At 32.4% G+C, this 72089-nt stretch overlaps 2 protein-coding genes and 1 long non-coding RNA gene across 8 annotated transcripts; 2 read left to right on the top strand and 1 right to left on the bottom strand.

Annotated features, from left to right (window-relative positions):
• Positions 1-3056: 3056 nt before the first annotated feature.
• On the top strand, positions 3057-7440 carry LOC108461946 (DNA repair protein XRCC2 homolog). 4 transcript variants are annotated; one of them, XR_008277069.1, is made up of 9 exons: positions 3057-3582; positions 3665-3816; positions 4016-4086; positions 4666-4728; positions 5053-5190; positions 5875-5951; positions 6598-6634; positions 6731-6831; positions 6930-6967. XR_008277069.1 is itself a non-coding variant. In XM_017761943.2 (9 exons), exons 1-9 carry the CDS (start codon positions 3249-3251, stop codon positions 6951-6953), a joined length of 1023 nt encoding a protein of 340 aa, XP_017617432.1. In that variant the 5' UTR covers positions 3066-3248; the 3' UTR covers positions 6954-7440. The 4 variants fall into 4 exon arrangements, 3 of the variants coding, with proteins under 3 accessions (XP_052879777.1, XP_052879778.1, XP_017617432.1); XM_017761943.2 differs by having other exon boundaries at positions 3066-3582; positions 5875-5977; positions 6930-7440; XM_053023817.1 differs by lacking the exons at positions 5875-5951; positions 6930-6967 and having other exon boundaries at positions 6731-6832.
• Positions 7441-52213: 44773 nt separating this feature from the next.
• Positions 52214-53358, top strand: LOC128286957 (uncharacterized). Its single transcript, XR_008277648.1, has 2 exons — positions 52214-52334; positions 53030-53358. It is a non-coding gene; the product is annotated as an uncharacterized LOC128286957 (long non-coding RNA).
• A 4571-nt stretch (positions 53359-57929) lies between these two features.
• On the bottom strand, positions 57930-61648 carry LOC108461127 (WPP domain-interacting tail-anchored protein 2). 3 transcript variants are annotated; one of them, XM_017760840.2, is made up of 5 exons: positions 61292-61648; positions 60213-60776; positions 58994-60129; positions 58612-58807; positions 57930-58315 (listed from the first exon to the last, which is right to left on the bottom strand). In XM_017760840.2, the coding sequence occupies exons 2-5, from the start codon at positions 60751-60753 to the stop codon at positions 58308-58310; spliced, it is 1881 nt and encodes a 626-aa protein (XP_017616329.1). In that variant the 5' UTR covers positions 60754-60776; positions 61292-61648; the 3' UTR covers positions 57930-58307. The 3 variants fall into 3 exon arrangements, with proteins under 3 accessions (XP_017616329.1, XP_017616326.1, XP_017616328.1); XM_017760837.2 differs by having other exon boundaries at positions 58616-58807; positions 61292-61644; XM_017760839.2 differs by having other exon boundaries at positions 58616-58807; positions 61395-61644.
• Between the last annotated feature and the right edge of the window lie 10441 nt (positions 61649-72089).

Below are 72089 nucleotides of genomic sequence, written 5' to 3'. Positions count from 1 at the left end.
CACTAGAAGTTGATGCTATTCTCTAGTACGTATTTCTAGCATTGAACATCGATCCACCGAGGTGCATGTCTCATCCACTAACAGAGTGTCGTATAGAGGTCGCATTTTCCATATTGCCACAAAAAACGGACACTTTTGTGTTTTGCCTCCCACTAACGGGGTGTCAGGCAGGGGTCATGTATTCTTATCGAATAGCAGCAGATGTTGAAGTCGCAAGTGCTTTATTTGGCGATGAAAATTCCACATATAACTTAAGATAAGGTGATCCACTAGTGAGATGAGTCTGCATCATCACCTCCAAGCCACGAGTATCTTTGATATCAAATGAGTCATATGTCATGGGATTAACTGAAGCACAAAATCGACACTTAATAAACAAAACTCTCATCGGCATCGTTCCGAAGATTTTGCGCCTAGTTCTTTTACGAAGTTCTATCAAATCTATGTTCTGGTTAAAAACCAGTTGCGTTGTGTTATCAATAAAAAACAATGTTGTTCTCAGTGTCATAGACCTCACCGTCGTAGTAAATAACAGTATTAATACGTTCACTCATTTTCAACCAAATTATCTATCGAAAGAAATTCAAATAAAAAAGCATTATGCAAAAATATAATGATTTGTATAAATATTAATACGATAAATCAACTTATACCTTCTCAACTTCTTTAATTTCTATTCTTTTGAACTTCTTCAATTTCTCTTGCTGTAACTTATGCAACAAGAGAATGAAATTTGGCTCCTTTATAGCCTAAGGGATAGTGGGATGCATTATCACCAGCACTACTGAAAAAAGCTTCCAGCTGGGAGCTCTTTTCAGTACTTTTGCTGACAGTGCATCCTGATTGAAGCGTTTTTTAACCTATTTTTTTAAAACTATCTCAAAATTATTTTTTCAGAATCAATTGTACAAAAAAAAAGCGTCCAACTAGGAGCCTTTTTTAGTACTTTTGCTGACATTGTATCTTGCTTGAAGCGTTTTTTAACCTATTTTTTAGAACTATCTTCTCAAAATTATTTTTCAAAATTAAATTGTAATAAAAAAGCATCCAGTTGGAAGCTTTTTTTGTATATTTACTGATTGTACCAAAAAAAAAACAAAATTCATCTCGTCAAAATAATTTTTTCAGAACACATCACTTATCTATTAAAAAACCTTAAAACTCTAAACTCAAAAATATTTTTTAAAAACCCTAAACCTTAATTTATTTATTTTTAAAAAACTCTAAACCCTAAACCCGTATTTATTTATTCTTTTTAAACCTTAAACCCTATTTTTTTCTCAAAAACCCTAACCATAAACCCTCAAGCCCTACACATAAATCCTAAGCCCTAACATGCAAATAACCCCAAAACCCTAGAAAAACACAACTTAAAGCGCTCCCACGAGAAGGCGCTTTTATGAAATTTTCCCTTAAAACGCTTCCATGTAGGCGTGTTTTGAGTTTTTTGACCCATTCCAATAAATAATCTTTTAAGTGGCTCATTTCCATAAATAATGTTAGAAATGTGCCTTTTTTAATAAAATACCCGTGAATTTGAGGAGTCGAATTTTTTTTATTAAACTATAACTTCACTTTGAAATTTATTTAATTAAAATATATTAAATGTTTTTTATTTAAATTTTTCTCACGTTAATCTCTCTAATTCAATGCAACTATAAAATTAATTTTATTAATGACCAATAGAAATATCAAACGATAATTTTTAAGTGTAATTTTACTTAAAGGGTATTATTAAAATATTTGCTTTTGTTTATCTTAGGTTATATTTTAATCACTTATGTTTAAAATGTTACGTTTTAGTCACTTACATTATTGCGTTGTAACATTTTAGTTATTGAGCCGTTAATTTCCATTAACGTTGTAACTGTAAGATGACGTGGCACGTTAAATCATCATTTCAAACAAAAATTTTAGGTTAATTTATACAATCAGTCCCGATATTTTTTGTTTTGAGCAATTTTATTTTTTCTTTTATGTTCTTTTAATTTTTCTTTTGTTTACTCTTTATTTTTCATTCTCTCTTGCTTCCCCCTCTATTTCCCTTCATTCTCCATTTCTTTTAACGTAGTTTTTCTATGTTTTTCATTTGTTAAAACTAGTCCCTATACTTTTGTTTTTTTGAATAATTTAATTTTTTTAAGTGAGGCAAGCTTGTGGATTAGTTTTAACAAATGGACAACATAAAAAAAATTACGCTAAAAGAAATGAAAAACGGTGGAAAATAGAGGGAGAAGTAGAAGAAAATGGAAAATAAAGGAAAAAAAAAGAAAGTTAAAAGAACATTAAAGAAAAAACTAAATTTCTCAAAATGAAAAAAAAATATAGGGACCGATTGTAAAATTTAACCTAAAAATTTCTTTTGAAATAATGATTTAATGTGTCATGTCATCTTACTATTACATTATTAATTGTAATTAACGACTCAATGACTAAAATGTTACAACACGACAACGTAAATGACTAAAACATAACATTTCAAATATAAGTAACTAAAATGTAATATGAGGCAAACAAAAGTGACTAGTTTGGTAGTTTACCCTTTTACTTAACCATATTATTATTTATATATTTTACTTAGTGTTATTCATTAACATGTATTTAATTTAGTTATAAAATTATCAAAAATTATTATTTTATAAAGTAATAAATATTATTGTATGAATGTTTATATCAAATATATTTAAATATATATATTTGAATCTAAGACCACATAGTTTTCAATATATTAACATTACCATTTTAATTGAGGAAAATATTTGGCACATTATTAATAAAGTTTTAGACTCCACAAACTCTCGAGTCAAAAAGTTGACAAGTGTCTTATATAAGTATAGTAAAATAGTAAAAAATAAATTATTAATATATCAAATACTAATGTTTTAACTAAAACCTTTCTCTTTTTACATCAAATTTTTATAAATATATTTATTAAATAAAATTTTTTCAACCAGGCGGTGATGCCAAATTCTAAGATATTTTAAGTATTATAAAATAAAAATTTCATGGACCTTGAAAACGAATTTGGGCTTAGAAAGAGAGTAATAGAATTCCCAATGCATGTTTAGGCCTGAATCCAAATACTCACCCGTCCTACTACTTCCCATACGATGGGAAACTTTACGTTTTTCCCTTTTCTGCTTTGAAACTGTAAAAGGCTAGTGCCCAGTAGCTATATCGAGCATTATGCATGAACAACAGCTTTGATAATTCCAGAAGAAACTGGTAACTTTTAGCCCAGAAGCCTGATGGGTTCTCATGCCAAGGCATGGCTCGTTGAAGACGAGAGTGCAAGAGAAATGTTAGACAGGGTCCTAACGGAGCGCCCCTTCTTGCTTCTTCCCCCACTTCACAGGGTCCCTCTACGTGTCGGTAACGTTGTTGAGCTTGTAGGCCCTTCTTCTTCTTCGAAAACCCACATCTTAATCCAGGCTGCCATCACTTGTATACTTCCCAAGCTGTGGAAAGGGGTCAGTTATGGTGGATTGGGGCATTCCGCAATGTTCATTGACTTGGATTGTCGATTTGACGTTTTACGTTTCTCGGAATTGCTAAACCATAGAATCATGGAAGCAGCTAATGGTAAGTCCTTTTTCTTGATGAAAATTAGCAGTTTCAGGTCCCCAAGTTTTCTTTTACTTAAGTTCTGTTCTTATCTGTTTAGGATCAAGCAGTAAAGTAGGTTGTCACCAAAAGGATTCTGAAGCTCAGTTTGAAAGAATGAAACCTTATAATGAGGAATTGTTTGCTTTATGCATGAAACGGTTTTTGTACATCCGTTGTTATGACAGTTCTGAGTTTCTTGCGACTCTCAAGGTGAGGGCCAAATTCTTGCTGTAATATAAGCTAAGTAATTCCATGGCTTCTTTTCACGAGAACAGAAATAGGAGTACATTACGGGCAAGTCTGCTTTTAAGTCTGAAACCAACACTTGAAATTTTGAAAGAGACCAAATTGGTGCAAAGAAATGATTATAAGTTTGGTAGTTTCTGTGTGATGTTTTGCTGGATGACAGACATTACACTATCGGCTTCAAAAGGAAAGGGAAGTACATGGTGTTAATGTTCATTTGCTGTTGATTGACAGGTTTGGCATTGATCCCTATAATTCGATCCTTTGTGTTGGTTACCTTTTTTCTTCTTTCAGTTGTAGCTTTAGATTATTGATGTAACAGTTAGGAAGCATTATGGAATATCAAGTATTATAGCTGTTGAACTCAATCAGTCTCCTGAATAATTTGTGATGTTTTAAAGGAGAGCATTCAGTTGATTCAGTAATCACGATAATTGGATAAAAAGGGATCTCTCTGGAATAATCGGCAGAATTGACAAAATTACTTTGGCTAGTAGTTTCTGAAAATAAAAAGAACAGAAAAGACCCTTCTTATAAAAGCTCTAGCATATCTATATTTTGATGCTACCAACAGGTAGTTGAAGAATTATACCAAATTGTATCTCCTGAGACTGTCGAGGTTTCCTGAAACTCATTGAAATGGGATGTAAATACCAAAATTTCACAAAGCAAATATGCTGAGTTAATGAAAAGAAGTCTTGAGTTAGTTTTGAGAGGCAGAGAGAAAGAATCTAATTTGAAGTCCTTTGAAATTAGTAACAGACTGGATACTCTAAGCCCATAGCATCTGACATGTAATAAAATGTTCAACAGCATTGGAGCATTTCACTGGGTAGATCGTGGTTCATCATCTTTTCCACTGGAGTATGATAATAGGTACTTTTTGATATCTGTTGTGACAGTTTTCTAGCAATCTTTTGAAATGTTTCTTACTAAAATTATATAAGAAATGATTTAACTGTTTTTTATGTTTTCCTGTATTTATCTTTAGTTTTCCTATCATTTATACTGTTTTGGATTGCCTAGTGTTCTCTTTATGGTATATGTTTATAGTTTACCCTTTTTTTATTCTTCCCCTGGGATCAGATTTAGTTGTTTTTTCTCGCCTTTTTAGCTAATTGTTTTTTTCTAAATAGCTATATGTACACATGCACGCACAGGTGTAAGTATGCAATAAAGAAATTTCTGGTTGACGTGTAGGAAAAGCTGGCATCTCCAAAATGTGTCTGAAGCTGTAGTTCAAGAGATTAGAAGGCTCCTATTAGTGCATCCCATGCTTGTGATGGCTACCAAAGCAGTTGTCTTAGGCAACAAATATTCAACAAATGAATTAACGTGGTAGGTTCCATTATACTTGTGAAAGTGGTGTTTATGCAGTTTGCAGCTTCATGTTACTCTTTAGCTGGTGGCAGAATATCATGCATTAATCTTGTACTTTAGAAGCATATCTGTTACTGGAAATTATTTTCAAAAAATGCCTGATGTAGTGTTTTAGATGCCATATTTTTCATGACTGACTATGAATGCCAAAGTTTTAGTTTGATTTAATCTGTAGTTTATACGCTTCTCTAAACTAATGTGGATGTAACAAAGTTAGCACTCCCCTTAATGTTTAAACGTAATGGAAATATGGATAAGAATGGTTAATCATGCAGACAATGAAAATGAGGTGACAAATACCTTGTTTTCCTAGTAAAGCTATAGGTTTGAATTGCTCCAAAGGTTCAAGTTAAAAAGATGGGATGCTTGAAAATTCCCAGTATTCATGATGGCTATTAGATTTTGGTTTCTGTTTCAGTTTTATTTACCCTTTTTATGGTTCCCTATGCCCTTCTTTTCATATTTTGTTTCTTATCAAGAGCAAATATCTTTGTTTAAAATATATAATGTCATTGCACTGGCCACTTAGTAGAAAAGTGCTTTCCTGAGCTTTTAATATTATCACATATAATTAGTTGTTTTTCCTTGATGGAAGTCTTATTCCTATTAGAGTTCAACGTAAATGATTAATCTGTATGTCAGGAATTATAGAAAATGGTCTGCAGTGGATAACCCGTATTCAAGAAATATAACAAGTAGTGATCAGCAACTTCCATATCGTGAGTATATGCCCGCTGCTTGGCAGGTACTGCCTTATAAGTAGGATACTTCTCCCGTGTTATGGTTTTTTTGAGGAGACATGCATGAATCTTGTCATAAGCTGACTTTTGTTTTTTAGTTCAAGTTCTAGTAGTCCCCATGCTTAGTCGGGTGTTCTGATCAGTCCGTGTACAGTCATTAATGTCATTTCAAATTTTATGAACTCTAGATTACCTAAACATTTTAAAAGTATATGATTCGAGATTATTCCATTCTTAAACGTTGAATACTGATAAAAGTTTCACAAGTAAAACTTAAGTGACAGGATGTTAACTGTGTACGTGTTAACAACTTGCTTATTCATCATCTGGTGTTGTTTTTTAGAAATTTTGGAAAATGTTAGGATCATGTTCTTTGAACTCGCGCTTTCTCAAATAGACAAACAACATCACCTAGTTACTTGTCTTTGATAAACCATTCCGAGGTATGACATGCCATGAAATATTAAATTGATATCCTTAAAGTGTATTAAGATATGGTGGAGTCGCTGTCTTTTTTTTGTTAAATAAAATTCAGAGTAGGCATACAAGGGATTCATGCTACCATTTTCTTAAATATGACTACCTGTAGATTCTTTTAATTATAATTTCTTTCTGGTCGTTGCAGTCTTTTGTGACACACAGGATTCTCGTACGAGCTACAGGTTCTGATTTTCTTTAGTAGTGGAATTCACTAAATTGGTTGCTGTTGCTTTATTTCTTAATACAGAACATGCATCTAAGTTGTCCTTGCTATGTAGATGATGATTTGGTTAATGGTGAGCATCAAAACAACTCCATATATCTATTAAAATGGTTGCTGCCACCGCTGAATTCCTTGGACAAATTTACAGTGAGAGATGTAAGGAAACGCTTGTGCTTATTTTTTTTAACGAAGAAAGGCTAAATATCAGCGTTTCCCGTATATTATACTGGGCATAATCTGTTTGCTACTTGCAGACTGGCGTGTTCATCCTTTCTTGAACATGTGTACTGGGATGTATGACTTACTATATGTTAGTGAAGAAGAGAAAGAAGAGCGAGTGATGGAAAATATTGTAGAGAAAGGAAAGGAGATGACGAAGAAGAGAAAAGAAACTGGTGAAGCCAGGGAAGTGAAAGTTCTAGCTAAAAAGAGAAAAAGTACTCAAAAGAATCCTAGTTATTTTTCAAATGAGTAAAGTGATTTATGTGATAAGTGTATTGGTATTGTATAAAAATCATGGACTAAAGTGTCAATGATTAATAGTTAGTTGTAGAAAAAAAAAATCTTTTAAGAATGTGTAAGCTGTTTCGGAAAAAACAACAGTAAGAGTGGCTCAACTTAGAAAGTTTACTAAAAATTATAGAAATCGAATTAGGGGTTGAGTCAAACCTAAAATTGAAGCCTAGTGACTGGCGTTATATATGTATATGTACATATATAAGAAACAGTATAAGTAATGGAATTGTAGATTATGAGATAAATAAATTTAAGTGAGGCAAGATCAGATTGATTTTCTTTGTTTTGAATTTGAAAAATTATTAATATTGTATAAAAATAATTAGAAAATGAACTTTATATGTCTAAAAAATCTTACTGAGTCTAATTTCAAGAGAAATAAATGTCAACATTATACGAATTTTGTATTGAAAAGTAAATAAATTTTAGTAGAGAAAGGTCAGAGTCGTTTAATAGTAGAAAAAGGGAAGATTAGAAGAAAAAACTAAAATAATTGGTTTGATTTTTATTGTTGGGATCGACTCGATTAAGCAAGTAAAAAAAATAGCGGAATAAATTGAGAAATTGAACACACAAACCATAGGTAAAGATAATTTTACTATGATGATAAAAAAACGAAGAGTACAAAAGATGAAAATAGACAAAATTTGATTGAAATAAATAAATAGAGTTTAACTGAGAAGATTATTTCTCAAATTTGATTGAAATAGGAGTTATACTCAAAATTTATCATAAGTTTTATGTCAATGATGGAATGTCTAGTTTTGGAAATTTCAAATGGAACTTAATTGTCAATTTTCGATGAATGAGATAGAAATAAAAATGTAACCGTTAGCATTGGACTATATTATTTTACATTGTTGAAATTTAAAATTTATAAACTAAATTTATAAATGAAATAAAAGTATGTTAAAATATGAAAACATAAAATAAATACAAGTTTAAATAGTTTAATTTGAAGATGAGAATTTAAGAAGAAATGTAAGAGTCATAGTAATCTTCTCATATTCATATTCATGTTTTATTTGTAAAGAAAAATATAATGTTTGATTTTAATTTACTATTAAATAAATTTTGTTTATGTATGTTATACTTAATATATATAGATGTAGAATGGAAAGGAAGAGAAAATAATAATAAAAGAACAATAAGTGAATCATTGGAAATTAAAGTAATTTGTATTAAATAAGCTTTTATAAATTAATATGAAATTTAATAAGTGAATTTAGAATGGAAGTGATTCAATGCTCAAATATGGCATTTGTTGTTGGGGTTTAGGTTCATAATCGGGATAAGGGTGTTACAGGTCTACCTATAAATTTTATATATATTATAAAAAATGAACAAAAATATATATGAAAATATTGAGTTTTAGATATTTAAATATGATTTTTCCTATTAATAATATGTTGTTACATTAGTTTCAAATAATTCATTATTATTCATTTTGAATTATTCTTGAATACGATTCTTAATACTCTATTTCAAAATATAATTTATTACTAACACTATTTGTAACTAAGTCGATTAATTACTATAATAATAGATAGTGAATATATATTTTCACTCATAATATTAACAATTCGTTTCATATTAAACTTTATTTGCTTCATACCTCTGTCCTTGAAAGTAGTTAAAGATTTATTTTTTTAAGTAAATTAATGTCATATACAAAAATAAATACATTAAAAATATTTTTTATTTTTTCTTATTTTAAATTTATATATTTTAATTTTATTTTGCATTATTTGTTTTGACGTCATTATTCTCTAATTTTGACATTAATATCATAGAAGGAATCATCCACAAATGATTTGAAGAATGAATTCAATGAGAGTATGATTGATCAACAACAATGCGAGGTTGAGATGTACATAACACTAAATAATGAGCAACTTAAAATTAATTAAAAAAATGATGAACATTTATCAAGAAGATTTTATTGATTCAGCTATCAGGGACTATTTGACAAATTTCTCTTTTTCTCGTACGTCCTCTACTCTTTTAAGTTTTTTGATCTAAAGTACAATTTAGTTTAGTTTAATTAAATCAATTCAAACCAAATAAGCAATCAATTTACGCATTTAAGTTATTTTATTCACATTTACAAATTTACCCCTAAACTTTACTTTTTATATAATTTAGTCCCTAAACTCGAAACTATTAAATCGAACATAATTAAGCTTAAATGAAGCCAACTGATTTTTCTATAACCTTTGAACAACCCCTATATTTCTCTATTTCACAATATTTTCATGAGATTTTACAACATTAACATTTAAATCCTTAAACATCAAAATCACTAAAAATTATTTTACAAAATAGTCCTATTTAACAACCAAACTTAATAATCTATCATCAAACTTCAAAAAAACTTCAAAATCATCAATGACATAATCTAAAACATTTAACAATTTTACGAGCTAATCTCCAGGTTAGTTAGACCTAGTTGTAACAATCTCGAAAACATAAAATTACTAAATACGGATGCAAAATGCATACCATCCAATGAAAATAACCTTGGTTGAAACTTCTTGCTTTTCAACAATGGTGAATCGATTTTTCCAAGCAAAAATGAAGAAGAAAGATGTTGATAATTTTGTCATCTTTTGTTTTAATTTACTAAATTATTTAATAACAAAATTAACCTTTAAAAACAATATTTCACTAAAAACTAACCTACAACCGTCCACTATGTAAAGATATCGTCTATTTACCATCTAAGCCACACAAATCAAGTTCTAAAGCTATTGAACCCATTTTACTAATAACAATTAGCTTTCTCAACTTTTACTATCTAATCTTTTTTACTTAATTAACTATCTAAATGTAAAAATTTCTTAATCAAATTTTAATATGATATTATAGAAACTCTATAAATATTAAATAAATAATAAAAAAACTGACTTGTTGGTTGGAATTGTGGTCCCGAAACCACAGTTTCAAACACCACTGAAAAACGAGATGTTACACTAAATATCTTGACTCATGTATCATTATTCTTTATTCTCTAAATGTCTCAGAACAAGGTTACAAAGCATTACCGAACTTTACGGATTAAATACAAACATTTCACGACCATTAATATACATATCAAGAATCATTCATGTAACACCCCGTACCCGATATCGTCGCCGGAGTCGGACACGAGGGGTTCACAGACTAAATTCACTTGTCACACAGACCATTTTAACGTTTCCAGACAAGCTGGCTGACTGCGTCACTGTTACCTTAAAAATTATATCTCGAGTTCCAGAACTCGAAAACCAGTTCCGCAAATTTTCCCCGAATTTAGACTCATATATCCATCAATGGATTTATTTCTAGAATTTTTGGTCAAGCCAATTAGTACAGTTTATTAGTTAAAGTCACCCCTGTTTCAGGGTTCGACTACACTGACCTTTGCGCATTATGTCTTCGATATCTTTCTGTACAGGGCTCCAACCCTTATGCCGTTTGTTTCTAAAGAAACTATACTCACAAAGAAATCTGTATATATAGAGCATGAATTCTAATTCTCTCTGGTTAATTTATAGTGAATTTTCAAAGTCGGAACAGGGGATCCAGAAACCGTTCTGGCCCTGTTTCGCGAAAACCTGAATATATCTTAAAATCCGACTCATATGACCGTTTCGTTTCTTCCATATGAAAGTAGATTCATCAGGGTTCAATTTCATAATTTATTCACTATTTAATTCTACTTCTACTATTTTTAGTGATTTTTCAATCTCACATCACTGCTGCTGTCAGCATCTGTTACTAAGGCAAACAATGCCTATTTCATAATTCCTCCATGACCCAACTAATCATCCATCATTCATATCACAAATTATGACCACCTTATCAAAATTAAGATTTTAAGACTCATGAATAAGTGTTTTGGAACCAAATCCAACCAACCATATGGGCCATTTTCGCATGGCTAAAGTTTACAACCCAAATTTCAACAAAACAAAATAGCCTATACATGCCAAATGTTCTCCTAGATCGACTAAAAGACAATACCAAAGATTGCTTGCGGTGTGATGACTTGACGACGGTTCCGAGCACACAAAAGAGATGAGTCCAAGAGACCTAAAATGGGTGACAAGAAAACACCGAGTGAGTATATAACTCAGAAGTCATAAGCATTTCACAACCATCCTTTAACCAAATTATCACTAAACGAAACAATGAAAACGAGGCTAAGTACTCCATCCATACCGCTATACCATGGATTCCTTAGGCCTATCGGTTCGATCTCATACCAAGTCATACATTCACATTTCATATTCTATTTAATAGGATAATTGAGGCATTTCCATACATCATCTCATTTCCGCAACAATCATGCAATCAAATGAACTTTCATCTATTCCACGATACCTTATTTACGGGAATGCAATTTAAATCATCACATAGATTTAAAACTTACCAACTCAACCCCGAGCATGAACATAGCACCTATTCGCCGTGAGCTCAAGGTACTTACCCTTTCCACTGTCCATGATCAACTCGATAAGGTCACACCCTCCATATGAGTAACCGATCGAACATATATATATATTAAATTCGCACACGTAGTGCTTAATAATCGATCACGCACACTTAGTGCCATGTGATTTAAGCTCGCACACATAGTGCCGTATAATTTAAATTCGCACACTTAGTGCCATACTTTTCAAGCTTGCACACTTAGTGCCATACTTTTCAAGCTTGCACACTTAGTGCCATACTTTTCAAGCTTGCACACTTAGTGCCAATCTTGTCACCATGCCCATTTATTGCCCGCACACTTAGTGCCGAGACCAAACGCTCTCGCATTTTACTACCTTTATACATTCAACAATGGCATCATTCCATACACATACATTTTCATTTACATATCATCTCATTAAACACAATTGCATAGATATTATGATCATTTAAATCAATACCAAATATATGCCTAATGACTTACCTCGGATGTTGTCGAATGTCTTCAACGGCTATTCAATTACTTTTTCTTTCCCTTGTCCAACTTGATCCTCTAAGCTCTTGGGCTAATTCAAACAAATTTATCTTATTAAAGTCCCATCATGCTAGCTTATGGCTGAATACCCATATCAAATAAGCAATTTACCTTAACTCGTAACCCACATAGCCAAGTTACACATATAACCCTTATGACCGAATATGAATATCACCAAAATCTCTATGACTTAACCTTCAGCCTTCATAGCGAATATATATATAGCTTATCAAATAGACATTTATTCACTTTCCCTTAACACATATTAATCAATTAGTCCATGCGTTATCCCTTGACACACTCGGTCATTAAAGCAATAACCTATCAACATCCAAGCATATTATACTAAAATTTCTTCTAAGGCGAATTCATGTACCATCCTTAATACTCATACAATTATTTTATTTTAAATAATTTACACATCATTTACCCAACATCAATTAACTAGACACTTTAAGAATTTCTTCTTTGACTATACACACATTCGGCAACTATCCATACACACACAAGCCGATTTTTCCCTATCACCCAAACCATCTACATGAACACTTAACTAACTCAAACTTCACCCATCCACAAATACTCATTACAACACAAAGACAACAATCATTTTCCTCAATTTCTTCCATGGCCGATTACCCAATATTACCACACAACCAAGATTTTGACATGGCTAAGTAGGAAATTTTAGTAGCTAGCTTAAAGTATGCTAACCTTTCAAGAACCAACATGAACTCACTTACCTTAATTCAAGCTCAAGGGTGACCAAACCTTCTCTTGCTTTCTTCTTCAATTTGGCCAAGCATGTTCAAAGATGAACACTTTTTTTTGTTTTCTATGTTCACTTCACGGCAAAATGGGGGAGACATCCACACACTTTTTTTTGCTATCATCATTTTCCTTTTTTTTTTTTTCATTTCTTTATTTTCCTTCCATAATGCTCTAGGCCAACATGTCTAGGACATGTTTTCTTTGCCCATCATCATGTCATGGCCGGCCACTAACCTTAGGAAATGGGTTATTTGACATGCAACTCCACCTTTGTGTTAACATGCACTAATAAGCCATTTAAAATTAGCCTATCATATTTCACCATGTTTCACATTGATCCCTATTTAATAATTTCTCATAAAATTGGTAAAATTAGAGAATGAAACTTCCACATATGCATGCACACACATAGTAAGCATAGAATATAACAATTAATTATTTTTATGACTCGGTTTAGTGGTCCCGAAACCGCTTTCCGACTAGGGTCACTTTAGGGATGTCACAATTCATATATCACTCATATTGTCCCTTATAAGGGCTTTCAAGACCCAAAATATGCGTTAGAAATAAATCGTGACCAAATAGGAAACTTAGAGAATTTTTCCCTAAATCTCAATTTTTTTCTTAGGAGTAAGGGACACACGCCCGTGTGGTCGGTCGTGTAAGGAGACACACAAGTGTCTTAGGCCGTGTGGGCATTCGATGTAAGGCACACGGTCGTGTCCCAGCCTATGTTCAAATTAGGGTAGCTTCTGACTTGGGTCACACAGCTAGCCATACGCCCATGTGATAAGCCGTGTGAAGGGTGCAGGGGTTACATGACCAAGCCACGTGCTCGAGTGCTAGGCCGTGTGCAAGAACCAGGGCATTCTGTTTTGAAATTTCAAAGTGCAGGGGACACATGGCCATACCACACACCCATGTGCCAGGCCGTGTGTCACACACAATTGAGACATACGCCCGTGTCTCTATCCGTGTGGACAAAAATAGGCCATTTTAAGGCCACTTTTCTCACCCTTTTTATATCAACCTATAGACAACAATTCAATATACCAAATAGCCCCAATCAAGCAATAAACACAAGCCAAAAATCATGTTTTAAACATAATAAACTATCACAAAATTCAATTGTCTAAACTTACCAAATAACTCCCTTCATTGGTGCACCAAATTTACTACTAAATACATGCATACAACATTTAATATTCATAATCATTACTCAAATTATTTTATTTCCGAACCATCCCTATATATGCCATATAAACCACAAAATACTTAACAAAATCTACCGAGCAAACTGGGTAGTGTGGCTTGATGTGTTGATCCGATCCTCTGACCTCACACTAGTCTACAATAAACATTAAATAAAACGAGTAAGCTTAATGAAGCTTTGTAAGTTTATAGGCTTTAAAAATAATGCTTGTAATATCCTGAATTAGGGCTTAATCGGAATAGTGGTTTCGTGACCACAAATTCGAGATAGAAATAATTATTTTATAATTATTTTGATGTTTATGATATGATTGCATGATTGTGTGAAAATTTCGTGATGAAATTCTATGCCTAAAGTGCTTAAATTGAAAGTAGGGACTAAATCGAATAAGTTGCAAAACTTGCATTCTAGAAGTTTTTAGTATGAAATTGTTTTGGAATATTAATGAGGAGGTCTTAAATAGAAATTTGACCAATTTTAAGTTCATGGACAAAATTAGGACATGGAAGGAATTTTTGGAAAGTTTAGTAGTAAGGGCATTTTGGTCATTTAGTTATTAAAATGAATTAAAAACAAAATTAAAAGCCAATTTTTGTCCATCTTCTTCATTAGGCCAAAATTTCAAGGGTTCTCCATAGTTAGGGTTTGTTTCAAGCTTCCAAGCTCCATAGTAAGTGATTCCAAGCCCCGTTTTTAATGTTCTTTACGTTTTTGGAATCCCGGTAGCTCGATTAAGCTTATGTTAGCAATAATTCAACCTAGGGTTTATATTTGGAAAAATACCCATAGGTGAAATTTGTGTATTTTGATGTTTTATGATAGCATATGGGGTTTTAAATTATGTTAGACAACTTGTGCTACTCGGTTTTGAGTGAAAACGAGTAAAAGGGCTTAATCGGCAAAAATACCTAATAGTCACAAGTATATGTTAGAGTAAGAATTTGATGTTGCCATAGAGGGAAAAATGATCAGCATGTTATAAAACATAAGAATAAGGAATAAAGTTTAATTCCCGAGCCTAGGGGCAAAAGTGTAATTATGCAAAAGTTTAGGGCAAAAGTGTAATTTTTAAAGTTCAGTATTAAATGCTGTTTTGATAAATGTATGTATTAAATAAGATTAATTTGGTATTATAGATCAAGAAAACGAGATTCAAGTCGTGATCGAGGAAAAGAAAAGATTGTGGACTAAATTGCAAAATCTTTATATTTTGGTACCAAGGTAAGTTCATGTGTAAATAATGTAGCATAAATGTTATTTTTAAGTTATTAATGTTAATTATATGATATGCTGATTTTTAATCGTGAAATATTATGCTTTGTGGTTAATGTTGAGTAATATGCAAATTATGTTTACTACTTGATAAATATGAATTGCTACCGAGTATCGGTTCCGATATTCCATGGAAGACGCCAAATGTGAGATCGAGGGAAAAATCCCGTTTGAACCTTAGGAATAGATTAGGATACAAGTGACATGTCACTAGGATGGTTGAGCATCCGAACTCGTTGAGTTGAGTCCGAGTTCACCTATGGATGCGAATGTCCGAACTCGTTGAGTTGAGTCCGAGTTCGTGAGATGTAACTAGGCATCCGAACTCGTTGAGTTGAGTCCGAGTTCACTTATGGATGCGAACGCCCGAGCTCGTTGAGTTGAGTCCGAGTTCACTTAGGGGCGGGTTACATGGTAGCTTGATTACATATGAGGCACTTATGTGCAAATTATCCGTGTATCCGAGTTGTATTTCGATGTGTTCAACGGGTGAAATTTCTAGTGAAATGGAAGAACACTTAAGATGCAAGTGACGTTTTGGTAAGTGTTGTGAAATGGACACTTTGGACAGTTTTGAACAAGCCGGCTCAGGAATCGATCACACTATCCAAAGGACTTTTATCTTGGTAAATGGCTTGTACAACTACTTAAGTATGGCATGTATAGCAATATACCTATTTTGTGTAAATAATTTTATGATATGGCCATGTTTGGTTGAGAAAATGTTTGATATTGATAAGTCATGGTGATGGCTAATTTAGATCATGTTTGATATCATGGAAGTTTAACAGGTTATCTAGTTCATAAAAATTCATGGAAAGATGAAACTTGCCTTAAAACAGAATATTGCTGCAGCAATAACATGAATTTGAAAAATCACTAAAAATAGTATAAATAGAAATAAATGATGAGTAAGTTATGAAATTGAAGCTTAATGAGTCTATTTTCATATGGATTGAACAAAACAGGAATATAAATTATATTTTATGAGATATTTAAACTTTTGCGAAACAGGGCCAGAGTGATTTCTGGATCCCCTATTCTGACTTTAAAAATTCATAATAAATTTTACTAAAATAATTAGAAGTTTTTATTTATATGTAAAGATTCCTTATTGAGTCTAGTTTTAATATAAACAAACCTCATAGTCATTGAAATTTTGTATAGAGATATATCTGATTCGTAATACACATAGGTCAGAGCAGTCAAACCCTAAAACAGGGGATAATTTAATTAATAAACTGTACTAAATGGCCCAATAAAAAAATTCTAGAAAAAATTAGTAAATAGATATATGAGTCTAGATTCAGGGAAAATTTACGGATCTTGATTTCAAGTTTCGTAACTCGAGATATGATTTTTCTTGTAACTGTAACGCGAGTAGCTAGAAAGCTGTGAATGTAGAAACAAATGATTTAAAGTTCTTAAATTGATAAATTATGTTCGGTAACCCCTCAAGCTCGACTCCGGTGATGGTCTCGGGCGTGGGGGAATTACATTTAGTGGTATCAGAGCAGGTTTAGTCGGTTCTCGGACTACGTGTTTTTTGTACGGATTTTTGCTATACATGCCATATGTATGAATTGTGATAGTGTGACGACTTCTGACCTTTTTAAATGAATTTTTATATAGTAAATGGATCCCGATCCAGCTGTGGCAGATGAAGTAGAGAGTAATGCGCCAGCTCCGGCTGAAGGGGCAGCGCTGACTGAAAACCCACCTCCTACTGTTGGTCAGGGAGGAGGAGAAAGGGATCGGGAAGCCTTTCTCCAAATGATGAGTGCATGGTACACTGAGTTCGTTCGTACGAACCCAAATGTACGACCTCCCCCACCTCCCCCAATTCCTCAACCTATACCTCCGATGCCTCAGGGAGTGGATATGATAAAATTTCACAGAACCCCATTGACAGAATTCGTAAACAAGGGGCTGAAGAATTTAGAGCAAATATTGATGATGATGCAGAGAAAGCAGAGTTCTGGCTTGAAAATTCTATCCGGGTATTTGATGAATTATCTTGTACACCTGAAGAATGTTTGAAATGTGCTACATCTTTGTTGAGAGATTCAGCCTATAATTGGTGGAAGACTTTGATTTCATGGGTACCGAAAGAGCGGGTAACACAGGAATTCTTTCAAGAAGAGTTTGGAAGAAATATATTAGTGAAAGATTTATTGATCAAAATGTAAAGAGTTTCTTGAGTGAAGCAAGGTAATATGACGTCTCGAATATGAAAGAGAGTTTGTTCGATTAAGTAAGTATGCGGGAATATGTTCCTCTGAAGCCAAGATGTGCCGACGATTTGAAGACGGGCTTAACGAAGACATTAAGGTATTTGTTGGGATCCTTGAACTAAATGAAATGGTGGTACTTGTTGATCGAGCTTGCAAGGTGAAGAATTCTTGAAGGAAAAGAAAAGGTAGAATCAAACACGAAATTGGAAGAAAAGACCAATAAGTAATGCACCCTCACAAAGAAACCGGAAAGTCAAGAAATATGAATCCTCGTTCCCAAGTTTCATTTGGGCAATCATATGGAAATTTTAAGAAGCGAAATGTGGGTCCTAAATCTCGGACTACTTCTGCGGCTAGTGTGGGAAATACGAGATTTGTTAAACCCGAAAGTGCCGGTGTGGTAGAAATCATTTTGGTCCGTGCGAGCAAATGAATGTTTTCGATGTGGTTCTCCGGATCATTTTATTAGAGACTGCCCAGAGAGAGCTGAGAAAGAAAAATTTCAGAATGTAAAATCTAGTGGTACAGACTCGAGGGGAAGGTATCCGAGAAAAGCTGGAAGTGAAACAAGCGATGAAGGATGTAGCCGAGATGCGTGATTAGATCTCGAGGAAGAGCTCCAGCTAGAACTTATGCTATTAAAGCGCGTGAAGATGCTTCCTCACCCGATGTGATTACCGGTACATTTTCTCTTTATGATATTAATGTTATTGCTTTGATTGATCCTGGTTCTACTCATCCATACGTATGCATTAAATTGGTGTCTAGTATGAATATACCTGTTGAGAACACAGAATTTATGATTAGAGTGTCGAACCCATTAGGCAAATGCGTGATAGTTGATAAAGTAAGCAAGAAATGCCCTTTAATGATTCGGGGTCATTACTTTCCGGCCGACTTGATATTGCTTCCGTTTGATGAATTTGGTGTTATTTTGGGTATGGATTGGTTGACATTGCATGATGCTATAGTAAATTGCAAAGAAAAGGTTATAGAATTAAAATGTGAAAGTGGTGAAATCTTGCGGGTTGAACCAGACAAATCAGAGGCAATATTTAGTATGATTTCTTGATGTCGGCTCGTAGATATTTGAGAAAGGGTTATGAAGCTTATTTGGCGTATGTAATTAATACAAAAGAAGTTGAAAAGAAAGTTGAATCGGTCTTGGGTTGTGTGTGAATTTGCGAATGTATTTCCGGAAGAATTGTCGGGTTTGCCTCGAGTCAGGGAAGTAGAATTTGGTATAGATTTGATACCGAGAACAGCTCCGATCTCGATTGCTCCATATAGAATGGCACCAACAGAGTTGAAAGAATTAAAGTCGCAGTTGCAAGAGTTGACTGATAAAGGCTTTGTGAGACCAAGTTTTTCACCTTGGGGTCCTCCCGTGTTATTTGTGAAAAAGAAGGATGGTTCTATGAGATTATGTGTTGATTATCGGCAGTTAAACAAGGTGACAATCAAAAACAAGTATCCATTACCGAGAATTGATGATTTTTTTGATCAGCTAAAAGGAGCGACATGGTTTTCAAAGATTGACTTGAAATCTGGGTATTATCAGCTGCGAGTGAAAGAGTCAGATGTGCCAAAACTGCTTTTAGAACAAGGTACGGTCATTATGAATTTTTAGTTATGCCATTCGGGTTGACAAATGCTCCTGCTGTGTTTATGGACTTAATGAATCGCATATTTCGGCCATACCTAGACAGATTTGTTGTGGTGTTTATAGATGATATTTTAATTTATTCAAAAGATGAGACAGAGCATGTTGAGCATTTGAGGATAGTTTTGAAAACTTTGAGAGATAAGCAACTGTATGCTAAGTTTAGTAAAAGTGAATTTTGGCTCCGGGAAGTTGGATTTTTGGGTCATATTGTTTTAGGTGATGGTATACGGGTTGATCCTAGTAAAATTTCAGCCATTGTTGATTGGAAACCACCGAAAAATGTAACTGAAGTTAGGAGTTTCTTGGGGCTAGCTGGGTATTATCGGCGGTTTGGAAATGGATTTTCTATAATTGAGGCTCCTATGACTAGACTACTCCGAAAGGATGTTAAATTTGAATGGACGGAAGAATGTCAACAGAGTTTTAAAGAATTGAAAAAGTTATTAACTGAAGCACCAGTGTTGATACAACCCGAATCAGGTAAAGAATTTGTGGTGTATAGTGATGCTTCTCTAAATGGCTTGGGGTGTGTACTCATGCAAGAAGGAAAAGTGGTGGCTTATGCTTCGAGATAGTTAAAATCTCATGAGAAGAATTATCCTACTCACGATTTGGAATTGGCTGCGGTGGTATTTTCTTTGAAGATTTGGCGACATTATTTGTATGGTGAAAAGTGCCGAGTATATACCGATCACAAAAGTCTTAAATACTTGATGTCACAAAAAGACTTGAATTTGAGACAGCGAAGATGGTTGGAGTTATTGAAAGATTACGAGCTTGCTATCGATTATCATCCAGGAAAAGCGAATGTGGTTGCCGATGCTTTAAGCAGAAAGTTGTTGTTTGCTTTGAGAGTTATGGAGACTCAGTTGAAAATTTCAGATGACGGTTCGATTCTAGCAGAGTTAAGAGCAAGACCGATGTTTTTACAAGAGATTTCTGAAGCTCAAAAAAATGATCAAGATTTGCTAGCCAAAAGAAAATAGTGTGAAGCTAATACGGGATCAGATTTCAGAATCGGTTCTGATGGTTGTTTGATGTTTAAAAATCGAATTTGTGTACCGAAAAATGATGAGTTGATTCAAAAGATTTTGCATGAAGCACATAATGGTTGTTTAGCGGTTCATCCGGCGATCGAAGATGTATAATGACTTGAAGAAAATGTCTTGGTGGAGTGGAATGAAAAGAGATATTTCGAGTTTGTATCAAAGTGCTTAGTTTGCCAACAAGTGAAAGTTGAACACCAAGTACCTCTGAGATTACTCCAGCCTATTATGGTTCTGAATGGAAATGGGATCGGATTACTATGGATTTTATATCGATTGCCGTTAACTCGGGGAAGAAAAATGCCATCTGGGCAATAGTTGATGATCCGACTAAATCGGCTCATTTTATTCCGATGCGTCTGATTATTCTCTTAATAAGTTGGCTGAATTGTATATCCGAGAGATTGTTAGACTTCATGGGATACCTTTGTCAATCATTTCGGATAGAGATCCGAGGTTTACCTCACGGTTTTGGCAAAAGTTGCAAGAAGCATTAGGTACAAAGTTAAATTTCAAGACGCCTTTCATCCACAAACCGATGGACAATCAGAGAGAGTAATTCAGATTCTTGAAGACATGCTCAGATGTTGCGTATTGTAATTTCAAGATAGTTGGGAAAGGTACTTACCATTGGTAGAATTTGCGTATAATAATAGTTATCAGACGAGTTTGAAGATGGCATCTTCTGAAGCATTATATGGTCGTAAATGTCGGATGGCATTGTATTGGATGAACTCAAGGAAAATCGATTTATGGAGTTGATTTAATAAAAGAAAGAAGAAAAGGTGAAAGTGATTCGAGATTGTTTGAAAGTCGCTTGGATAGACGAAATCTTATGTGGATTTGAAACGAAAAGAAATGGAGTTTCAAGTTGGTGATAAGGTATTTTTGAAAGTGTCTCCATGGAAGAAAGTCATTAGATTTGGACGAAAGGGCAAGTTAAGTCCGTGTTTTATTGGACCGTATGAAATAATTGAAAAAGTTGGACCGGTAGCATATCGGCTAGCGCTACCACCTGAATTAGAGAAGATTCATGATGTGTTTCACGTATCTATGTTACGTCGGTATCGTTCGGATCCTTCACATATAATTTCACCGACAGAAGTTGAACTACGACCGGATATAACTTATGAAGAAGAACCGATTAAGATTTTAGCTCGAGAAGTCAAACAACTAAGAAATAAAAGTGTTGCACTTGTGAAAGTGTTGTGGCAAAAGCATGGGGTAGAAGAGACTACATGGGAACCTGAAGAAACTATGAAAAACCAATACCCACACCTGTTTACCGGTAAGATTTTCGAGGACGAAAATCCTTAAAAGGTGGGGAGAGTTGTAATATCCTGAATTAGGGCTTAATCAGAATAGTGGTTTTGTGACCACAAATCCGAGATAGAAATAATTATTTTATAATTATTTTGATGTTTATGATATGATTGCATGATTGTGTGAAAATTTCGTGATGAAATTCTATGCCTAAAGTGCTTAAATTGAAAGTAGGGACTAAATCGAATAAGTTGCAAAACTTGCATTCTAGAAGTTTTTAGTATGAAATTGTTTTGGAATATTAATGAGGAGGTCTTAAATAGAAATTTGACCAATTTTAAGTTCATGGACAAAATTAGGACATGGAAGGAATTTTTGGAAAGTTTAGTAGTAAGGGCATTTTGGTCATTTAGTTATTAAAATGAATTAAAAACAAAATTAAAAGCCAATTTTTGTCCATCTTCTTCATTAGGCCAAAATTTCAAGGGTTCTCCATAGTTAGGGTTTTTTCAAGCTTCCAAGCTCCATAGTAAGTGATTCCAAGCCCGCTTTTAATGTTCTTTACGTTTTGGAATCCGTTAGCTCGATTAAGCTTATGTTAGCAATAATTCAACCTAGCGTTTATATTTGGAAAAATACCCATAGGTGAAATTTGTGTATTTTGATGTTTTATGATAGAATATGAGGTTTTAAATTATGTTAAACAACTTGTGCTACTCGGTTTTGAGTGAAAGCGAGTAAAAGGGCTTAATCGACAAAAATACCTAATAGTCACAAGTATATGTTAGAGTAAGAATTTGATGTTGCCATAGAAGGAAAAATGATCAGCATGTTATAAAACATAAGAATAAGGAATAAAGTTTAATTCCGAGCCTAGGGAAAAAGTGTAATTATGCAAAAGTTTAGGGGCAAAAGTGTAATTTTTAAAGTTCAGTATTAAATGCTATTTTGATAAATGTATGTATTAAATAAGATTAATTTGGTATTATAGATCAAGAAAAGCGAGATTCAAGTCGTGATCGAGGAAAAGAAAAGATTGTGGACTAAATTGCAAAATCTTTATATTTTGGTACCAAGGTAAGTTCATGTGTAAATAATGTAGCATAAATGTTATTTTAAGTTATTAATGTTAATTATATGATATGCTGATTTTTAATCGTGAAATATTATGCTTTGTGGTTAATGTTGAGTAATATGCAAATTATGTTTACTACTTGATAAATATGAATTGCTACCGAGTATCGGTTCCGATATTCCATGGAAGACGCCAAATGTGAGATCGAGGGAAAAATCCCGTTTGAACCTTAGGAATAGATTAGGATACAAGTGACATGTCACTAGGATGGTTGAGCATCCGAACTCGTTGAGTTGAGTCCGAGTTCACCTATGGATGCGAATGTCCGAACTCGTTGAGTTGAGTCCGAGTTCGTGAGATGTAACTAGGCATCCGAACTCGTTGAGTTGAGTCCGAGTTCACTTATGGATGCGAATGCCCGAGCTCGTTGAGTTGAGTCCGAGTTCACTTAGGGGCGGGTTACATGGTAGCTTGATTACATATGAGGCACTTATGTGCAAATTATCCGTGTATCCGAGTTGTATTTCGATGTGTTCAACGGGTGAAATTTCTAGTGAAATGGAAGAACACTTAAGATGCAAGTGACGTTTTGGTAAGTGTTGTGAAATGGACACTTTGGACAGTTTGAACAAGCCGGCTCAGGAATCGGGACAGGTCGAAAGTTCGATCACACTATCCAAAGGACTTTTATCTTGGTAAATGGCTTGTACAACTACTTAAGTATGGCATGTATAGCAATATACCTATTTTGTGTAAATAATTTTATGATATGGCCATGTTTGGTTGAGAAAATGTTTGATATTGATAAGTCATGGTGATGGCTAATTTAGATCATGTTTGATATCATGGAAGTTTAACAGGTTATCTAGTTCATAAAAATTCATGGAAAGATGAAACTTGCCTTAAAACAGAATATTGCTGCAGCAATAACATGAATTTGAAAAATCACTAAAAATAGTATAAATAGAACTAAATGATGAGTAAGTTATGAAATTGAAGCTTAATGAGTCTATTTTCATATGGATTGAACAAAATAGGAATATAAATTATATTTTATGAGATATTTAAACTTTTTCGAAATAGGGCCAGAGTGATTTCTGGATCCCCTGTTCTGACTTTAAAAATTCATAATAAATTTTAGTAAAATAATTAGAAGTTTTTATTTATATGTACAGATTCCTTATTGAGTCTAGTTTTAATATAAACAAACCTCATAGTCATTGAAATTTTTTATAGGGATATATCTGATTCGTAATACACATAGGTCAGAGCAGTTGAACCCTGAAACAGGGGATAATTTAATTAATAAACTGTACTAATTTGCCCAATAAAAAAATTCTAGAAAAAAATTAGTAAATAGATATATGAGCCTAGATTCAGGAAAAAATTATGGATCTTGATTTTGAGTTTCGTAACTCGAGATATGATTTTTCTTGTAACTGTAATGCGAGTAGCTAGAAAGCTGTGAATGTAGAAACAAATGATTTGAAGTTCTTAAATTGATAAATTATGTTCGGTAACCCCTCAAGCTCGACTCCGGTGATGGTCTCGGGCGTGGGGGCATTACAATGCTTACCGAACATACTATAATAAATCATTAAACAAGCATGTCACTATTATTTGCTGTCATTCACAATTTCAAATGATGAATTCACTTGATTGAGCTCAATATTAAAAACTTCTTAAATTCTATCACATTAATTCCATATGACACTTATCAATATTTGTCAAATTAAAGAACGTCTTACGGATTTAAGTACATCGTTTTCTTGATGCCATAGTCCAACTATGGTCTTACACATATATTGCCATGGCCCTGCCATGGTCTTACACTCGTAGTGCCATAACCCCATTATGGTCTTATCTTCAGGATGTCATAGCCCAACTATGGTCTTACACACTTATATATATACAGCCATGATCTAACCATGATCTTACGTTCATGGTGCCATAGCCTAGCTATGGGCTCACATTTAAATATTGTCATGGTCCAACCATGGTCTTATCCATCAATTTATCTTGTATCACGGAACAATCGTACTCAATCCTGTGTTCCACCTAATTTGAACTTTCAATTCAATTTCCATATTTATACAATAATCATAATTCAATAACAAAAATATGCAATAATACATTATATCATTCCTAAATTAACAATTAATCATGAAAGTTCAACCATAGGAACTTACCTAAGCCAATTTGTAGAATTTGTTCTAATTTAGGGACTATTCAGCTAATTTCTCTTTTTCACGATTTTCTTCGAGTTCTTGATCTATAATATAAAATTATTCATTCATCAACATCTAATTCAATTATAATTTACTTCAAAATTTTATACCCTTTAATTTTGAAATTACACAATTACCCTAACTTTTACAATTTTTACAATTTAGTCCCTCACTAATAAGCCCATCAAATAAGCTAATTTTTATTAATTAACAATTTATCTAATTATTTTAGGCTATTATACAACCTTTGATATTCAAAATCTCAACACCAAACCCTAATTCTTAACCTTTTCACAATTTGATCCTAAAATCAATATCTATCAAAATTACTTAATGAAATCATCATATAACAAAATTAAAGCTTCAAATCCATGTTAATTCATCATAAATATCTATCACTCGTCAATTGTAACTTTCAAAATTACCCATAGAATAAAAAACTAATGAATTAAATAGTTGGACCTAGTTGTAAAAGTCACAAAAACATAAAAATTTCAAGAAATAAACAAAAATTGAACTTACATGCAGTAAAAATATGAAAAATCAGCTCTAAGGGCTCTTATATGGCTGTTTTTGGCTGAAGATATGTGAAGAAATTGCTAGAAACTATTTTATTTGTTATTTTATTTGTTTAATTTACAAAATTTCCAATTTTGTCCTTATTTCACATTGTTTTTTTGTTTATTTCTATACCCATGCCGTCCAGCCTATATAATTTAGGCTGAATTGCTCTTTAAGTCCTCCTTATTTACTTTTTAGACTATTTAATCACTATTTCCTTAATTTGCAAATTTTGCACCTTTTTCAATTTAGTCCTTTTTAATTAATTAACTATCAAAACGTTAAAATTTTCTAACGAAAATTTAATAATAACTCAATGGCACTCTGTAAATATTTAAAAAAATATCTACGGCTCGGTTTATGAAATCGAGGTCTCAATACCTCATTTTCGAGACTAATTAACCTAATAATTCTTTTAAATCAAAAAATTCACTAAGTCAAGAATATTTCTAAAATCACACCTGACTCATAATTATTAAATAATAATAAAATTTTCAAACTCAGTTGTCAAATTTAGTGATCTCGAATCACTGGTTCCGACGCCATTGAAAATTGGGTTGTTACCACTCTACCTGCTTTAAGAAATTTCATCCTTAAAATTTGTTACCTGAGAATAAATTCGGATAATATAATCTCATCGATTCTTCTATTTTCCAGGTTGCCTCCTATGAACCATGACGATGCCATAACACTTTAACTAACGATACACGTTTATTTCGTAATTCTTTAACCTCTCGAGCCAAAATCTTCACCTGTTCTTCTGAATACGTCATATCCGGTTGTAGTTAAATTTCACTATGAGGAATCACATGTGAAGGATTTGATCTGTATCGTCTTAACATAGATACATGAAACACGTTATGAATCTTCTCAAGTTCCGGAGGCAAGACTAATCTATAAGCTACTGGGCCAATTCTTTCAACAATCTCATACGATTTGATAAATCTTGTACTTAGCTTTCCTTTCCTACCAAATCGTAACACTTTCTTCCATGGTGAGATTTTTAAGAATACTCGATCACCAACAACAAATTCTATATCTTTTCTTTTCAAATCTGCATATGATTTCTACAGTCAGAAGCAACTTTCAAACTGTCCTAGATAACTTGAACTTTTTCTTCAGTTTCCTAGATCAAATCAACTCCCACTAACTTAGATTCACTCAATTCAGACCAAATACAATGGAGTCTTGCATTTTTTTTCCATAAAGTGCCTTAAATGGTGTCATTTTTATACTAGATCAATAACTATTATTATAAGTAAATTCGGCCAAAGGTAAATGCCTTTCCCAATTATCTCCAAACTCGAGTATACAACATCTCAACATGTCTTCTAAAATCTGAATCACTCGTTCTGATTGTCCGTCAGTCTGAGAATGAAATGTTATGCTGAAATTTAGCTTAGTACCTAGGGCTTCTTGTAGTTTATTCCAAAACCTCGATGTAAACCTCGAATCTATATCTAAAATAATAGATGTTGGAACCCTATGTAGTTTTACAATCTCAGACATATATAATTCTGCTAACTTTTGAAGTGAAAAGTTTGTTCTGACCAGAATAAAATGTGCTGACTTGGTCAATCTATCAACAATTACCCAAACTGAATCTTTCTTTCTCAGAGTCATAGGTAATCCAGATACAAAATCCATCGTGACATGCTCCCATTTCCACTCAGGAATCATGACAAGTTGTAACAAACTCGTTGGTACCTGATGTTCCGCTTTGACTTGCTGACAAATCAGACACTTTCTTACAAATTCACAGATTTTTCATTTCATACCCGGCCACCAATACATCCGTTTCAAATCACAATACATTTTTGTACTACCCGGATGAATGAAGTACATGCTACTGTGAGCTTCTGTAAGAATATCATTTTTCAAATTTGAATTATTCAGAACACAAATTCTATTGCGATAACGTAACATACCGCTATCATCAATACTATACTCTAAACTCAAATTGTCCCGAACCATCTGTCTTTTCAACACTAATTTTGGATCTTCATCTTGCAACTCTCGAATCCTCTGAAAGAGTACAGGTTTTGCTTTCAACTCTGCTAATATAGAACCATCTTCATTAAGAGATAAATGAGCGTTCATCACTCGAAGTGCAAACAAAGACGACTTTCGACTGAATGCATTCGCAACCACATTAGCCTTTCTTGGGTGGTAATTAATAACCAAGTCATAATCTTCCAATAACTCTAACCACCGTCTCTGTCTCAAATTCAACTATTTCTAAGTCATTAAATATTTCAAACTCTTATGATTTGTATACACATAATACTTCTCACCATATAAGTAGTGTCTCCAAATTTTCATAAGTAAAAATAATTGCAGCCAATTCGAGATCATGCGTGGGATAATTCTTCTCATGCGGTTTTAATTGCAGAGAAGCATAGGCCATTACTTTTCCCGACTGTATTAAGACACAGCCCAATCCATTTAAAAATGCATCACTGTAAATAACATACAATACACCTGATTCTGGCTGAGTCAAACCTGGAGCTTCTATTAATATTTTCTTCAGCTGATCAAAGCTCTGTTGCCACTCATCAGACCAAACAAATTCAACATTTTTCTGTAGTAGTCGAGTTATTGGCAAAGCAATCATCAAAATTTTTTTGACAAAAGGGCGGTAATATCCTACTAATCCTAGAAAACTTCACACTTCTATTATATTCTTTGGAGTTTTCCAATTCACCACTATAGATATTTTGCTCGGATCCACTCAAATCCCTTCAGCTGACACAATATGACCTAGAAATCTAACCTCATAAAGTCAGAATTCACATTTACTGAACTTTGCATACAACTGTTTCTCCTTCAAAGTCTGTAACACAATTCTCAAATATTGTGCATGCTTGGATTCTGTCTTAGAATAGATCAATATATCATCAATAAATACAACCACAAATCTATCCAAATAAGATTGAAAAATCTGGTTCATTAAATCCATAAAAGCAACAGGAGCATTAGCTAAACCAAATGACATTACCAAAAACTCATAATGACCATATTGAGTTCTGACAACAATCTTCGGCACAACACACTCTTTAACTTGCAACTGGTAGTACTCGGATCTGAGATCTATCTTTGAAAAACTGCAACACCTTTCAACTGATCAAACAAATCGTCAATTCGAGGCAAAGGATATTTATTTTTAATTGTGACCTTGTTCAATTGTCTGTAATCGATACACAGTCTCAATGAACCATCTTTTTTTTCACAAATAAGAGAGGTGCACCCCAAGGTGATATACTCGGTCTGATGAACCATTTCTCTAATAATTCTTACAACTGTGTCTTTAATTCTTTTAACTCAGTTGGTGCTATACGGTATGGTGTTATCGATATTAGAGCTGTTCCTGGAATTACATCAATTACAAATTCAACTTCACGATCAGGTGGTAAACCCGACAATTCCGTAGAAACACATCAGTAAACTCATTAACAACTGGTAACTATTCTAGCTTTGATTCAGAAACCCAAGTATCCAGAATGTAGGCTAAAAATGCCTCATTACCTTTTTTTGCATTAATCTCTAAGCAAAAAAGGCTGAAATAATTTTAACAATGTCTTTTGTATTTCCAAACTCAACTGAAATTACTTCCCCTGTCTGACATTTCAGATCAATCTATTTTTTTCTACAATTTACTATAGCATCATGCTTCGTCAACCAATCTATTCCCAGTATAACATCAAATTCCCGAAAGGGTAACAACATCAAATCAGTAGAGAGTTCACGGCCTTTTACTTTCAATAGACAATTTCGACACACTAAATTAACTATCAAACTCAGACCTAATAGATTAGTGATTTGAACATCATAATTAGTGGGTTCAACAGACAATTTCTTTTCTGATGATAATGCAGTACAAACATAAGAATGTGTAGACCCAGGGTCAATCAATGCATATACAATAACATCAGAAAGATAGAATGTACCAGCAATTACATCTGGAGCCGTAGCTTCCGCTCTTGCTCGAATGGCATAAGTACGTGCAGGTGCCTTAGTCTCTGACCAGACAGTAGAATCATTTATACTTATACGAGCTACTCCTGTAACACTGTTTTAGCCTGAACGTTTACTTCGTTGAGAAATGGTCAACTGATTCTCTTTTTATTCTTCCTCATTTTTTTACAATTGAGGATAGTTTCGAATGAAATGATTAGTAGCTCCACATTTGTAACAGGCTGCCACTTTACCTTTACATTCACCGAAGTGGTTTTTCCTACAATATTTGCAATTAGGCTTAGGAACATTTTGCACACTACCTACACTAACAGCAGGTCTAATATTTACCCCATAATTTTGTTGAGTCACCTTACTCTTATTTGATCGTTTTAGCATTGAAGTGGCTCGATTAAAATCATCTCTTAAATTTTTAGCTGGAAATGTTGAAAATGATTTGGAGGAGCTTCTCTTGTAGGATTCTTTATTTCGTCTATCTCTTTGCATCTTTCTATTATACACTTATTCCATCTTTTGAGCACGATCTAATAAAACAACAAATTCCCTTATTTTAGTGCCCCCAATCATCATTCTAATTTCATCATTCAGTCATTCCTCAAATCGAATACACATTTCTTATTCGATTGGTACAATTTCTCGGGCATATGTATTAAGGTATACAAATTCCCTTTCATACTCGGCTACCTATCAATTACCTTGTCGTAAATCAATAAATTCTCTTTTCTTTTTATCCAGATACCTCTTTCCAACATATTTCTTTTTAAATTCACTCTGGAAAAATTCCTAAGTGATTTTCTATTCCAGCACCACGGCGACTATCGTTATCCACCAGTTATAAGCTTCTTCTTTCAATAATGACACAACACATCTCAGATAATCTTTGGGAGAACAAACCATTTCTTCAAATACTCTTTCTGTATTCTCGAGCCAATATTCAGCTTTAACTAGGTCATTATTAGATCTACCTCAAAATTCTTCGACCCCAAACTTTCTAAGTTTTTGTATTGGAGTACGTTTACTAGATTCAGTTATTGGAGGAGGTGGAGGAGCAACCACAAGCACTTCATAGGGTGCAGTAGGGGAGGAGGTTGCTGAGCCTGATTTCTTTCTTGCATAAATTTATTAAACCACTGATTCATAATCCCAGAAAACATGTTTTTAAGTTCTTGTTCTTGAGCCAGAAGAATTGAGACATTACTACTTGTCCCGTGTTTAAATTTCTATACTTTGCTATTAGCCTCATCATGTTCAGCATGTTCGAGTCTATCTGACATATTTACAATCTATAAGAAAAATAAAGATTAGATCGGATCATACACATCACACTATCACAGATTTATATAGCTTGTATTTTTAAACACTTTACCAATTACTTTCATTCTGAGAATCGGCTAAACCAAAGCTCTGATACCAATAAATGTTACACCCCTAACCCTTATCTATCGCCAGAATAGGGTTACGAAGCATTACCGAACTTTACAGATTAAATACAAACATTTCACAACCATTAACATACATATCAAGAATCATTCATATATCACTCATATTGTCCCTTATATGGGCTCTCGAGGCCCAAAATATGCGTTAGAAATAAATCGGGACCAAATCGAAAACTTAGAGAATATTTCCCTATATTTCAAAATTTTTTTTAGAAGCAGGGGAAACACACTCATGTGGCTCACACGGCCAGGAAACATGCCCGTGTCTTAGGCCCTGTGGGCATTTGATGTGAGGCACACGGCCATGTCCCAACCCGTATTTAAATTAGGGTAGCTACTGACTTGGGTCACACGGCCAACCATATGCCGATGTGATAGGCCGTGTGAAGGATGTGGGGGTCACACGGCCAAGCCACACACCTGTGTGCTAGGCCATGTGCAAAAACCTGAGCATTCTGTTTTGAAATTTCAAAGTGAAGGGGACACACAACCAGACTACACACCCATGTGCCAGGCTGTATGTCACACACGGCTGAGACACACGCCCGTGTCTCTGCCTATATGGACAAAAATAAGCCATTTTAAGGCCACTTTTCTCACCCTTTTCATATCAACCTATAGACAACAATTCAATATACCAAATAGCCCCAATAAAGAAATAAACACAAGCCAAAAATCATGTTTTAAACATAATAAGCTATCACAAAATTCAATTGTCTAAACTTACCAAATAACTCCCTTCATTGGTGTACCAAATTTACTACTAAATACATACATAGAACATTTAAGATTCATAATCATTACTCAAATTATTTCATTTCCAAACCATCCCTATACATGCCATATAAACCAAAAAATACTTAACAAAATCTACTGGAGCAAACTGGGTAGCGTGGCTTGATGTGTTGATCCGATCCTCTGACCTCACACTAGTCTACAATAAACATTAAATAACACGAGTAAGCTTAATGAAGCTTAGTAAGTTTATAGGCTTTAAAAATAATGCTTACCGAACATACTATAATAAATCATTAAACAAGCATGTCACTATTATTTCCTGTCATTCACAATTTCAAATGATGAATTCACTTGATTGAGCTCAATATTAAAAACTTCTTAAATTCTATCACATTAATTCCATATGACACTACCAATCTTTGTCAAATTAGAGAACATCTTACGGATTTGAGCACATCGTTTTCTTGATGCCATAGTCCAACTATGGTCTTACACATATATTGCCATGGCCCTACCATGGTCTTACACTCGTAGTGCCATAACCCAGTTATGGTCTTATCTTCAGGATGTCATAGCCCAGTTATGGTCTTACACACTTATATATATACAACCATGGTCCAATCATGGTCTTACGCTCACGGTGCCATAACCCAGTTATGGTATTTTCATTAAAATGCCATAGCCTAGCTATGGTCTTACATTTAAATATTGCCATGGTCCAACCATGGTCTTACGCTCACGGTGCCATAACCCAATTATGGTCTTTTCACTAAAATGTCATAGCCCAGCTATGGTCTTACATTTAAATATTGCCATGGTCCAACCAAGGTCTTATCCATCAATTCATATTGTATCACGGAACAATCGTACTCAATCCTGCGTTCTGCTTAATTTGAACTTTCGATTCAATTTCCATATTTATACAACAATCATAATTCAATAATAAAAATATGAAATAATACATTATATCATTTCTAAATTAACAATTAATCATGAAAGTTCAACCATAGGAACTTACCTAGGCCAATTTGTAGAATTTGTTGTAATTTAGGGATTATTCAGCTAATTTTACTTTTTCATGATTTTCTTTGGGTTCTTGATCTATAATATAAAATTATTCATTAATCAGCATGTAATTCAATTCTAATTCAATTCACAATTTTATACTCTTCAATTTTTTAAATTACACAATTACCCCAACTTTTACAATTTTTACAATTTAGTCCTCACTAATAAACCGATCAAATAAGCTAATTTTTATTAATTAACAATTTATCTAATTATTTTAGGCTATTATAAAGCCTTTTATATTCAAAATTTCAACACCAAACCCTAATTCTTAACCTTTTCACAATTTGATCCTAAAATCAATATCTATCAAAATTACTTAATGAAATCATCATATAACAAAATTAAAGCTTCAAATCCATGTTAATTCATCATAAATATCTATCACTCGTCAATTGTAACTTTCAAAATTACCCATAGAATAAAAAAACTAATGAATTAAATAGTTGGACCTAGTTGTAAAAGTCACAAAAAACATAAAAATTTCAAGAAATAAACAAAAATTGAACTTACATGCAGTAAAAATATGAAAAATCAGCTCTAAGGGCTCTTCTATGGCTGTTTTTGGCTGAAGATATGTGAAGAAATTGCTAGAAACTATTTTATTTGTTATTTTATTTGTTTAATTTACAAAATTTCCAATTTTGTCCTTATTTCACATTGTTTTTTTGTTTATTTCTATACCCATGCCGCCCAGCCTATATAATTTAGGCTGAATTGCTCTTTAAGTCCTCCTTATTTACTTTTTAGACTATTTAATCACTATTTCCTTAATTTGCAAGTTTTGCACCTTTTTCAATTTAGTCCTTTTTAATTAATTAACTATCAAAACGTTAAAATTTTCTAACGAAAATTTAATAATAACTCAATGACACTCCGTAAATATTTATAAAAATATCTACGGCTCGGTTTATGAAATTGAGGTCTCAATACCTCGTTTTCGAGACTAATTAACCTAATAATTCTTTTAAATCAAAAAATTCACTAATTCAAGAATATTTCTAAAATCACACCTGACTCATAATTATTAAATAATAATAAAATTTTCAAACTCACTTGTCGAATTTAGTGATCTCGAATAACTATTTTCGGTACCACTTAAAATTAGGCTGTTACAGTCTTTTTGAATCATATTCAACTTGGCATGTTACTTTGGCCGAATATACCTGAATAAAGGTATGATACAAGAATCATGAGGTAAACTCCCTCTTCAATCTAAAGTGGTGAATCCTTTGTTGACGACTTAATTATCTTCATATACTTGATGTTATACCCAATCTCCAAGCCACAAACATTCCATGGTGGAGAATAAGTAATGGACTCAAAATATAGCACTAGGTACTTAAGATTATTTTGCTGATCTCGAGTTAAAGGATACTTGCACAACCAATAAGATGAGTTTCATTCACTTAAATAAATTATATATCCATGTAAATATTCTCATTATAAGGTCTCAAATGAACTTGTTTCTCTAATAAGCTGTAATGAACCGAAAGTTACGGTATCGGAAATTGAGTCTTGAGTACTGTTTCCGTGAAATTTATTCATGAATATTTATTAGAAATATTTATGAATTATAGTTGAATGGTTATTTAGTGTTTAATTAAGTGAAGTAGCTTGAATTTAGTTTAAAGGATTAAATTGCATAAGGAATAAAAGTTTAATTATAGATTAAAGAAGTAAAAGGGACTAATCTAGCAATTAGACCCTAAGTGCCATGTGTGTGAATGTATGATATAACATGTGTAATAGTTGGTATATATGTGTAATAGCTATAAGATATTTTATGTTATAGCTATTACACATGTTAATTTATATTTTTATAGGTTAATAATAATATAATATAGTATAATGAATAAATAATAATGAGTAAAGAAACATAGAAAGAGTTACAGAGAGCAAACGTGAGAAAGAAAGAAGGAAAGAAAGAAAGAAAAGAAAAGGGAAATTTGAGGATTAAGGCCCTAAAGTTTAATTGGTAAGTTGTTTTAGCTCATTTTCTTATGATTTTTATGTTTATGGATGCCTAATTCAAAGTTCTACATGTATGAGGTTAAAATGAAGAAAAATAGAAAATTTTAGATATTGATTTAGTTGAATAAATTGAGGTTTTATGGGTTAAATTGATAGGAATTGAAGTTAGAAGTGAAAATTGAGTGATTTATTAAAAGAATTCTAAGTTAGGTTTAAATAGGGATTAAGTGGAATAGAGCTCAAAATTTATGTTTTATAATGAATTTTATGAGTTAGAAATTGTTAATGAGTTGATTAAAAGAGAATATGAAGCTTAAGTTAAAGAAAAAAGATTAGTAATGGAAAAAGGACGAAATTGGAATTTTGTAAAAGTTTGATAGAAAGTGAAAATGTGTTTTATGAATTAGTATATTGATGAATTTTAATTGTATGATTGTTAGTAGCAAACGTAGCACGGATCGTCATCAAAGAAGGAAAAGAGAAAGTGAACGAAGATATCGATTAAATTCGATAAATAGTGGTTTGTATTTCTATAAACCGAGCTTAATCGTTATTGCTATATTTGATATTTATATTGTATGAAAATGTGAATGAGGTAAGTATTTTTACCATATTGAAATGAATGTGATTTTGAATACCCTATTAACGATTGTCGGGCTAGTCGGATATAGTTGACATGTCATAGGAATTGGAAGTATTGGGATATTCCGACATTGAGTCGATGAGACACTATGTGTCGACTCTTATTAAAGTTCGGATTTGTTCCGATGAAGTACTTTGTGTACTATAATGTTAAAGTTCGGATTTGTTCCGATGAAGTACTTTGTGTACTATAATGTTAAAGTTCGGATTTGTTCGATGAAGCACTATGTGCTTATCCCGGAGTGTGGGTTGGATCCGTGTATCCGTTAGTGTCCGAGTTATGTTAATAAGGGTAAATAAAGTAAAGGTTATTAAAGTCTTGATTGATATTGAATAATAGCAATAATGTGTTTGAATTACCATGTTTTAAAGTTGATTAAGCTATTGTTTATGGAAATACCATGAGAGTATTCTCAGCGTCGGTTTGTTTCGTGCGCAGCTAGGTACGAAAGTATAAGGACTCAAAGATACAAGCCGATCCCCAAACTCAAATTGGTGAAGTTTCTATCTTTTTGGAAAATGGCATTGTACCTAGGATGTCTTTTGGTTATATTGAAAGTATCTAAGTTGTTAAATGATATTTTGGTATGTTTTGTAAATGTTACCAAAACCTTAAGAATGGTATGTTTTGATATGTTAGTGAAGAGTAATAAGAGGAATTGTTGGTAAATGTTGTAGAAAGAAGAAATGAAGATGTTATAAACTTAGTTATCAACATTTTATACTAAAACAGATTTGGACAGTAACAGTAGTCCAACTTTGAAAATATACCAAAAATAGTATAAAGTGAATTAGATGATGAATAAAATATGTAATTGAAGCTCAATGAATCTATTTTTATATGGAAGAAACAAAATTGGTAAAAGAGTTGTATTTTATGAGATATTTACGTTTTGGTGAAACAGGGTTAGAACAATTTCTGTATTCCCTGTTCTGACTTTAGAAATTCACCATAAATTGTGTATTAAGAATTAGGACTCAAACTTTATATGTATGGATTCATTATTGAGTCTATTTTTAATTGAAACAAATGGCATAGTCATTGGATTTCTTTACAGGAAGAAATTTGATTCGTAGTGCACAAGGGTCAGAGTAGCTGAACCCTGAAACAGGGGAGACTTCTTATAATAAACTGTACTAATTGGGCTGACCAAAAATTCTAGAAAAAAATTAGTAAGTAGATATATGAGTCTAGTTTCAGGGAAAATTTACGGAATTGGATTTCGAGTTTCGTAACTCGAGATATGATTTTTTTAGCGACTGTGACGCAGATGGATAGTTTACTACGAAAACTGTTTAAGTGCTAAGATAAGTTTTGTAATGTCTCCGCTTGACTCGCAAGCGGTCTCGGGTAGGGGGACGTTACAATATTGATTGGTATCAGAGCTATTTAGGTTTAGTCGGTTCTAGGACTAAATCGAATGTCAATGGGAATCTAGAGGTACATGCCATTCTTGAGTCAAATTTGAGTTGGGATTGGATGTGATATGTTTGTTGAATATTTTTGTTTTATAGCATTAAGAATGTCGATAAAAGCATTGAGGATACTGATCAAGAGATGTATAGTGAAGATGATGAACCGTATAATGTGAATGAATCGAGTCTGCAACTCCAAGTGTGAATCCAGAGGAAATCAACCGAATGTTGGAAGTGACAATCTCAAGTCTTTAGAATAATCGCCGATGCCCTTCAAAAGCGGTAGGAACTATGCTTGCTACGTCCTCTATCCCTACTACCCAAGAGCTCCAATTAAAGAATTGAGAAAATATGGAGCTACAGAATTTTTGGGTGCCAAGGAATTGATTCGACTCACTGCTGAAAATTGGTTAAAGACTACAAAGAGAGTTCGAAGCAACTTGAATGTACACCACAAGAAAGCTTAGTGTGTGTTGTCTCATTACTGCAAGAGGAAGCTTTAGTATGGTGGGAATCGGTGATTCGAGAATGTACTTGAGGAACAGATAAGTTGGGACTTCTTTCAAAAGAGTTTCAAAATAAGTATTTGGGAGAAATGTACATAGAAGACAAAAGACAAGAGTTCTTAACACTGAAACAAGGTGAGATGCTTATAGTGGATTATGAACGAGAATTTCGAGATTGAGCAGATATGCCATCGAGTTTGTACCGATTGAAGCCGACTGATGTAAAAGATTTTTAAGAGGATTACGTGATGAATTTAGACTACGTTGATGCCTCTTAGAATCACCGAGTTTATGGATTTAACGGAAAGAGCTAAGATGATTGAACAAATTCTTGGAAGGGATAAAAAGTCCGAAGTTGCTCATTCGATGAAAACGTCCCGAATGGTTAGTTCAAGTCCGCACCTAAGCGGTCAAAGGAATCACGAGGTAATTGGAGATTTAGTTCTCGATCGAAAGGAGTGATCGAGGTCGGAAAAACAGACTCGTGTCTATTGGCGATATCCAAGTCCGATTCGAATCTGAAATTCCAATATGTGAGCATTGTGGAAACCGACACAAAGAGGAGTGTAGAAAATTGATGGAGGTTGTTTCGTTGTGGAGCTACCGATCACTTTATTAAAGATTGCCCAAAGATATCGGAACAACACCGATGAGGTGCAAAGATCTGAATTTGCTTCCGAGGTGGGGATCGGCCAAGTAGTTCGTTTGCTAGAGGTGGTACTAGAAGAACTAGTGAGAGTGCTACACAACAATCGAAGCTAGAGCTCCAGCTCGGCGTATGTTGTGAGGACTCGAGAAGAGAAAGATGCTCACGATGTGGTGACAGTATATTCTTATTGAATTCAGCACCGTTTATGCTTTAATAGACCACAGGTCATCACATTCATATGTTAATCGAAAGTAGTTGAGACAAAAAATTAGAGTTTGAATTGTCTAAAGTTATAATAGAAGTGTCTAGTCCATCGGGACAAACTACTTTAGTGAACCATATATGTCGAAGATGTTCGTTAATGATTCAAGATAGAATATTCCTGTTGATCTCATTGATTATGCCATTTGGCGACTTTGATGTTATTTTGGGAATGGACCGGTTATCGAACATGGAGTGATTTTAGACTGTTATAAGAAGAAGTTTATTGTTCGAATGAAAGTGAAGATAGAATTGAAGTAAATGGTATTCGGACTAGTGGATCAATTCGTATTGTTTGACCATTAAAGCTAGCAAGCTTCTTCATCGAGGTTGTAATGCTTTCTTAGCATATGTGATTAATTCGGATTCAGTTGAAAGTCGATGTAGTAAAATTGATTGTATGTAAATTTTCGATGTATTCCCTGAGGAATTACCTGGATTACCCCCTGATCGAGAGGTAGAATTTGTGATTGAAGTCTACCCAGGTACAGATCCGGTATCGATACCTCCGTACCGTATGGCACCTACTGAGCTAAAGGAATTAAAAGTACAGTTGCAAGACTTATTGGACAGAGGTTTTATACGACCTAGTACATCACCATGGGGAGCTCCAATGTTATTTGTTAAGAAGAAAGATGGGTCGATGCGATTGTGCATTGATTATCGACAACTCAACAAATTGACTGTCAAGAACAAGTATCCACTTCCCCGAATAGATGATTTGTTTGATCAACTGAAAGGAGCTTCCGTATTTTCAAAGATTGATCTAAGGTCGGGATACTATCAGTTGAAAGTAAAAGAGTGCGACATATTGAAGACGGCATTCCGTACGAGGTATGGGCATTATGAATTTTTAGTGATGCCATTTGGACTGACAAATGCCCCTGCTGCTTTTATGGATCTTATGAATCGGATTTTTCAACCATACTTGGATCAGTTCGTAGTAGTTTTTATCGACGATATTTTGGTGTATTCCAAGTCAGAAAAAGATCATGAGCAACATCTCCAGATTGTTTTGCAAATACTACGAGAAAAGCAATTGTACGGAAAATTGAGCAAGTGTGAATTCTGGTTATCAGAAGTTGTGTTTCTTGGTCATGTCGTATCAGCGGATGGAATTAGAGTGGATCCAAAGAAGATTGAAGCAGTTATTCAGTGGAAAGTTCCTAAGAATGTATCAGAGGTACGAAGTTTTCTCGGATTGGCTGGTTACTATCGAAGATTCGTCAACGGATTTTCAAAGATAGCCTTACCGATGACCAAGCTACTACAGAAAAATATTCCATTTGTTTGGAATGAGCAATGTCAGAAAAGTTTTGAAGCATTAAAACGAATGTTAACAGAGGCACCGGTGTTGACTTTACCAGAATCAGAAAGAGATTTTGTAGTGTACAGTGATGCTTCATTGAGTGGACTGGGATGTGTACTGATGCAGAACGGGAAAGTCATTGCTTATGCTTCACGGCAACTGAAACCGCATGAACGCAACTATCCAACTCATGATTTAGAATTAGCAGCTGTAATTTTTGCCTTGAAGATTTGGAGGCACTATCTTTATGGTGAAAAGTGCTATGTTTATACGGATCATAAAAGTTTGAAGTATCTACTTTCACAAAAAGATTTGAATCTGAGACAAAGGCGTTGGATAGAGCTTCTAAAAGACTATGATTGTGTCATAGACTATCATCCAGGGAAGGCTAATGTAGTAGCCGACGCACTGAGTAGAAAAGCTGCGATTGAATTACGAGCAATGTTTGCACAACTTAGTATCACTGAAGATGGAAGCCTTTTGACTGAATTAAGAATAAAGCCAGTAATGTTTGATCGAATCAGATCAGCACAGTTAGAAGATGATAAGTTGTTAAAGAAAAGAGAGATGATTCGGAATGGTACAACAGAAAATTTTAGCATTGATGGAAATGGCTGCTTAAGATTTCAGAATCGACTTTGCATTCCGAATAATTCTGAGTTGAAAGAGTTAATTCTTCGAGAAGCTCATAATAGTCCATTTGCATTTCATCCTGGAGGTATGAAAATGTATCGTGATTTGCGTGAATTGTATTGGTGGTCGGGAATGAAAAAGGATATAACTGAATATGTGGCAAAGTGTTTGACTTGTCAACGAGTGAAGGCAGAACATCAAGTTCCATCGGGATTACTTCAACCCATCAATATTCCTGAATGGAAATGGGACCGAATAACGATGGACTTTGTGACGGGATTACCGATGTCTACAAGTAAAAAGAATGCTATTTGGGTAATAGTTGATCGACTTACGAAGTCACTCATTTCTTAGTTGTGAGAACCGATTGGTCGTTAAAGAAACTTCTTGAGGTTTATGTTCGGAAATCATTAGATTACATGGTATTCCAAAATCAATAATTTCGCGAGAGATCCAAGGTTTACGTCAAGGTTTTGGAAGCAATTACATGAATCTTTCGATTTTCGACTTCATTTTAGTACGACTTTTCATCCACGCATCGATGGTCAATCTGAACGGGTAATACAAATTTTAGAAGATATGCTTGAGCTCTGTATGATTGATTTTGAGTCTAACTGGATATTATTTGTCATTAGCCGAATTTGTGTATAATAATAGTTTCATCAAGTATACTGATGGCACCGTATGAGGCTTTGTATGGACGAAGATGCCGATCACCCGTATGTTGGATGAATCGAATGAGAAGAAGATGATTGGACTGAATTGGTTCAAGAAACGGAAAGTACTGATTAAGAAAATTCGGAAAGATTGAAAACGCTTTTGATATACGAAATCGTATGCGATTTAAAACGACGGGATATTGAATACTCGATCGGGGATAAAGTATTTTAAAGGTTTCACCTTGGAAGAAAATTCTAAGATTTGGTCAAAAAGGAAAATTAAGTCCTCGTTTTATTGGGCCTTACGAAGTTATTGAGAGAATTGGACCAGTAGCGTATCGATTGGCCGTACCTCCTGAACTACAGAAAATGCACGATGTCTTCCATGTTTCTATGCTAAGAAGATATCGATCGGATCCTTCACATGTTATTACGACCGAGAATGTAGAGATTCGACCTGACTTATCGTATGAAGAAGAACCAGTTGAGGTTCTAGCACGAGAGGTAAAAGAATTACGTAATAAACGTATTCCTTTAGTAAAAGTGCTATGGCGAAGTCACAGTGTTGAAGAAGCTACATGGGAACCAGAAGAAACGATGAGATCTCAATACCCCATCTCTTTTCGTAAATTTGAGGACGAAATTTATTAAGGGGAGAGAATTGTAATGAACCGAAAGTTACGGTATCGGAAATTGAGTCTTGAGTATCTTGTTTCGTGAAATTTATTCATGAATATTTATTAGAAATATTTATGAATTATAGTTGAATGGTTATTTAGTGTTTAATTAAGTGAAGTAGCTTGAATTTAGTTTAAAGGATTAAATTGCATAAGGAATAAAAGTTTAATTATAGATTAAAGAAGTAAAAGGGACTAATCTAGCAATTAGACCCTAAGTGCCATGTGTGTGAATGTATGATATAACATGTGTAATAGTTGGTATATATGTGTAATAGCTATAAGATATTTTATGTTATAGCTATTACACATGTTAATTTATATTTTTATAGGTTAATAATAATATAATATAGTATAATGAATAAATAATAATGAGTAAAGAAACATAGAAAGAGTTACAGAGAGCAAACGTGAGAAAGAAAGAAGGAAAGAAAGAAAGAAAAGAAAAGGGAAATTTGAGGATTAAGGCCCTAAAGTTTAATTGGTAAGTTGTTTTAGCTCATTTTCTTATGATTTTTATGTTTATGGATGCCTAATTCAAAGTTCTACATGTATGAGGTTAAAATGAAGAAAAATAGAAAATTTTTAGATATTGATTTAGTTGAATAAATTGAGGTTTTATGGGTTAAATTGATAGGAATTGAAGTTAGAAGTGAAAATTGAGTGATTTATTAAAAGAATTCTAAGTTAGGTTTAAATAGGGATTAAGTGGAATAGAGCTCAAAATTTATGTTTTATAATGAATTTTATGAGTTAGAAATTGTTAATGAGTTGATTAAAAGAGAATATGAAGCTTAAGTTAAAGAAAAAGATTAGTAATGGAAAAAGGACGAAATTGGAATTTTTGTAAAAGTTTGATAGAAAGTGAAAATGTGTTTTATGAATTAGTATATTGATGAATTTTAATTGTATGATTGTTAGTAGCAAACGTAGCACGGATACGTCATCAAAGAAGGGAAAAGAGAAAGTGAACGAAGATATCGATTAAATTCGATAAATAGTGGTTTGTATTTCTATAAACCGAGCTTAATCGTTATTGCTATATTTGATATTTATATTGTATGAAAATGTGAATGAGGTAAGTATTTTTACCATATTGAAATGAATGTGATTTTGAATACCCTATTAACAATGTCGGGCTAGTCGGATATAGTTGACATGTCATAGGAATTGGAAGTATTGGGATATTCCGACATTGAGTCGATGAGACACTATGTGTCGACTCATCGTTAAAGTTCGGATTTGTTCCGATGAAGTACTTTGTGTACTATAATGTTAAAGTTCGGATTTGTTCCGATGAAGTACTTTGTGTACTATAATGTTAAAGTTCGGATTTGTTCGATGAAGCACTATGTGCTTATCCCGGAGTGTGGGTTGGATCCGTGTATCCGTTAGTGTCCGAGTTATGTTAATAAGGGTAAATAAAGTAAAGGTTATTAAAGTCTGATTGATATTGAATAATAGCAATAATGTGTTTGAATTACCATGTTTTAAAGTTGATTAAGCTATTGTTTATGGAAATACCATGAGAGTATTCTCAGTACGGTTTGTTTCGTGCGCAGTTAGGTACGAAAGTATAAGGACTCAACATATAAGCCGATCCCCAAACTCAAATTGGTGAAGTTTCTATCTTTTGGAAAATGGCATTGTACCTAGGATGTCTTTTGGTTATATTGAAAGTATCTAAGTTGTTAAATGATATTTTGGTATGTTTTGTAAATGTTACCAAAACCTTAAGAATGGTATGTTTTGATATGTTAGTGAAGAGTAATAAGAGGAATTGTTGGTAAATGTTGTAGAAAGAAGAAATGAAGATGTTATAAACTTAGTTATCAACATTTTATACTAAAACAGATTTGGACAGTAACAGTAGTCCAACTTTGAAAATATACCAAAAATAGTATAAAGTGAATTAGATGATGAATAAAATATGTAATTGAAGCTCAATGAATCTATTTTTATATGGAAGAAACAAAATTGGTAAAAGAGTTGTATTTTATGAGATATTTACGTTTTGGTGAAACAGGGTTAGAACAATTTCTGTATTCCCTGTTCTGACTTTAGAAATTCACCATAAATTGTGTATTAAGAATTAGGACTCAAACTTTATATGTATGGATTCATTATTGAGTCTATTTTAATTGAAACAAATGGCATAGTCATTGGATTTCTTTACAGGAAGAAATTTGATTCGTAGTGCACAAGGGTCAGAGTAGCTGAACCCTGAAACAGGGAGACTTCTTATAATAAACTGTACTAATTGGGCTGACCAAAATTCTAGAAAAAATTAGTAAGTAGATATATGAGTCTAGTTTCAGGAAAATTTACGGAATTGGATTTCGAGTTTCGTAACTCGAGATATGATTTTTTAGCGACTGTGACGCAGATGGATAGTTTACTACGAAAACTGTTTAAGTGCTAAGATAAGTTTTGTAATGTCTCCTGCTTGACTCCGGCAACGGTCTCGGGTAGGGGGGACGTTACATAAGCATTCACTTATTAACTCTAGACATCAAAATGCCTACAGCTTGCGAGAAATTGCTTGACTTAATCAATGAGTATAACATGTGCTAGTCTGTCTGCATTAATAATGTACCATCTTGTTAATACTTTGACTAGGGATAATTTAGGTATATTCATATTTGTATAAGAATCTCACACCATAAACTCTTCATGATTTCCTTTGCATTGTGATTCATATACCATGGACTTTATCATATAATTTAAGATATTTCAAAATCAAACAAATGAACTAAGAGTGCCACAATAAATAAATATTCAATTATATAATATTATCCTTATTACGTCAAATGCTCTAGGGCATACTACTAACATGATAAAAGAATCCTACTAGATCAAGGCCACTAGCCTCAACTGATCATATGCAAGGAACAATTCATCCTTCACACACTCTCATGCAATCAACAACTTTAGGGGACACCAAGGAACCCCAACATAAATATCCAAGTATATCCATCTTCAAAGGTATCCTCACTAATACTACTGTTAACTTGCTAAAACATTCTCTTACGTTTTCAACATCAAGAAGTGTTTTGAAGTACAAACTCCAATGTGCCCTTAGTTTTTTCTGGCTTTTTTTTTATATAAAATTAACCCCAAAAAATAGTTAATTACTTAAATAACTTAATTTTTTGATAAAATACAAAAATAATCCAAAATCTACAGTAAACGTTGGTGGAGCCAAAGTGTTTGGTGCCACCAACATGCCACGTCAGCAATCTGTATAAAGAAAATCAATTTTTTAGTTGAGCCATATAGAATGGTGCCACTTCTAAAAATACTAGGGAAATATCGCGATTTTTAAAAAAATGGGAGGGACTTTAAGCAATTTTACATTTTCCTCGTGGAGCCAAATAATTTGGCGCCACCTGATTCCAAGACCCTAGCCTATTTTGCTGCCTATTCAAATAGGCTGATTTTTTTTTTATTTCATTTGTTGTTGATTCTTTCTTTCATTTCTTTGTCCTTTGTCCTTTTTCGTTTTTTTTTATTTTGTTCTTCTTTATTTACTATTTTAGTCTTTTTATTTGTCCTTTATTTGCTTTTTTATTTTTTATTATTGGTTTTATAATATTTTAAATGTATATTTTAAATTTTTATAATATTATTTTTAAAATTTTAAATATATATATTTAAAATTTAAATATAATTTTAAACTTTTAAACATAATTTTTAATATTATAAAACATTTAAAATATATTATTTTTAGAGATATGACATTTCAAATTTATTATTTGGTTTATAATATTTAAAATGTATATTTTAAAATTTTAAAAATTATTTTTAAAATTTTAAATTTAAATTTTTAAATACAAATTTTAAATATAAATTTTTAAATTATTTTAAAGATATTCAAAAGTTTTTAAATTATATTTAAAATTTTTAAAAATAATATTTTATTTTTTGTCCTTTATTTTTATTTTTATTCTTTTTCTATTTTAATTTATTTTATAATATTTTATATATATTTGTATATTTACTGTAAATTTTAGGTTATTTACGTATTTTATCAAAAAATAGGTAATTTACGTAATTAATTAATTATTTTGGGTTAGTTTTATAAAAAGGCCTATAAATAATTTATGTAATGTGAAATTAAGAAAATTAAAGGGATATTTTAATAGAAATAAAAAAATAGAGGATCAAAAATAAAAAATGAAAAAAGAGAAAAAAAGTAAAAATTGAATTGATTGGAAAAATATAAAAAAGATTTATTATTAAAAATAATTTATTTGTTAAAAAACTATGGCTTTTTAAAATATATATTAAGAAATTAAAATATATATTATGACTAGTCACATCATGTCAGTGACATCAGCGATATGACTAGTCATTAGTCTAATAATTGTTATTTTTTAAAAAAAGAAAAGAAAAAAGAACGTCCTATTTAAGAATGTGGGGTTTTTGGTTCCTCTTTCAAATATTTTGTAGAAGGAAGGAAGAAAAGAAAAAAAATTAATAAGTTATTTATAGTTTGTATTTTGTATTTTATAGTTATATTAATATATTAATTAATTATATTAAATTTATGTAATTTTTTAAAATTATGCGATATCAAAATATCTTTTGGAGCAAATATGGATCATACTTCATCGAGGATCAATGAAACAGTAAAATTAATTATAAATTAAATAAAAAAAATTGTTTTAGTTTCACATTTTTTCTTGCTAAGCGCTATTTTGCTCAACGTGTTACTGTGCTTAATTTTGCATTGTTACTGTGTTTGGTTCCATTTGTGGGGTATAAAAAAGTTGCATTTGTCTTTAACTTTATAAAAGTTCTCTATGTAAGATAATTTTTCGAGTTTGAATATTCCTAATTTATATTATATGTAAAACTCAATGTATTATTATAGATATTGATTCAATAAAAATATGTCTTTTTTTTATTTTTATATTTACTCATACCACCTCTGTTTTTTAAGACATTATTGTTTTTTATGTACTTTTGTAGTTATATGATTGCCTTTTGTTTTAATGCTTAATTATGATTAGGACATAATAATCACATTTAATCATTACGTGTTATTATTAATATTTTATGACAAATTTTTATTCTATTATTAATATTTTATTACTCATTTAATTTAACTTAAATAAAAAATACCCATGTTCACGATTCGTTTGTGCCAGTCTTTGTTCTCGTACTAATTGTGGAAGTTGACGAATACAATAGACGAACCTCCACGGAACCTCGGATTGCCGAATCACAGCAACAAGGTCCTTCGATCTGTCGGAGATAATACAAATGTAGTCTTGCCTGACAACATGCCTCCACAAGTTTTGAATGAAATATGCCTACGATTCGGAGTTCTCCGACTCCAGGATGGCGAAAGCGATCAGTAGTACATTTCCGTTATCGTCTTATGCAGCCGCAATTAGAAGTATCTTTGTGTATTTTCCATAAAGCCATATTCCATCAACTTGCACTAGCGGTTTGCAGTGGGAGAAGACCTTAACACATGGATTGAAAGTCCAGAACAGTCGACAGAAAACTCTTCTTCCCAATTCTAATTGTCTATTTGAGCCTCTATAAGGCAACGTTTGCAAGTCCACGACAGTTTCTGGGACGTATTCCATCATCGCTGAAATCCAACCTTGAAGTTTATTGTATGACTCATCCCAGTTGCCGTACAATTGTTGCATGGCCATCTGTTTTGCCCACCGTGCTTTCTTATACAACACTCTGTTCTGGAATCGGGCTTGCATGTCTACAATCAATGTCGACACAGGAATGATTGAGCTATCTTTCACTAGTGGCATGATGCAGTTGCAAATACTTTTGGTATCCAATTTCCGGTAGTCTTGAGATATACGTGCGAAAGTGCATGTACAACGCCATTCTAAGTTTCGTATTTTCCATTGTTGAGTCCTCTATATAAATGCAGCCGAAACCGCCAATCACACCCATCGCCGGCTCTCTAATGTTCCCCAACATATAATGTCAGTGTAGACTTGACAACCTTGTAATCAATCAACAACTTCATGTTGTACTGTTTGATGGCAAACACGTAGTCTGCCTTGTTCTCGAACCCTTGCCCAACAAATAACTCCTCTAACTACGAATTTGACGTCAATCTATGAGCAGGTACTATATCGGCATACTCAGGGAACTCGAATGCATGCACTGCATTTGGATCTACTTTCAATATGTCACCCCCAAGTTCATTTCGTAAAACAATGCCATAACTTGGGTTATTGAATGAAGAGCCATGAACATCTTCAATCTTCTTTGGGCCTTCATCATCGATATCATTCAGAACCTCATCAATATCAGGATCACTAAAATCTTCAACGTCCTGATCAAAATCTTCACCATTATTGGTCCTTTCTCTAACGTCTGCCTTTGTGCTTATTATCACCTCAAGATGTATTTGTAGATGGGGACCGGGGGTATGGTTGTTATACGAACTCCCACCATAATTTGGATTTTCGGACATCTGCAATGTCCTTCCACATTCTAACTGGTCTGTCCATCCGACATTAAGATCAAAGTCAAATTCGCTATGTTGAATTATTGGACTAACATTCTCAACAGACTCTAAGTCTGCTAACTTAGCAAATAACTCAACTGGTTGAGGGTTCTCACCCCTAGTCGACCACTATATTTCCATCATAGTGCCCAAGTCATCGTCATCATCTAACAGTTGCATCTCACAAAATTTCAACGGAGTTACAGAGATTGGAAACTTGTAAAATAATCTGGACATCGCCCTTTCACAACAGATAGCTATTTTTGCATAGATCTTTCTTTTCATTTCTGCCAGCTTCACATTTTTTTGAATCGTAACCCTACTCTTTGCCGACCTTGAAATACACAACCAACATCACCTTCTACAATTTCAACATAAAAAATAACGTATACCAAAAACAACTCGTTATTCATCTTCAACAGAATTTTTGAACTCTCTTACTAAATACAATAATTTCACCATTCTATATATACTAGAGAATCAAGAGGTGGAGCCATTTCTATATATGCTAGAGAATCAAGAGGTGGAGCCAAAATAAAAAATAAAAATATTAAATTTTATATTTAAAAAACATATTTTAAAAAATTACACTTATAATAGAGTGGTGGAGCCATTCTAAATGGCTCCACCAAATAAAATATTATTTTTTAAATTTTAAATATAATTTTTAAAAAGTTTGAATATATTTAAAAATAATTTCAAAACTATATTTAAAATTTAAAATTTAAAAATAATATTTAAATTTTAAAAATAATTTTAAAAATATATTTAAAATTTTTAAAAATAATATTATAAAACATTAATAAAACAAATAAATGACAAATAAAAATTGAAAAAGTAAATAAAGAAAAACAAAATAAATAAAAAACGAAAAAGACAAAGAAATGAAAGAAAGAATCAGAAAAAGCAACAAATGAAAAAAAACTAGTGACACCAAATTATTTGACTCCATAAAAAAAGTAAAATTATTTAAAGCCCCCATTTTTTTCAAAAATCGCAGTATATCTTTAGTTTTTATATAAGTGACGCCATTTTATATGGCTCTACTAAAAAATTAAATTTTTATATAAATTGCTAGCGTGATAATTGGTGGCGCTAAACACTTTGGCTCCACCAATTTTTACTGTAAATTTTAGATTATTTTCATATTTTATCAAAAAATAAATTATTTAAGTAATTAATTATTTTTTGGAATTAGTTTTATAAAAAATTCTTCTTTTCTTTTATCTTGAAGGCCCAAAGATTTACCAACCTAAAAGTCACGTCAAACCCATCTTGTCAAAAGTAGACGTTAAAACAACTAAATTCAATACAATCCCATCCATGTCAAATGAAAAATGTTTCATCTTCTGATTAAATTACGTTTTTTATTTCTATGCTTACATTTAAAATCTTGTCTTTGCATTTTAATTTATTATAACCTGATGTCTTTACTTTTTAATATTACTACTTATTAATTAATTTAAATAGTTAAAATTGTAATTATTTTGCTTAAAATATAGATACATTTTTCTTGAAAACAATCGTTCTAACTCATCATACTAATATGAATATATTTATATTGGAAGTAAGGTTTTTAAGAGAAAAATTAGTATTAACATTTTAATTAAAATAATTAACAATGTTAACTATATAAATTAATTAATGAGATTATAAAAATAAAAAAAACTAAATTATGCCAAATTAAGATACATAGATTTGAGTATAATAAGAATACAAAATTAAATTTTAAATTTGAATATAATAAGAAAAAAATTTGACATTTTTGACGCAGTAGACTTAATAAAAAAATCTCAGTCTTGTTTTTGATCAATTAACGTCGGAGTAAATTAAAAAACATTTTTCTCAAAATATAGGAAATATTTTTTCTTATTTTATAATATCCATACTTATTTTTAGTGGTTTTTTGGATCTTATTTGGGGTTTGCACATAGTATATTATCAACAGACAAGAAAATGATTTCTAAGATATGACATCTTTCAAAATTCAAACTTAGGAATACAATAAATGAAAAATACGAGTATATGTTATATATATTTTAATATTAATATCATAAATGTTCTTTTTGAGGTAATATTTAAAATTATTCATAACTCTTCCTCAACCCTTAAACAAGAGGATAATGTGCTTTAGTACAGTTAAAGTTACATCATCTTGTACTGACAATAATACCTGTGGAAACTATTTTTTTGAAAACGGAAAATTGACTTTTGAAAACGAAAAGTTGGGAGTCGCCACCAATCGTTTTTAATAGGGTGTGATTGGATCACCTCAAAACACAGTCGCTTTTAATAAATAAATAAATTTTTCAAAACGACAATTTTGGTCTGCGAAAATAGAAAACCGGTTCTGGAGTCAGTTACGTACGAGAAAGAATTAGCACATTCGACACGCCCAAAATTGGTACTTTATTGATTATTTAGTGTCTTAATGTCGAAAATTAAAGATTTGGACAGAGTTCAAAACGCGATCCTCCTTTTATTGGCTTTTAAAACATTTAGGTAAGTCAAATGTGTATTAAAGACCATCTCACCTCAAGGTAAAACATTACATCCAGTACATTAGGACACAACATTTTTGACCCAAAATTGTGAGCTTGCTTTTAAAACGTGCGTTTTAGCCTTAAGAGGATATTCAAATATTCAAAACAAACAAAGAAAGCGAAGCCCAGTACGTTAGGGCACGATTCTTCGAATTCTTTAAATACCGAACATTACCTTTATTTTGAAAATTTTTGAGAGTGAACTGGTAAGAGGATATTCGAATATTCAAGACAAACAAAGAAAGCGAAACCCAGTACGTTAGGGCACGATTCTTCAAATTCTTTAAATACCGAACATTGCTTTTATTTTGAAAAATTTTGAGAGAAGATCAATGGATAAATGAATTAAGGACATAGATTTTTTTAAAAATGATGATAATAGACAACATGAAAATAATAATATGAGAATAATGCTAACCATATATAAATAATAAAAATAATAATAATAGTAATTAATAGAAATAATTAATAAAACAACAGTAATAAAAAATACAATAATGTAATAAATATTGTGCTAATAGTATTAATAATAATATTAAAAACATGATGATAATAACAAAAATATGTTGACGATAACATTAAATATGGGGATAATAGTAAAAAAATTAGAATAACAATGTTAAATTAGTAATAGTGAGAAATAGTAAATAATAATAATTTGATATAAAATGGTAACGATAATAAACAATGGTATAAAAAATAATATAATAAGTCTATGTATAATAGAAATTTATATTTAAAATAATTAACTTCGCTTAAATATATATATATTTACATAATAAATATATAATAATAAATAAATAATATAATAATATGAAACATAATTCAAATTAATTAAATTAATAGAAAATAATAAAAAACAAATATAAAAATAATGAGAATAAAGCTAAAATTAATAAATTTAACAGTAAAATAACAAAAATAAAAAAGAGGTTAAATTGAATTAAAAATGAAACTTTGGGGCCAAATCAGAAAGAAAATAAATTCAGAGGTAAACTCCCTCTCTTTTCCCTTCTTTCGTTTGTGTAAAGAAAAAATGTGAACGCCAAAAGTAAACAAAATTGAATAATATAAAAAGTTACCTTAAAAATCTAATTTGTATTCTCTTTGATTTCGTATGTGTATTCTCTCAAAAAAAAATCCCCTTACAATAGTTTTCCATGGCTTTTATAGCCAAATTTTACAACTTATAACAAGTAGGGTGATAGAGTTAGTGGGGGTGATGGAGGTAGTGGATGGTTTAGTAGGGTGTGGGGGTGATGGATGTAGTAGATGGTTTAGTAGGGTAACGGAGTTAGTGGTCGGTTTAGTGGGGTGTTTAATTTGGGCTGGTTTAACTGGCCTCGGACAGAAATTTGGTCCTACAATACCAATATTAATCAAGTTAATACTCAATTAACGAATGTATTTTAAATAATTCTTTTTAAACTTTAGAAAATATATTTAATATATCCTATACAAATTTTACCGACGAAGTATTTAAAAGATGATTATGACTAACATAACCATTAAATTACTGTTAAAAGATCAGCATTAATTCTACAAATTGAATAAACTCTTTAATTTAATATTTATTTCGGTTTAATCATAGCAAGTAACTTAATTAATTCATAGCCATGGCTAATGAAACAGCTATGTAAGTTACCAAAAATCACCTTTTTTTTTTTTGGTCAAAACAAGAAGGAAACTAGTTATATAAAGCATCTTAAACTAGTTTAAGAATCCCACATGAGAAAAGCAAGCAAAGCCCCCAAATTTAAAGCAAGTTAAAAATCCTACAAAATATGGGCAAACCCTCGTTGACTTTGGTTTTCTTTTTCATTCTTTTGGCTAAAGCATCATGTTAGTAATTTCTGTCTTTCAATTTTCTATTTTGTTTATAAAACATCTATATACTATGTGTCTTTATGGATATTTTTAAATGTATATTTTTTTAGTGACAATTTTACTTGTTTTATTTTTTGTTAAATATGTAGTAAATGACATATATGCATATATATATATATATATATATATTTACATTTGAGTAAATATTATACTTTTTTTTCCTTAAGATCTTTTGTAAATATGAAAATAAATTTTAATTAAATCATAGTTTAATTATCATCGTTGCTATTGCAATAACATGAAAGATGTAAGTTTAAAATCTTTAAGTATGTTTTTCCTCCATTTTAAAGGTTTAGGGTTATGTATATAGTAAACGTTATGTCAAAAAATACAAAAAAGAAAAAAAATCCTCCAATTTAAAGATTTAAAGGTTATGTATATAATAAGTATTACGTAAAAATGTAAGTGTACAAAGAAGTCAAAGTCTTTTTGTCATGTAATAACATATATTTTTTAAAAATAAAATATTTAATAGAATGAATTGAAATTTGTTCGTCTTAAGCCTGAAAATATACAATTTTAAAAATAACTAGAAATAATGTGCCAAAAAAATTATAAATAGATTAAATCCGAAAAGAAATTATAGTAAATGGAATTTAAACAATTAATTAATTTTGTGTGGCTGAGAATAGCAAAAATGATTTGCTCAGATTGGCAAAATGGAATTGAAGCAAGGGAGGTTCCCATACAGTGCTATCAAAGCCTGTTTGACACTGTAGTTGAGGTAATCCAAGAAGCATACGAAGGAATCACTGGCGACCTTGTGGAAAGAAAGAAATGCGACTCTCACTTTGAAGTTATTGGTGGAGGCTACAAATTCCGAAAAATTATTTCTTTATGAACTATAAATTAGAGATAAATTTTATATATAATCCTAATACATATAGCTGAATGATTGATGAAATCTTATATTTCCATGTATAAGGATCTTCCATCTTTCTCAATATAATAATAAAACATTCTCCTTTTTGTTTTTTTTTTTCCTTTTTTTTTTTACAAATTTCTTTACTTGCATTGCAAGTTACCTATCTATATAGACTACCATTCCAAACGCATGCGTATATAATTGTTATTTGAAGGGGAGGACAACAATCCGGCTCGAATTCTAATCTTTAGAATACCAACAAATCGTTTAATCACCACTCCCTCCGCAGTAAACAGTCAAGAATTGAAAATAACAAGTTTGCAGAAAGGGTTTAGGAATGTTGAAGTTTAAAATTTGTTTGTGGCGTAGGTGCATGAGTTAATTAAGGTAATACATGTAGTTAAGTTTCATTCAAATCCTTGTTTTCTTCCAAAGCATGACCCTCCTCCTTTATCCGGGCTTGGGACCGGCAGTGCCGAAAAGGATATATACTCTCAGGTTTCAATATGGCACAGGCGGAGTTATCATAGGGTATTGTCCTCAATCAGAATTGTTGGTTTTATCTAAGTGACTGCATTGGATCACTTAAGGCTTAAACCAAGGATAAGAAAAAGGCTAGCAAGGAAAGCCCACAAGCAAGCCAAGTAACCCAAGCGAAATTCCCAGGAAGGAAAATGCTAGACATTATGAAAAAACCAAGTGCTGCAATCACAGATACTGTGTTGCTAATAATGCTTGCAATTCTTGGGTGGGAAGTGTGCAAGAAGATCCCACAGAAAGAAGCTGCAAAAGCCATCACCATGGAAGCAGCAGACCATGGAAGCAGCGTGTGATGATGATCAGCTTGCTCCGTTGAAGATGATGGAGCTAAGGCAAAAACTGCCTGGAATGTTAAACTCATAATGGTCTTACCAAGACTCACTGAATTAGGCCTCGGTTGCTGGTGATGACTTTGCATTTCAATTTCAAAACTGTTGATGTAATTGCAAATTGGTGAGGCACCCCATGAGCCTGCAGCTGAGCAACACCTGATTCTGGTAATGGAATTGGCGGTTGCTTGAGGTGTTGATCTTGAAATTGGTAAAGTAAGAGGATTGTTAGCCTCAAATGAATGCCTAAATTGGGATAGCATTTTACCAACATCATGAAATGAGTGTTTGATGATGGACAGAATGGAAAAAGGTGGGTTGTTTGGGGGCATTACCATAGAGAACCAGAGTAAATAATATTTCTTTGGCCTCTTTTTAGTTATAATGTCTGTCTTATCATATAAAAATGGGTTACACCCCACACATGCACAAGAAAGAAAAAGGTTTACTGGTTTTTGAAGTTTCCCCAGAAGATTGAAGGAAGCTGCTTTAAATCAATACTTAATTAGAGAAAGAGTAGGAAAAAGAAAAAGAGAAGGGGTAGGATCCTTTACTAATTTACTCATCTTCAGATTACTTTTCAACATTTTATTAATTATATTACATTTTATATTAGTTTAGGTTCATTTTATCTCACATATACTGTATATAATATTTTTTAAGAAAAGAAAAACTTTCAAATGAATAAAAAGGAAAAAATATGATTTTTATCAATAAAATAAAAAAATTGATTTTATGATAACATCAATATGAAAAATCTAGAGTAAAATTAAAAGTGAAAAGTTATATGAAGTGAATAAATTGTAATGAGTTAGGAGAGAGAAAAACACATTTGGTATTTGATTGAAGATTGAAGATTGAAGATTGAAGATCGAAGATTGAAGATTTTTATTTTGTTTCTGAAGAGTAAAAAAAAACTTAATTTAGTTTTTTTATATATTTGCATGATGGTAATAAATGTCTTAGTTTAAAAAAAATTATAAGTACTCATTTATGGTACAAATTAAAATCGTGTGATATTTTTAATTTGTTTTAAGTTATCAAGTGGGTGTAAAATTATATTTATAAAAATATAAGTGAAATTTTAATTAAAATGGTTAAGTTAAAAGTTTAAAATTTACGTATTCGATTTGAAATCGAATTATAACATTATTTTATTGAAAGAACATGAAAGGGAAAAAAAGATATTTTTATGTTAATATTAATAAGCTTTTAATCATTTTTAAGTTGAGTTCATGTTGGTTCACATTTGACATGAATTTAAATTTTGTCAATACTTTATAAAAAATAGATAATATATTTTATTATAATAATTTTTGTATGTTTTACTATTTTTAATATCCTGTACTATTTATTAAGGGTTTCACACACTTAGTATAATTCAACAACCAAGTCTCAATTTAATTAAAAATATTATTCAAATTTATATTTATTTTCTAAATATAAAAAACCTGGAAATCTTGGCTATCCCCATCTTTACAATTTTAATTAAAATCACAATTATTTTTTTTATGAATTTATTATGTAAATGTTTTTGCACATGTCTTAGGACTTATTTAGTATTGCTTAAAAAAAATTATTTTTAGAAGAAAAATTGTGTTAAGCAAATTGTTTTTGGTCGAAACTTTTGGCTTTCGAAAAGGAGAAAGTTAAAATTTTTAGTTTTTTCTTTTTCAAAAGCACTTTTGGTGCTTAATTAATTTTTCATCTTTCTAATAACATAGTACTTTCCTTTCTTTTCTTTTCTTAGTCCTTAATTACAAATGTCTTAAAATCATTAATTAAAAATAAAAATATTTTTAAAATAATACAAATGTTTTAATATCTAATTACAAATATTTAATGGTTATATTTAAATATTTAAAATATATTTTATATATTATAATTAAATTTTATAAAAATAATGTTTATTGCTTAAAATTATTTAAAATTATATTTTATATATTAAAATATTAAAATCAAGATATAATAATTTTTATATTCTTATTAAAATATAATAATATTAACTAATTTGAATATTATTTAAATGCATATTTGTTACTTGATAATAACATGTCTAAAATGAACATTTTATTTCTCAAAAGCACTTTTTGACAGTAGTGCTAAGCACTCAAATCTTAAACCAAACTTTTCAAAAGTATTTTTCCACATCATTTTTCAAAAACATTACTAAACTAGCCCTTAAGTAGAGTTGATCATAGGCCGGGCTGGACTAATGCAAAAATTAGACCCGTTTTCTAAGCTCGAGCCCAAATTGACCCGAAAAATGGGTCTAAATTTTGCTCAAGCCTGGCCTACCCGTATTAAAAATAGCAATTATGTAGTTTTGGGCAATGATGTAAGCGATAAGATCCCCAAACAAGAATGTTGTAAAGATGCAAGAGCTCTCTATAAAAGACTTTAAGTTTTGCAATAAAAGGCTTAAACACTCAATTCAATGGTCAAAAGTTTGTTTCTCCAATATTTTCTAGCTTTCAAAATTTAAGTTTTAAAATAATATTTGTTTTTCAAAATTTAAATTTAAAACAAATTAAATTTAAGCTTTCAAATTATTTTCAAATTATTATTTCCAATATATAAAAAGCCAAAATATAGAAAAGAAAGGAAAAAAAATCAGAAAACAAAATTGACAAAACAATAAAATGTTATAGATGTAGAAAACACAGTGAAAACAATAAAAAGTAGTAGCAAAATTAACAATAAAATAAAAGTTATATAATATCCAAATAATAATAACAAAATAGTAACAATATAATAACAAAACAACAACAAACAGCCGTAGAATTTTTTTTGTCAAATTTGTGCCAGGTTGGGTCCGGGCTAAAGAAGTTTTGACCGAGGCCCAACCTATTTTCTAAACAAGTCTTATTTTTTTATCCAAACCTAATTTTCGTACTTATATTTTTACCTAAATACTCTCACTTTCGGACCTAAACTAGTAACTCTTCTCATCATCCAAGTCTAAGTATTAGTAAAGTTTTGTTTCTTTGTTTCCACATGTGAATATAATTAATATACTTAAAAAATATTTAGAAAAAGAATCAAAACTGCTAATAACAATTGGAACATGTTAACTTTTGTCTCCTTTGTTAAGAAAAAGAAAAGAGAAAGAAAGATCCCAATAGAAGCAGTAGTTTGAGTCAAAAGATTGGTGACCGAGTAATATCTATTCTGTCTCTTACTTTTGCAATAATGCACAATCCTTCGTGAGGAGTTTCAGAAAATTGAAGTTGGTACTAGAAGAAGTTTCGAAGAAAGAACTATGCTTTGCTTTCAATACGGACAAACATTTAGCTTTATAAACCCTCTTTTTCTTCATCTTTCTCTAATCAATTCCATTACAAACGCCTAATTTCTTTGTGTTTTCCTTATTTTTGTTGGCACTGATTCTTGGATTGTCTCAATGATATGATATGCATAGGAGTGGAGATGGTTTCAACAAGTTACCATCGCCATGTCAGTTTTACAGAGATGATCTCAAGCCTTGCAATTCAAACAACCATCTTGGAATCAATTCCGTTTATCTCCTTCATAGTTGTCACCATCCTTATGGTATTTCCACATGATTATATGTCAATGAAAACCCAGTATCAACTCTTGTCTTCAAAGGTCACCCACCCATCTTTCATGCGTTCACAATCTGCATCATCTTAGCTTTCTCAGCTGCATTTTGTGCACTGATGATCCTCAACTACCCTAAAATTGCAAGATTTTGTGGATATTATTCCATGGCTTCAGCTTTGAGTCTACTCATTTGGGTAGTTTCAAGCTAGGAAGATCCATGTTATAATGGTACACCTATCTCCATTCTCCCCATTCTCAAAGATGATATCTAACAAATAACAGAATAATTTACATCATCCAAGTAAAACCAAATACAGAATATGGTGATGAATGCATAGTCATCAATCGAAAATGACAAGAATATACAACACAGGGCACAATGTGTGCCAGCAAAAATATAATTTCAGTGGCCATCAAAAACCAAACATGATCTGTTTCTCACTCAAAAAATATATAGCTAATGCAGAAAATATTGCAACCAGAATTGCTATCAACATACATAACAGTTTAAAGTTGCCTCTCTTTCCTTTTTCCTTAACATGCTTGCTCGGAATAGCACTAGTGCCACCGTCAATTATGGTGCTGGAAGGCCTAGCTGCTGTCCTAAGAAGAGATACATCTTTTGATGGCTCATCCACCTGTTTCAGAAGAACACCATAACTTGAGACATTCTGAAGCATATAACCATCACATCTTATCAAAGTCTAGTGAACCCTTACACTAATAATATATACTGGCACAAGGGTTAGAAGAGCATATTCGCCACCCATTTTCTTGTGATGTATAAGAATAAGAAATAAGATAAAGCAAAGAAACATGAAATTAACATACACATGCAGAAATTCCGAGAAGGCTAAACTTAAAAGGGAAAGCTATTGAAAAATTCAGTTTCATGAAGCTTTAAAAGAAAAGAATGGAGGAACCTGGAGAGTACCTGCCTGTACACTTGTGGCAGAGGTGGCCGCTTTTTCGAATGTTTTTGTACATGTAGCTCTAGTTGAATCACTATTCAGAACAGATATCTCATTGCCATCATCACCTCCAGAGTTACAGACTGCTGTAGAGTCGGCTTTTACCATATTTTGTAACTTTTTCACCAATATTTCCTTCTCTTTTACTATTGAAGATAGCTGCAAGGAACATTTTGCAACTAATTAAATACCAGGTCCAACATGAGAGTACATGTACAAACATAATCATGAATAAGAAAATAATAAAAACAACTAAGTTCCGAGAGATTCCAATGGGAATTCATTCCAAATGCAGAGGACATTTTTTATTTGTTTTATTGTATCACAATAACATAAAGTTAATACCTGCTTTTGAATGCGTTCTCTTTCTGTAGCTAGTTGGGCAACCATATCTGTGATTAACTTGGTCCTATGACTGATTTCTTTTGCATTTGCCTCTTTTTCAATGTTAGCTTGATTCAAAGATGTCTCCAAGCATTCAATTTTATGCCTTAGGATGCCTAGCTCGTTATTAAGTTCGAAGTTAGATTCAGATAATTCAATGCATTGCTCCTCCACACCTTCGGTTCTACTTTCAGCTTTTGAAACCTTTGATTTTAGATCTTCAATTAAAGTTTCCATATCCCAAATTGCAGAGTAGAGCATGTTTTGCTGCTCCTGACTTGCTTCGGAAGACGCTTTTGCATGCTGTAGTTGAATCTCCGATTCCCTCAACTGCTTCTCTAGTGAGGTCACCTTCTTTGTGCTTTTCTCGTTATTACCTTTAAGAAAATTCAACTCTTCGGTAAGTTCCAAGTTCGCATCTGTTAACTCTGAGACCTTGGCTTCTGCACTTTCAGCTCTACTTTCAGCTTCATAAATGCTTACTTTTAGTGAATCAATAACGGTTTCCATTTCATGAAGATGTTCTTGACTTGTTTCACTGGAAGCCATTGCATTCTTCAGCTGTATCTCAGATTCTTTTAGCTGTTCCTCAAGTAACTTCATATTCTTCCTCAATGTGAATACTTCGGAAGCTTTTGCAGCATGTTCCACATTGCTGATCTCAAGCTTTTCTAAAGCTATATCTTTGGCATTCAACTCTTCAATGCAACCTTCAATTTTAGATTTGAGCTCAGCTTCTCGTTGAATCGAACCATTCATGTTAAACTGAACAATCTGAAGTCGACCTAATAGTTCCTTCGAAATTCCCATGAGCACCTCAGCAGCATTCTCAGCCTCTAGAAACCGTCCCCAAACAACTTCTGCTGCCTCTTCCATGCGAAGAGCGACTTGTTCAGTATGATGTAGCTTTAGTTTTAATGATTCTTCATTTTGTCCGGACTCTAATAATTTATTTTCAAGCTCTAGCTCCCTTGCAAGTGATTTGTCAAGCATCCTTAGAATTTGTCTTTGTTGTTCAACAGTCAGTACTTTGGATTTCCCGATGATGTTTGATAGCTGATATTGCTCAGATACATCCATGGCCTCATCATTAGTCCCTATTCATAAGCATATGTTAGGGTAAGTATAGTTTTTGCGCACTGTTAATTATGTTATGTGATAAAATCGAACTTGGACTTACAGTTCTCATGTTTGAAATATGGAAAGGAAGCTTGCAGCTTGGTTGACAGCAACTTCACCTCCAAGACAATCCCTTGACACCTTTTCAGGGATTCTTCAGAATCATGCAGCTTCTTATCCATTTTTTCAGATAGTGTTCCCAAAGGAACGCACGAAGATGTTTTACGACGAGCATCAACAATCTCTGACTGAACGGCACTCAAGAAAGTTTCCACTTCCCTTAACTCAGAATCTAAAATTCCACATAAAAGGTCAAATACCAAAGCCTTCTCAATGAACTGAGCCGAAATATCACTACTCCCATACGCCATCTCTTCGGGATCCTTGTCCCAACCCAGAAGAAACATCAACAGTACATGCAAATTTACCAGTTTCTCATTACAACAAGCCAAATCCAAGTCAATTCTGTCCAAATTGGCACCCAACATTTCTTGGATGCCCTCTCCAGTTGATAAGGCCTCTTCATGAAACTGAACTGCATTTGACTCTGGGTTTCGCATATGCATATACTTTTCATCAACATTGAATTCATTCATTTCCATGGCTCAATTCTTGGTTTAGGTAACTGAGAGGCAAAGGATGGATAAGAAAAAGCCAGTTCAGATCTTTCTCAGCCACAAATTTAGGGTTCTATCTAAACAGTATGCAGTTAAATTCAGCTATAGAGAGAACTCATCAATGCAAATCAACCATAAAACACCACAACCAATCAGATTTATCAATCATAAAATTGACCAACCCTAATCATTACAAAACCTTAAAAATCCTCAATGGAATATTCATCAATTTAACAAAGACTTGACACTTGAACTCCACAACAAGATTCAGATGAAAAGCCAACAAAATTTTATATAAAACTCAATTCAACCTTCAGTTCACCAATACTTCCAGCAACATTAAAGTCAAGCAGTCATCAAAAGACACAAAGCCAACACTGTCATAAACTTCCCACAATAAATGAACATGCATGAATAACATAACAAGAAAAAATAGACAAAGTACTATTTAGAGAGTTAAAGTTGAGAACAAGAATAATTTTTTTGCAAGGAAGACAAGAAATGAGGTGAAAAAGATGGTTACCAGAGAGCAAAATCTAGATGGGTTTTTGATAATTCTTGGAAAAAAAGAAAAGAAAAGGGATCAACCGAAGAAGAAAAGTCAACTGACACTTTTTAACAACGACCTGTTATGTTCATAAAACCGTTGATGTTCACTGATCTGTCTGTTACAAAAAATGGATGTATTAGCAAATAACAGGTCAATTGGGAACGAGAGTAGGTGATCTTAGAGAGGGAGAAATGAGGGTGGTGGTTCATGGTGGGGCGCATTAGCAACCACCGTGCTCCATGGGGACCTACGTTGAATTATTGAGATGCCAGAAAAGAACAATATAAAAGTTTGTCATATGACCTACTACAAGCACAAAAGTTATAATTATAATCAAAATTATTACAATTTTTAATATTTATTGATAGAATATTCATCCTTTTCCGAAACAATTTGGGCTTGAATTAAGTATTATAATATAAAATTTAGGGACATAAACAACTGGATTTGATAAAATGAATCATATCCAACGGGGTTAAATATTATACCGTATTTTCTTTGCATGGGAAGGAATATTCAGATTTAAACCGGATATCTAATATGAATAAAAATTTAGATTAATGGTCACTAAAATTTTAGATTTAAACTGGATATCGTGGAAAGGAAAGGTAGTCATGTGACATGATCACATTTATACTGAAAGATAACTTGGCCAAGCAAACGACAAGTTCCCCTGTCTTTAGCCATATGGGAATCATTAATATAGTCCATCCATGTCCTAAACAATTGAGTGGTTTATTGTCGGTTTATTTTTAATTTCAGTAACCATGTTTTATATGAAAAAAAGACCTAAAGATTTTTATGATCTTCTAATATTTCAAAATTTAAAATGGTTTGAAGTTTAACAATTAATTTAGAATTTATTAACTTATCCAATTAACAATAATTATAATTGTAAATAATTACAATTCACAAATCTAAGACGAAAATAACAATAAATTTAGATAGCATCCACTCCTAAAAAATTTCAAAATTTTAATATTATCATTAAAGCAAGATCCTCTTACTATTTTATTTTATTTTCTCAAATTTTAATTTTTAATCTTATCAAATTTACTCGATGCTAATTATAATTATTGAAGCGAGTTAATCTTCTTTTGTTAATTGAGATTTTCTTTATTCATTTATTCTCTTCTAGCTATTTTATTTTATTGAGTAACATTAATTTTAATATTTTTGTTTATCGTAATATGATTTTTAGTGATTACTATTTAGACATATTATTGTAGAATTAATTTTTAGATTTTATTCAATCTCCCTTGTGTACGATTCTCAAATACTTACCGATGTTCTGTTGTAACACAAAACTATATTACAATTTGACATGTTCGCTTGCAGATATCACACTTATTTTTTATACTTTTATTTGTACGATTTTACTCTAAACGTTCGCACGTTTGGAGACTGTCACCCTCATTGGACTGGCTCGTTGCAACGTTAGGGAGGCCACGTTGTGGGTAGCTCATTGGGACGTCGTTCACTATTTCAACCTTCCTGTGTTCGAAATTTCACTTCCTTTGGTCCTTTGATTTACCCACTTCCCGAGCTCAGCAAACATTGTAGAAAACACGAGAAAACATCTAACTAAATTAAGACTTTAAATAAACAAAATAAAAATAAACAAATGACAAATAAAATTTAAATTTAACAGAAATTTAAACGAGAAGCCCTTTTCCAAACTCGGGGCACTCCGTATTGCCATGGAAGAAGAACTTCCAACTATTCTCAACACTTTGATTCGACGTTTGTTCCTTTGTTGGTGTACCAACGACTTCGGTTGATTCCAATGATGTTGCCTTATTTTTTACTGTCTTGATATCCACATTACAAGCCACTTAGTACCAAATCCGAGCCAACCCCAAATTGTTTTTTGGGGTATTATTACCTCGAGATTCCTCATCTCTATGTTGCATGAAATTTCAATTGCTCGAGCTTTTACTCTATCGTCGAATAAGAATGAAACTAACTCTTCGTGTAACATCTCTTACCCATATTCAATGTCAGAACAGGGTACGAGGCATTACCAGACTTATACACGAGTAATCATACAAAACCAAGACGTAAATTTTCCATCCAATATTAAAATTTTTCACATTCATTCATGTCGTCCCTAAAATGAACCTACGAGGCCCAAAACATGCATTGAAAGCGGTTCAAGACTAAACTGAGAACTTTAGAAATTTTAACAACACTTAGAAAATTTTTCACTAAACAGGGGTCACACGCCCGTGTGGCTTGGGACACGCCCATGTGGCTTGGGATATGCCCGTGTAGATAAGTCGTGTGGTCACACAAGCCCGTGTCCCAAACCCGTGTAACTCTCTATTTCTCACCCAAGAACAAATTGAAGACGCACGGCCAAGTCACATGCCCGTGTGCTAGACCGTGTGGTCGATTTAATAATTTTGATTTTTAATAAAATAAATTCAGACTTCATGTGACACCCCTAAAGTGACCCTAGTCGGAAAGCGGTTTCGGGACCACTAAACCGAGTCATAAAAATAATTAACCGTCATAGTTGATGCTTATTATATGTATATATGCATGTGTGAAAATTTCATGTTTGAATTTTGTTAATTGTAAGTGAATTTTATCAAATAGGACTTATGTGAGAAAATTTAGAAATGTGCTAGGCAAATGTAAAGTGGCCTAATAATGCATGTTGTGAAAATGATGGGTTTGCATGTCAAATTACCCAAAATTAAAGCATAGTGGCCAGCCATGCTATGGGTGGAAACATGTTGTAAACATGTTGTGTAGTGTGTTATGTTAGAAAGAATAAAAAAAGGGGTTAGGATTAAAGTAATGCAAAGGGAGGATTGATGAAAAAAAAATTGTCTCACCCATGCCCCCCCTCCATTGCCGTGAATGGAAGAAAGATAACAAAAGAAAAAAAAATTACATGCTCATCTTTCTTCTTGGTTGCCGAATTTGGGAAAAGGAATATTGAAGAGGAAAAACCAAGGTATTCGACCATGGCTATCCTAGTTTAAGGTATGTATTGTGATTTTTTTTTATGGACTATGAGATTAGATTGATAAGTGCATAACTTATTTAACCCATGGTTTAATTTCATGCATCAATAGACAAAGGTCCATCCGGCAAGTGCTAAATTGGTGTCATTTTGATAAGTTTTTTTGAAAGATGTTAATTATTTGTTAAGTAGCTTAAATGATGTTTGAATGAGTAGAATTCATGGTTGAAAAGTATAAATTGAAGGTTGCCGTATGAGTGTATATACATTTTAGATAGAAAAATGTTGTTGTTTAATTGAATTTTCATTTGATAAATGTTCATTCGGTCAAATGGGAGAAGAATAAGATGAATTTGAATGTTGTGGTTTATTATTTTAGTTGTTAAATGATTGGGTATGAAGTATTTGATTACCTAATTGAAAGTAAGTTAAGTTGTTATTTGATATTAAATGCAAATTCTATATATGATAATAATGTAAATGTAGGTGGATTCATGAAGTATTTTCGGTTATATGCTATGTATAAGTATGAGTTTTAAAGTTGGATTTATGAGTATATGTATATTAGTCTAGGAACATTCGGTTATATGGTGTTAATATGCCTTTGAAATCGAATGATATTTTGAGTGTATATATATATATGTACATTCGGTTAAGATAAGGTTTATTATAAAAGCTAAGTTGTGTGGTTAGGGCCGAATGGCATATATAAGATATTAAAACATGTTATAATTATATATTGGTGTACATGGTTGTAATTAATCCTCTACTTGAATTCGATTAGATATGGTCATGGTATGAGTTTAGTAGGGTTAATACCTTAAAATTGAATGGAGTTTTAGTTAATCTTTTGTGTCATGTTCGTTAAAATAGTTGATGATTTGGGTGTTATTATACGCATTTAGGCTAAAGATTTTTCAGCTATGTTTTATATCTATGGAATAATTATAATGGATAATATGTAGGAGTAATTTCGGCTTGTTAAAAATGTGGTACGTGTATGGCAAATGGTATATACATAATGCATTGAAGTTACCCTATAAGGTTGAAATGAGTAATTAAATTATTGGTGTGTATGCATTTTTTTATTTTAACTTGGCATGTGAAATGGGTGTAGAATAGTTAATATGTGTGCTTAAGGTGATGTGATAAAATAATTAGCTATATGGTTTGGTTCATTATTGAGTATAAGGGTTAAGTGCTTTAAAAGAGCTTTTAATGTTCAAATGATTAAACAAATTCATTCGCTTATATTAAGCCCAAGAGCAAAGAGGATCAAAGTCGGATAGGGAAAAGAGAAAGTAAACGAATAGCCGTGGATATCTAGTCGTCGACCGCTTCCGAGGTAAGTTTTAAGTGATTAAACGTTGAGTAAATTCAATCATAATAGGACATAATGAGTTGATTTAATAAGATATGATGTGGCCATGATATGTCTTAAACTCAAATGGTAAGTTCATAAGTGTTTGGACTTGGAAATTTAAGAGCAAATTGTAATAATTTGCTTTGGACAGCAGCAATAACGTGATTTTAGAAAATCACTATAAATTGTTGGTGTGGAATTATAGGCTGAAAAAAATATGTAATCAAAGATTAGTTAGTCTAGTTTCTTATAAAAGAGACCGTGTAAGCAAAGAAATTTCCTATAAAGAGATATTTAAAGTTGTGTGGGACAGTGTCAGAATGACTCCGAATTCCCCTGTTCTGTTTTTAGAAAATCATTATAATTTGTACAAAAATGGTTATAAGATAAAATTTATATGATTAGACTCCTTAATGAGTCTAGTTTCAAATGAAATCAAATAGAACATATTTTGAATTCTTTACAATGAAAAATCTGATTCGTAGTGAAGAGTGGTCAGATTAGTCAAACAGTGAAACAGGGGAAACTTTAAGAAAAATCTGGTATTGATTGGCCAAACCTAAAATTCTGGAAATTTTATGGATGGAAGATATACGAGTCTTTATTCAGGGAAAATTAACGGAAAGTGATTTGGAGTTTTGTAGCTCCAGTTATAAATAATTTAGTGACTATTGCTCTGGAAAACAGCTCGTAGTGAATATGTGATTTTGTTGTAAACATGGATAAAACTTGTTTTAGTTGCTCATAAGCTATCGATTAAACCCATACGTGAATTCTAAATCGTGATATTGTAAAACGATAAATGAGTGTTAGATGGATCTTGGATATTAAAATTTGTGAAATTGTAAGTTCATGAGTATTCGAATATGAAATGATAGTATGGCGTGAAATTGAATTATTCATTGGAAAATGATTGATGTAGATTCGGCCAAGACAAAGTGTATACATGGTAGTATATGTGGTATGTGAAGTATATTTGGATAATTGTGATGTGAATACATGAAAATTTATATTTTGATTTAGGATTTTATGTGATGAATGTGAATGTGTATGTATGAGATAAGGCCGAATGGCCAATGTGATGAATGTGAACATGCATATATGTGATAAGGCCGAATGGCCAATGTGATGAATGTGAGCATGCATATGTGTGATGAGGCCGAATGGCCAATGTGATGAATATGAACATGCATATATGTGGTAAAGCCGAATGGCTAATGTGAAATATGTATGAGATATGTATGTATACGTGGTAAAGCCGAATGGCTAGTGTGAAATATGTAGGCGATGTGTGTATATTGTGGCCGAACGACCAAATGTGAAAGGTGTGTATTATTAGATATTTGATGAGGCAAATGAATTACAAATATGACAGTCGATGTGAATGTTGTAACATGTGATTAAATGTACATGAAACTTGAAAATATATTCCGGGTAAGACCCGATGACTACGATGTGGAGATTATGTCCGGTAAGACCCGATGACTACGTGTGGAGATTTTGTCCGGTAAGACCCGATAACCCGTGTGGAGATTTCGTCTGAGCTAAAGGTCTCACCGATAATCCGAGTAGAGGTTAAAGCTATAAGACTTCGTAATAAGAATTGCTTATAAATATATTCAATGCGAAAGGTTAAACAGGTATGTACTCCAAGTTTATATGTGAGCTTGATTTGAACTAAATCATAAGGTAGTTATGTGATGCATACGAGAGCAGTCTATGAGACTATTCCTATGATTATGTGATATCGGATCAGTGTGAGAGGTTATGTGAAATTATACAATATATCTATGTCACATGAGCTCACTTTTATGTGAAAGTTTATCTGCCTATTGTATATGATGAGATGTGCATATTCGGTAAAGGGGATGGTATGCCCGAAGGAAGAGTGAAATAAAAATACGAACAACTATGTTATAATTTGATTGTTATCTGTTGACACTACTTAAAACTTACTAAGCATTGTCATGCTTACTCCGTTTACTTTGTTTTCTCTATTTTATAGATCTCATTTCGAAGCTACATGCTCGGGGATCATCAGCAACTAGTCACACTATCATTATCCACTGCTTGTCACTGTTACGTTTAGAATTATTTTATGGCATGTATAGAATAGACTAGTGGCAGAAGAATATTTTTGGTTAATGTATATAAGCCATGCGAAAATGGCATCTTTTGAATGTTTACTTAGAAGTTTAAATTTTATCCTGGTCAGCTTAGTACTTATTTAAATGAATGATCTTTATTTCAAAAAAAAAGTTCAAAATTTTACTGTTCTGACATGAGTTACAAGTCCGGTAATGCCCCTTACCTATTCCGACGACGGTTACGGGATAGGGGTGTTACACTTCACATGCCCAAGACATACGCCCGTGCCTGAGGCTGTGTCATCCATGTAACACCCCTTACCCGTATCCGACGCCGGGACAGGGTTCGATGTAACACCCCTAACCTGTATTTGTCACCAGACTAAGGTTAAGAGGCATTATCGGAAAAATCAGAACATTTCACAAATAAATTCACAAGCATCATTCGAACATATTCATATATCATTACAGAGTCCCTTACTTAGTTCAATGAGACCTTAAACATGCTTTAAAAAGGGGTCGGGACTAAATAGAATGCATACAAAATTTTTCTAAACTTAAATATTTTTCAAAGTTGTACAGGTCACACGCCCGTTTGAACAGGCCGTGTACCTCACACGGCTTTAGACACTTCCATGTGTCTAGGCCATGTCAAAACAGGGCATATATACTGACTTCTCCACACGGCCACACGCCCATGTGTCAGGCCGTGTGAAAATTAGGGAGGCTACTGACTTGGGTCACACGGCTGACCACGCGCCCGTGTGTCTAACCCGTGGTCGAAACTGACTTGGCCACACGGCCTAGCACACGTCCGTGTGTGCGACCGTGTGGTCTGTCTAAGCTCATTTTGAAATAGCCCTCGAGCAACATGGCTGAGACACACACCCGTGTCCCTACCTGTGTGGGCAAAAATAGGCCATTTACAAGGCCAATTTGCCACCCCTTTAAGGGTCCTCACTACAAGCATCAAAACCACATCATTTTATACCAAATTCTCAACCATTTCTCAACCAAAACATATACCATTCATGCCATAACATTATTCATCAATTTCATACTCAATATATAAACTGAAACATACCCAAACCCTAAGCCAAAATCATACCAAAACATAGGTTTCATAATCTCTAATCACACAATCAAATCTCATGCCAAATTCTTACCAAATTCCATAATAGGCACATATCAAAACTTACTAAATTGACCAATTCTTTTGGCCATTCAAGAACATATCATAAAGGCAACATTGTATCACATAATTCATACCAAAAACTCATTCATATTCATTACCAAAACCAAGCCAAATCACATGGCTAGATATACACATTACCAAAACATATAAAATTACTTCTAGCCTATACATGTCATACTTTAATATACACCTTTTCAAAAGGTACCAAAATGAAGTTTGATAGTGTGGTGATGATCCTCGATGATCCCTGAGCTTCCGGTAGCTACAATATCTATAAAACAGTTGAAAGACACACAAAATAATCTTTTAAAAGCTTAGTAAGCCATATACAAATAAACTTAACAATATAAACATATAAGCATCATAATATCCATATACTCCTTAGCCAAATGCTATCACTGTAATATCCTCAATTAGGGCTTAATCGGAATAGTGGTTTCGTGACCACAAATCCGAGATAGAAATAATTATTTTACAATGATTTTGATGTTTATGATATGATTACATGATTGTGTGAAAATTTCATGATGAAATTCTATGCCTAAAGTGCTTAAATTGAAAGTAGGGACTAAATCGAATAAGTTGCAAAACTTGCATTCTAGAAGTTTTTAGTATGAAATTGTTTTGGAATATTAATGAGGAGGTCTTAAATAGAAATTTGACCAATTTTAAGTTCATGGAAAAAATTAGGACATGGAAGGAATTTTTGGAAATTTTAGTAGTAAGGGTATTTTGGTCATTTAGTTATTAAAATGAATTAAAACAAAATTAAAAGCCAATTTTGTCCATCTTCTTCATTAGGCCGAAATTTCAAGGGTTCTCCATAGCTAGGGTTTGTTTCAAGCTTCCAAGCTCCATAGTAATTGATTCCAAGCCCCGTTTTTAATGTTCTTTACGTTTTTGGAATCCCGGAAGCTCGATTAAGCTTATGCTAGCAATAATTCAACCTAGGGTTTATATTTGGAAAAATACCCATAGGTGAAATTTGTGTATTTTGATGTTTTATGATAGAATATGGGGTTTTAAATTATGTTAGACAACTTGTGCTACTCGGTTTTTAGTGAAAACGAGTAAAAGGGCTTAATCGGCAAAAATACCTAATAGTCACAAGTATATGTTAGAGAGAGAATTTGATGTTGCCATAGAAGGGAAAAGTGATCAGCATGTTATAAAACATAAGAATAAGGAATAAAGTTTAATTCCCGAGCCTAGGGGCAAAAGTGTAATTATGCAAAAGTTAGGGCAAAAGTGTAATTTTTTAAAGTTCGTATTAAATGATGTTTTGATGAATGTATGTATTAAATAAGATTAATTTGGTATTATAGATCAAGAAAACGAGATTCAAGTCGTGATCGAGGAAAAGAAAAGATTGTGGACTAAATTGCAAAATCTTTATATTTTGGTACCAAGGTAAGTTCATGTGTAAATAATGTAGCATAAATGTTATTTTTAAGTTATTAATGTTAATTATATGATATGCTGATTTTTAATCGTGAAATATTATGCTTTGTGGTTAATGTTGAGTAATATGCAAATTATGTTTACTACTTGATAAATATGAATTGCTACCGAGTATCGGTTCCGATATTCCATGGAAGACGGCAAATGTGAGATCAAGGGAAAAAGCCCGTTTGAACCTTAGGAATAGATTAGGATACAAGTAACATGTCACTAGGATGGTTGACCATCCGAACTCGTTGAGTTGAGTCCGAGTTCACTTATGGATGCGAATGTCCGAACTCGTTGAGTTGAGTCCGAGTTCGTGAGATGTAACTAGGCATCCGAACTCGTTGAGTTGAGTCCGAGTTCACTTATGGATGCGAACGCCCGAGCTCGTTGAGTTGAGTCCAAGTTCACTTAGGGGCGGGTTACATGATTTCTTGATTACATATGAGGCACTTATGTGCAAATTATCCGTGTATCCGAGTTGTATTCTGATGTGTTCAATGGGTGAAATTTCTAGTGAAATGGAAGAACACTTAAGATGCAAGTGACGTTTTGGTAAGTGTTGTGAAATGGACACTTTGGACAGGTATGTTCTTAACCCTCGGGTTGAAAATAGATACAACAACGATAAGGTGGTAAGATGATGAATGATGTTTAGAAATGTGATATATGTTTTGGTGATACCATGCTAAAGTTGTTTGGTATATTTGTATTGTTATGTTACTTGTTATTTACATATGAACTTACTAAGCATTTATGCTTACTCCTTCCTTTTCATTCACTGTAGTTTTGAACAAGCCGCTCAGAATCGGGACAGTCGAAAGTTCGATCACACTATCCAAAGGACTTTTATCTTGGTAAATGGCTTGTACAACTACTTAAGTATGGCATGTATAGCAATATACCTATTTTGTGTAAATAATTTTATGATATGGCCAAGTTTGGTTGAGAAAATGTTTGATATTGATAAGTCATGGTGATGGCTAATTTAGATCATGTTTGATATCATGGAAGTTTAACAGTTTATCTAGTTCATAAAAATTCATGGAAAGATGAAACTTGCCTTAAAATGAATATTGCTGCAGCAATGACATGAATTTGAAAAATCACTAAAAATAGTATAAATGGAACTAAATGATGAGTAAGTTATGAAATTGAATAATAATGAGTCTATTTTCATATGGACTGAACAAAACAGGAATATAAATTATATTTTATGAGATATTTAAACTTTTGCAAAACAGGGCCAGAGTGATTTCTGGATCCCCTGTTATGACTCTAAAAATTTATAATAAATTTTAATAAAATAATTAGAAGTTTTTATTTATATGTAAAGATTCCTTATTGAGTCTAGTTTTAATATAAATAAACCTCATAGTCATTGAAATTTTTTATAGAGATATATCTGATTCGTAATACACAGAGGTCAGAGCAGTCGAACCCTGAAATAGGGGATACTTTAATTAATAAATTGTACTAATTGGACCAATAAAAAATTCTAGGAAAAAATTAGTAAATAGATATATGAGTCTAGATTCAGGGAAAATTTTCGGATACTGATTTCGAGTTTCGTCACTCGAGATATGATTTTTCTTGTAACTGTGACGCGAGTAGCTTGAAAGCTGTGAATGTAGAAACAAATGATTTGAAGTTCTTAAATTGATAAATTATGTTCGGTAACCCCTCAAGCTCGATTCCGGTGATGG

This window comes from Gossypium arboreum, chromosome 13 (assembly GCF_025698485.1).
Source record: "Gossypium arboreum isolate Shixiya-1 chromosome 13, ASM2569848v2, whole genome shotgun sequence".
NCBI classification, from domain to species: domain Eukaryota; kingdom Viridiplantae; phylum Streptophyta; class Magnoliopsida; order Malvales; family Malvaceae; genus Gossypium; species Gossypium arboreum.
The sequence above is the reverse complement of the archived record's forward strand: the minus strand, read 5'-3'. Positions and strand labels throughout refer to the sequence as shown.

Bases quoted from the DNA above. Each gene is read 5' to 3' on its own strand.
- LOC108461946 (XM_017761943.2), top strand. From the start codon at position 3,249: ATGGGTTCTCATGCCAAGGCATGGCTCGTTGAAGACGAGAGTGCAAGA. The intron at 4,729-5,052 runs GTACTTTTTGAT...GTTGACGTGTAG, and splicing joins CCACTGGAGTATGATAATAG to GAAAAGCTGGCATCTCCAAA. The intron at 6,635-6,730 runs GTTCTGATTTTC...CTTGCTATGTAG, and splicing joins GATTCTCGTACGAGCTACAG to ATGATGATTTGGTTAATGGT.
- LOC108461127 (XM_017760837.2), bottom strand. From the start codon at position 60,753: ATGGAAATGAATGAATTCAATGTTGATGAAAAGTATATGCATATGCGA. The intron at 58,808-58,993 runs GTATTAACTTTA...TGTTCCTTGCAG, and splicing joins GAGAACGCATTCAAAAGCAG to CTATCTTCAATAGTAAAAGA. The intron at 58,316-58,615 runs GCAGGTACTCTC...CTTCTGAAACAG, and splicing joins CCTCTGCCACAAGTGTACAG to GTGGATGAGCCATCAAAAGA.